The sequence below is a fragment of the Rhinoraja longicauda genome, chromosome 25 (assembly GCF_053455715.1).
Source record: "Rhinoraja longicauda isolate Sanriku21f chromosome 25, sRhiLon1.1, whole genome shotgun sequence".
Lineage (NCBI taxonomy): Eukaryota > Metazoa > Chordata > Chondrichthyes > Rajiformes > Arhynchobatidae > Rhinoraja > Rhinoraja longicauda.
Genome location: NC_135977.1, coordinates 6,131,221 through 6,193,383, shown reverse-complemented (window position 1 = coordinate 6,193,383; position 62,163 = coordinate 6,131,221). Strand labels below are relative to the sequence as shown.

The window sequence follows — 62,163 nt, the reverse complement described above, 5'->3', positions numbered from 1 at the left end:
AACCAAATCTGCAGTTCCTTGTGTCTACCAACTTAACATTTGTCCAGGAGACACAAGAGACTGCAGGTGCTGGAATCTCGAGAGAAATACAAAGTGCTGGAGGAACTCAACGGGTCAGTCAGCGTCTGGGGATCAGACCTAATCCTTGGTTCTCCCATGTTGGACAGGTACATGGATAGGATAGGCTTGGGATATGGGCAAGCGCGGGGCTGGTGGGACTAGTATAGATGGGGCATGTTGGTTGGCCTTGGAAGTTGGGCAGAAGAACCTGTTTCCATATTGTATGACTCTATGAGTCTAGTTACTGCAGCCTTATTGGCCCATTAAGATAACAACACCACAAATAAATATGCAATGATCAATAAAACAATAAATTAATAATCGCCAATATGAGAAAACCAAACCATAATAGTGCAAAACCCAAAGTAGGTAATGCGAACAAAACAAAGTCCAATGTGGATCATGGTCACAAAGTGCTGGTGTAGCTCGGCAGGTCTGACAACATCTCTGGAGAACATGGTGAGGTTGGATGGAACATGGGGTGTGGCACAGTAGCGCAGTAGTAGAGTTGCTGCCTTAGAGAGTCAGTGACCCGGGTTCGATTCTGACTGCGGGTGTTGTCTGTATGGAGTTTGTACGTTCTCCCTGTGATCGCGTGGGTTTTCTCCGCGTGCTCTGGTTTCCTCCCACATTCCAAAGATATACAGGTTTGTAGGTTAATTGGCTTCGGTAAAAATTGTAAATTGTCCCTAGTGTATAGGATAACATTAGTGATGGGGTGATCGCTGGTCGGCATGGACTCGGTGGGTCGAAGGGCCTGTCTCCATACTGTATCACTAAAGGTGACGTTTTGGGTCTAGACCTGGGTCTGAAGAATGCTCTCGATCTGAAACGTCATCTATCCATGTTCTCCAGAGATGCTCCCTGACCTACTGAGTTATTCCATCATGTTTGGTCTATTTGGTTAAATGACCTTGTGTAGCATAACAAATATTTGTTGAAAAACCTCTTAAACTACACCATTTATAATATCTAATTATCCAATATATTTCAAAAGGTGGTTTTGACTGAATTTAGCAGAGAATGAGCTGTAGGTAGGAACTGCAGATGCTGGATTTAAACTGAAGATAGATACAAAATGCTGGAGTAACTCAGCAGGACAGGCAGCATTTCTGGAGAGAAGGAATGGGTGACATTTGGGGTAGAGACCCTTCTTCAGACTGAATCAAGGGAGAGGGAGATTCAGAGATAATGAGCTGAGTTTCCTTATGGATAAGGAAACGATAAGGAAAGGAAATTTCATTGTTAGGTTGCTGGCACCTATGACAATGAAACAGAGATGAAGGTGTGAAAACGAGACAAAGGGGATGCAGATCAAGGAAAATGTAGAATAGATCATTGTTAGCTGGGAGCATTGTTGGCTGGTGTGTGGAGCTGTTGTACGATCTAATCGCAGAACAGGTTTGAGGGGCAGAATGGCCAGGTTTTGTCATCATGCCCTTGCAACTCTCAGCGTAAATTATTAAGCCAAGGAGGCCATTGTTTTGAAAATAAGGGGCAGGCTGATTGAGTTAAGGAGAGATTTCTTCTCTTGAAGGGTGGCAAATCTTTGGCATTTTTAACCCTGGAGGGCCATGGATGCTCAGTCATTATGTTCACTCAAAACTGAGCATGATAGTTTAGTTTACTTTAGTTTCTTGCCATGTGTACCAAGGTAGAGTGAAAAGCTTTTGTTGCGCGCTAACCAGTCAGCGGAAAGACAATACATGATTACAATCGAGCCCTCTACAGTGTACAGATACATGATGTATGGATTAACGTTTCAGGGTATTAAGGGAATTCAGAGTTATGGGCATAATGTTGCAAAATGGCGGCGAGGTAAAAAAACGCAGCCATGATCTTAATGAACGGCAGATTGTGATCAAAAGCCTTCTCCTCTCACTTAGAACATGGAACATGGAACAGTGCAGCACAAGAACAGGCCCATCAGCCCATGTTGTCTATGATGCCAAGATAAACTAATCATATCTGCCTGCACATGGTCTGCCAACACATTCTTTGCCTGTTCATGTGTTATCAAAATGCCACTTCAACATTGCTATAGTTTCTGCTTCTACCACCACCCCTAGCAACACATTCCAGGCACCCGCCATCCTCTGTGTAATAAAAACCTGCCCTGCAAATCTCCTTTCATTTCCCCCCTCTCATCTTAAATATATGCTCTCTTGTATTTGACATTACCTCTCTTAGAAAAAGACTCGATCTACCCTATCTATGTCTCTCGAAAATGTATGTACAGTACTTGCCTTGCAAGTAAATTGTCCTTGTCTCACCTTAAAGCTGTACTCTCTAGTATATAAAATTTCCGCCCTCGCCTTCGATTCTCCAACATGAACAATCCAAGTTGCCTAACCTCTCGTTTTATACAATCTCTTGACTAATGAAGGTTAGCGTGCCATACGCCTTCTTTACGACACTATCTCCTTGAGTTGCCACTTTCATGGACCCCAAGTTCCCTTTGCCCATTAATGTTCCTAAGGATTGTGCCATTTACATAGAAACATAGAAAATAGGTGCAGGAATAGGCCATTTGGCCCTTCGAGATCATGCCCCTTGATTCCGTTAGCCCTATCTAACAGTATACAGTATTTACAGTATACTCTTGACCTTTGAAAATGCATCTCCTCACATTTGTCCAGATTAAACTCCATCTGCCATTTCTCTGCCCGATTTCTAACTGACCTATATCCTGCTGTATTCTTCGACAACCTTCCTCGCTGTCCACTACTGCACCAATTTCCATGTCGTCTACTAATCAGACCACCTACATTTTCGTCCAAATCAATGACATATATTACAAAGGTCTCTGTACTGATCCCTGTGGAACACCTCCAGAGATGCTGCCTGTCCCGCTGAGTTACTCCAGCATTTTGTGTCTCACTATATTGTGAGCCAGCATCTGCAGTTCCTTCCTACACACTGGTCGCAGATCTCCAGTCAATAAGACCATTAGCTATAGGAATAGAACTAGGCTGTTCGACACATTGAGATTGCTCCACCATTCGATAATGGCTGATCTATTTTTCCCTCTCCACCCCATTCTCCTGCCTTCTCCCCATAACCTTTGATGCCCTTAATAATCAAAAACCTATCAATCTTGCGTTTAAAAATACCCAAGGTTTTGGCTTCCACAGCAGTCTGTGGCAATGAAGTCCACAGAGTCACCACCCTCTGGCTGAAGAAATTCCTCCAGAACTGCATTCTATATCAACGCTCAAGAGATTTAAGCATGAATAGACAATAGGTGCAGGAGGAGGCCATTCAGCCCTTCGAGCCAGCACCGCCATTCAATGTGATCATGGCTGATCATTCTCAATCAGTACCCCGTTCCTGCCTTCTCCCCATACCCCTTGACTCCGCTATCCTTAAGAGCTCTATCTAGCTCTCTCTTGAATGCATTCAATGTGGTGGGTTTATTGTCTTTCCGCTGAATGGTTAGCACGCAACATAAACTTTTCACTGTACCTCGGTACACGTGACAGGAAAATTAAACTGATCTGAACTGATTCAAGATCATGGCTCCATCCATTGGCTTTCTCTATAAATAGGAGTTGTAGAGGCCCCTTCAATGAGAAGAAGGTCACTGTGGTGAGATTCACAGGGGAAGTAAGCTCTGTTTGTACGAGAGAGCATCAAAGGATTAGTGGTGAAGCCCGAGAGAGCTTCAGCTGTATGTACCCATTACAGGGTTGGCCTAAAGTAGATGTGTAGAGTCTGCATGATAGGTCTCGCACTATGGTGCCTTTGTCAAAGAAAACACGCACTTTTATCCCGATGAGTATCTCTGAGAGTGTGCTTGTAGATAACAGGGTAAGTGCTTGTGAATACATCCAAGGTCCTTTCAACTTCCTTAGGAGACGTTTCGGGTCGGAACCTTTCTTCAGATTCTTCAGAAGTCATGTTCATAAGGAATAGGAGTAGAATTAGGTCATTTGTCCCATCAGTCTACTCCGCCATTCAATCATGGCTGATCTATCTCTCCCTCCTAAACCCATTCTCCTGCCTTCTCCCCATAACCCCTGACACCTGTCTTCAGATTCAGAGTCGGAAAAAGGGTACCGACCCGAAACGTCACCTATTATTTTTTCTCCAGAGATGCTGCCTGACCCGCTGAGTTACTCCAGCATTTTGTGTCTATCTTTGGTGTAAAGTAGCAGCTGCAGTTCTTCCTACACCTATCAAATTCTTTCTCCTATACTGAAGGTGCCGAATAGAATATATTTTGCAATTAATTATTCTTTGGCTACTTAGTTTAGTTTAGTTTAGTTTAGTTGAGTTTAGAGATACAGTGCAGAAACAGGCCCTTTCGGCCCACCGGGTCCGTGCCGACCAGCGATCCCCACACATTAACATTACCCTACACACACTAGGGACAATTTTTACATTTACCAAGCCAATTAACCTACAAACCTGTACGTCTTTGGAGTGTGAGAGGAAACCGAAGTTCTCGGAGAAAACCCACGCAGGTCACGGGGAGAACGTGCAAACTCGTACAGACAGCGCCCGTCGTCGGGATCGAACCCGGGTCTCCGGCGCTGCATTCGCTGTAAGGCAGCAACTCTACCACTGCGCCACCGTGCTGCCCGACTTACCTTGATGTTTTCACATACCAGCAGTTCAACAGCCATTGTACAAATACGCCCTCTGTATATTACGATAGGACCAGACTTAGTTTAGTTTAGAGACACAGTGTGGAAACAGGACCTTGGGCTCACCGAGTCTGCGGCAACCATTGATCATCTGTACATGAACACTATCCGACACTCGGGACAAGTTTTTTTTTTTACAGAAACCAATTAACCTACAAACCTGTACGTCTTTGGAATGTGAGAGGAAACTGGAGCACCCGGGGAAAACCCACGCGGTCACAGGGAGAACGCACGAATTCCGTAAAGACAGCACCCATAGTCAGGTTCGAACCCGGATCTCTGGCGCTGTAAGGCAGCAACTCTACCGCTGCGCCACCGTGCTGCCCCAACCTTGTGAAAGTATAAAATGACATTTAGTGGATATTTGTCACTGCTCGTTGTTGAGCTGCAGCCTCTGAATTCACCTCTCCACGCTCATTTCTCTGTGGAAAAAAAAAAGCCGCTCCTAAATAATTTGAAGGCTGAGTGAAGGCTAAAATGTTTATTGGAAAACACTGTTTCTCTGTATTCTCCGTCCCACTCACATACAGTTCTCGCACAGTACCACAAACCTTCAGGTATGTGCCTCCTTTGCTGCAGAATAACTTAACTTTGCTCAGACCTGTTGGACTTGGATGAACAACATGGAATATTGTGCAGGAAGGAACTGCAGATGCTGGTTTAAACCGAAGAATGCTGGACAGGCAGCATCTCTGGAGAGAAGGAATGGGTGACGTTTCGGGTCGAGACCCTTCTTCAGACTGAAGTGGAGTAGGTGCAGAGGAAGTTCACCAGGGTATTGGCTGGGTGGAACATTTCATTTATGAGGACAGACGAGGATATTGCCTGGACTGCGTTCCAGGGAAAGGTTGGCCACGTTAGGTTTTTAGTCCTCGGACCGTAGGAGACTGTGGGGTGATCTTATAGAGGTGTAGGAAATCACGAGGGGAGTAGAGACGGTGAATGCACAGAGTCTTTCACCAGAGTTGGGGAATCAAGATGTGAAGTGCACAGATTTACGTTGAGAGGGATAAAATATAGTAGGAAAGAGAAGGACAATGTTTTTATGCAGAGTGATACGGGTGATCGATGGACCCGCGGGGCTGAAGGGCCTGTTTCCCTGCTGTATCTTTCAACCAATTAATATTTCCTCTGGTTTTATACAGCCCTGCTATGGCAAACGATTCTCACAATCTAGCCTATCTATGCTCTTTATAATTTTGTTTACCGAATTCTTCAAAGTTGCGGTTATTTGTAAACTTGTAGTTATGCTATAATTGAAAGATCTGAGATCATCTTTAGTTACTTGGATGGGTGTGAGCACCACCGGTTTAAGCCGAAGAAACATTTTGACCCCACACCCCTTCCTACAGAAACGCATGTCTCCCTCGAAATCGGATCCAGATGCTGCTCCCTTTAATAAGCATGCAATTTTCTTTGTATTTGGTATGAGGTATTTGCTGTGCATTGAAGACTGGACCAAGTTTCAACACCACAAAAGATAGACACAAAATGCTGGAGTTACTGGAGATGTTTCGGAAGGATTTTGCTTATACTGGACGGATCTAATGACCTTCTTTGCCAGGCCGGGCTGCCGAAGCTGGTCGCCACCATTGGCCCTCGCGACCGGTGACTCCGCCGATCCTTGCCTCTCTCCCAGCCACCAGACGACCGGTGCCTCCAACTCACCTGGATTCCAGGCCCAGGTTCGGACTGAGAGTCTGAACGTAGAAACATCGAAACATAGAAAATAGGGGACAGGAGTAGGCTATTCGGCCCATCGAACCAGCACAGCCATTCAATATGATCATGCCTGATCATCCAGAATCAGTACCCTGTTCTTGCTTTCTCCCCATGCCCCTTAATCCCATTAGCTCAAAGAGGCATATCTAATTCTCTCTTGAAAACATCCAGTGAATTGGCCTCCACTGCCTTCTGTGGCAGAGAATTCCACAGATTCACAACTCTCTGGCTGGAAAGGATTTTTACTCAACTCAATCCTAAATGGCCTACCCCTTATTCTTAACTGTGACCGCTAGTTCTGGACTCCCCCAACATCGGGAACATTTTTCCTGCATCTAGCCTGTCCAATCCCTTAAGAATTTTATACGTTTCTATTGGATTCTGAGGAAGGGTCCCAACCTGAAACATCACCCATCCATGTTCTCCAGAAATGCTGCCTGACCCGCTGAGTTGCTCCAGCATTTTGTGTATATCTGCATCGGTAAGTTACTGGTTGCTCCAAGTTGCCCTTGGGGTGATTGAGTGGTTGAATCCAGGGCAGGGGGGGAGAAGAATGATGGCAATGTGGGGGAGAATGAAATGGAAAATGGACACAAAACGCTGGAGTAACTCAGCGGGACAGGCAGCATCTCTGGAGAGAAGGAATGGGTGACGTTTCGGGTCGAGACCCTTCTTCAGACTTGAGAAATGGGTTGTGGTGGGAAGAGCATAAAAATGGGTGTTTGATGGTTAGTGTGGTGATGGGCTGGTTTCCATACTACATCTGTCTATGACAATGGCAATGAGGAGATGGTTTTGGGGTCACATAAAAGGCAAGGGCTGGATATAGGTTTCTTTCCTTGAAGAACGTTAGATAGCTGGCTGTGGCTTTATCATAATGCAGTGGTTTCTTGATAACAATCGCTGATATCACATTTTTAATTAACTCTTCGATTTAAATTCCTGTGATATTTTTTAATATAGTTTCGAGATAGTGCGCGGAAAAAGGCCCTTGGCCCACCAAGTCTGCATCGGCCTGCAATCACCCTGCACATTAACACACACACACACACACACACACACACACACACACACACACACACACACACACACACACACACACTCACACTCACACTCACACACACACACTCACACTCACACTCACACTCACACTCTCTCTCTCTCTCTCTTATACCAGGCCAATTCACCTGCAAACCTGCACGTCTTTGGAATGCAGGAGGGAACCGGAGCACCCGGAGAAAACCCACGCAGGTCACGGGGAGAATGTGCAAACTTCATCCGTTGGATTGAACCATGGCGCTGTGAGGCAGCAGCTTTACCGCTGAGCCACTGTGCCGCCCTTCCATTCAAGTCATCAGATCAATAGTTATGAAGGCCTCTCTAGATTCTAGTTCAGCAACTTAATCAAAACGGACAAATTATACTGGTTTGAAACTACCATATACTTGAGAAGTGAATGATATAGTTAGTGGGTGTTTGGGGACTTTTAATCCACGACAGCTAATTTCATAGAAGGACTCCCATCTGACCATCCTCAATTATAACCGACGTCTCAAAATTCTGATAATCACAGTCATTGAATTTCAAAAGGAAAAAATAGATTAAAAAGGGTACCGGTAATAAAATAGGGAGTTCAAAGAAACTCTGAATGTTAAGTAAACTCCCCATTATGAAACAAAACCATCTGCCGCAGCACAATGGGATATGAGCCATAGACCATAGAACAGTTCGGCACGGAGAACAGGCCCTTCGGCCCACAAAGTCCAAGCCCAGTATGATGCTGAGACTAACGCACACCTTCCTGCTCATAGTTCGTATCTCTCCATTCTCTGCACAGCCATGTGCCTGTCCAAAAGTCTCATAAACGCTACAATCGTATCTGCCACCACCACCCCCCCTGCAGCACGTTCCAAGCACTTCTGTGTGAAAATACTTGCCACGCACATCTCCTTTAAACTTTGCGAGACTCTCACCTTAACGCTAAGCTGGGGTGGCGCAGTGGTAGAGTTGCTGCCTTACAGCGCCGGAGCCCCGGGTTCCACCCTGACCTCGGGTGCTGTCTGTATGGAGTTTGTACGTTCTCTCTGTGAATGTATGGGTTTTCTCCGGGTGCTCCGGTTTCCTCCCACACTCCAAAGACGTACAGGTTTTGTAGGTAAATTGGCTTTGGCAAAAATTATAAATTGTCCCTAGCGTGTGTAGGATAGTGCAAGTGTATGGGATCGCTGGTCGGTGCGGACATGTTGGGCCGAAGGGCCTGTTTCTAATCTAAACTAAACTATGCCCTCCAGTATTTGATTTTATCCATCCTAGGCCAATGGTTCTGACTGTCAACCCTCTCTATGCCTCTCATAATTTTATATAGTTCTATCAGATCTCCCCTCAACCTCCGGCATTCTTGGGAACACAATCCAAGCCTGTCCAAACTCCCTGTATCCTGTAATATCCCCAAAACCAGGCATAATCTCCCATGACCTTTCTGTCCCCTGTTGAAACAAAAATCAATTGTATTACATCCGACTTGAATTCATGTTGTCAAGAATTGCTAAATCAGTGTCCCACTTTATCATCTTGCACCAGAGACCTGGGTTCGATCCTGACCTAGGGTGCTGTTTGTGTGGAGTTTGTGCGCCTTCTCCCTGTGACTGGATGGGTTTCCTCCGGGTGCTCTGGTTTCTACCCACATCCCAAACATATAAGGGTTTTGTAGGTCAATTGGCCTCTGTAAAATAGTCCCTTGTGTGTAGGGTGTGGATGTGAAAGTGGGATAACAAAGAACTAGTGTGAACGGGTGATCGATGGTCAGCATGGGCTCAGTGAGCTGAAGGGTCTGTTTCCATGTTGTATATCTAAACATTTGGTCTCATTGACCACCTGACGTGTTTCAATTCTTCTGGTGTTCTGCACTTTGAGTTTCTTTTCATCACTTAAAATAGAAAGGGTAGGACTGGTTAAATGGTTTTTTTTTTCACTCGGCAAGAGAATCGGTGGAACTGATGAGTGGTACGAGAAAACTGGAACTCGGGCGAGCTTTTATTTTCGGGATATCGGAACAGGTTTGGTGATTGGGCGCTGAGGTCCCAATGAAAATTTTGTGGGATAGATATTTAATATTTGTCCAACTATCTGTGTTGAGTCTTGGCACTATTTCCCTGGGCTTTGCTGTGTGGGACATCGTGAACAGAACCCTGTTAAAGATTTAAGACGGACACAAAATGCTGGAGGAACTCAGCGGGACAGGCAGCATCTCTGGATGATGTGGCGTTTCGGGTGATGGGTGGCGTTTCGGGTTGAGCCCTTCTTCAGACTGAGAGTCAGGGGAGAGGGGGGCTAGAGATATGGAAGGTATTAGAGACATTAAAGATCTGTTTGATGTAAACTGTTCCGTGTGGTCAGTGGCCATGACAACCTGGGAATTGTGGGTTGTGAGGTGGGATGTCTCTTGCTGGAAAGATTCATGGTTCCCCTTGGCAACCAAAGGCTTGTGTATATTTGACTTAAATGGCTTTTGCAAAGTCTTCATAATTCCATGGTTGATAGCTTGGGTTATTATAGTTAGCCAAGTTCAGATCCAGATGGGAGTAGATGCTTTTTGTTTCAATGTTTTATTTTGCTGGAGGTCAATGTGGATTGAAACCATTATTGTCACATGGCTCTGTATCATAGAGTCACAGAGTCAAACATTGTGGAATTAGGCCCTTCAGCCCAACTTGCTCATGCTGACCAACATGCCCCATCTACACTAGTCCCACCTGCTTGCGTTTGGCCTCTATAGAAGGGTTTCGACCCGAAACGCCACCCATTCCTTCTCTCCTGCCCAGTTACTCCAGCGTTTTGTGTCTATCTTCCCTCTAAGCCTGTCCTATCCATGTACCTGTCTAAATGTGCCTGCCTGAACAACCTCATCCAGCAGCTCGTTCCATGCATTTACCACCATTGTGTAAAAAAAGTTACCCCACTGGTTCCGATTAAATATTTCCCCCCCTTCTGGTACACCTTTTTCTGCACCCTCTCCATAACTGCACGCAATACTCCAAATGCAGCCTAACTAAAGCTCTATAAAGCTGCAACATGTCTTCCTGACTCTTATAATCAATGCCCCGACTGATGAAGGCAAACATACCGTACGCCAATGATATTGTCTTACCATTATCAGCCCCACCATTAACTTCTGTATCACTATGTAGGCTGATAATGCAATGGGCTGTAAAATAGTAGGATGGTCTTGAAGGTTAAACCAACCTCCCTTCCATTGACTCCATTTACACCTCACACCGACTCCAGCATAATCAAGGGTGAGACTCACCACGGTCACTCCCTCTTCTCCCCTCTCCCATCAGGCAAGAGGCATACACTGTGTCTATCTCCAATGTAAACCAGCATCTGCAGTTCCTTCCTACACAGGCAGGAGGTATAGAAGTGTGAAAACACACTCCTCCAGATTCAGGAACAGTTTCTTCCCTGCTGTTATCAGGCAACTGAGCCAGCCTACCACAACCAGAGAGTGGTCCTGAGATACTATCGACCTCATTGGAGACCCTTGGACTATCTTTAATCGGACTTTACCCGTTATTCCCTTTATCATGTATCTGTACCTGCGGATGGCTCGATTGTAATCATGTATTGTCTTTCCGCTGACTGGTTAGCACGCTACAAAAGCTTTTCACTGTACCTCGGTACACGTGATCATAAACTAAAGTTGATCCGAGGCGTGTTGACAATCAGGATCTAACATTGGCTTTGTGACCGGGAGCGTAGGGTAGTGGTGGATGAGTGATTTTCTTTGACTGGAAGTCTGTAAACAAGTGGTGTTCCCGTGGGGATCGGTGCTGAGAGTTTCGTTGTTTGTAATATATAACTTGGATGCGAATGTCGGTGGTTTGATTAGCAAGTTTGTAGACTACCCCAGAATTGGTGACGTTCCAGAGCAAAGAAGGTTGTTTAAGGATCCAGTGGGGCAGAAATGAGCTGAAAAGTCAAGGGGAGCAGTGGCAAATGGAATGGAATCCAGTTAAGAGCGCCATGGTGGCGCAGCGGTCGAGTTGCTGCCTCACTGCGTCAGAGATCAGGGTTCGATCCTGACCGCGGGCGCTGTCTGGGCGAAATTTGTACGTTCTCCCCGTGACCTGCGTGGGTTTTCTCCGGGTGCTCCGGCTTCCGCCCACACTCCAAAGACGTGCAGGTTTGTAGGCTAATTGGTTTGGTAAAATTGTAAATTGTCCCTAGTTTGTAAGATAGTGTTAATGTGCGGAGGATCGCTGGTCGGCATGGACTTGGCGGGCCGAAGGGCCTGTTTCCCCGCTGTATCTCTAAACTAAACTAAACTAAACTCTGCAGTTCCTTGTGTCCCCATGGTCATAAACGCACCCATCAATTAACCTTTCCTTCTCGAGGAGGGAGGCCCGATCTTTATCCGAACACACTGCGTCATTTTATTTCAGTTTGGTTTATTGTTTGCAGAGAGATGGCGGCATGGTAGCGCAGCGGTAGAGTTGCTGCCTCACAGCGCCAGAGACACGGGTTCAATCTTGACCACGGGTGCTGTCTGTATGGACTTTGTACGTTCTCCCCGTGACTGCGTGGGTTTTTCTCTGGGGGTTCTGGTTTCCTCCCACACTCCAAAGACGTTCAGGTTTGTTGGTTAATTGGCTTCGGTAAAATTGTAAATTGTCCTTAGTGTGTGTAGGATAATGCGAGTATACGGTTTGATCGCTGGTCGGCACCGACCTGTTGGTCCAATCTTTATCCGCTGAGTCATTTTGTGTCAGTTTGATTTATTGTTTGGATGAGAGAGAGAGAGAGAGAGACAGAAGGGGAGAGAGAGAGACAGAAGGGGAGAGAGAGAGACAGAAGGGGAGAGAGAGAGACAGAAGGGGAGAGAGAGACAGAAGGGGAGAGAGACAGACAGAAGGGGAGAGAGAGGGAGAGACAGAAGGGGAGAGAGAGAGAGAGAGACAGACAGAGAGGGAGAGACAGAAGGGGAGAGAGGGAGAGACAGAAGGGGAGAGAGAGGGAGTGAGAGAGAGAAGGGGAGAGAGAGGGAGGGAGAGAGAGAGCGCGCGCGAGAGAGAGAGAGAGAGAGAGAGAGAGAGAGAGAGAGAGAGAGAGAGAGAGAGAGAGAGATACAGAGATACAGAAGGGGAGAGAGAGACAGAAGGGGAGGGAGAGAGACAGAAGGGGAGAGAGAGAGACAGAAGGGGAGGGAGAGAGACAGAAGGAGAGAGACAGAAGGGGAGAGAGACAGACAGAAGGGGAGAGAGAGGGAGAGACAGAAGGGGGGGGGAGGGAGAGAGAGAGAGAGAGAGAGAGAGAGAGAGAGAGAGAGAGAGAGAGAGAGAGAGAGAGAGAGAGAGAGAGAGAGAGAGAGAGAGAGAGAGAGAGAGAGAGAGAGAGAGAGAGAGAGAGAGAGAGAGAGAGAGAGAGAGAGACAGTGAGAGAGAGAGAGAGAGAGAGAGAGAGAGAGAGAGAGAGAGAGAGACAGTAGGAGAGAGAGAATGAGAGAGAGACAGTAGGGGAGAGAGAGGGAGTGAGAGAGAAAGAGAGAGAGAGAGAGAGCGAGGGAGAGAGAGTGGAAATAATTCACAGAATGCATTTGCTACCATTCAGGTGGTGATGGCGGAGACTGAAGGTAAAGATTCTGGGAGAGTGCGCCCCGGGGGCGTGGACAACCTGACTGAAGATGGCTTCCCTCTGTCCTCTCTGGCGAACCTGTTTGAGAACGATGAGGCCAGTGCCGCCGGGGAGCAACCCCGGCCCGCCGGCCGTGACAGTGGCGAGAACAACAAGCTGAACCTGAGGTCCAAGTTCCAAGGCGCGTTCAAGAACAGGATGCCCAACCCGATTGACCTGCTGGAGTCTTCCATCTACGACTCGTCCATGCCCAGCATGGCCCCCGCCCCTAAAAAGGCCCCAATGGATTCACTCTTTGACTATGGATCCTACCGGCATGGCAGCGATGACAAGAGGAAGAAAAAGAAGCCGGGTAAAGAGTGAGTATGTCACAGAGTGACACATAGAAACATTGAAAAATATGTGCAGGAGTAGGTCGTTCGGCCCTTCGAATCATGGCTGATCATCTGAAATCAGTACCCCGTTCCTGCTTTCTCCCCATATCCCTTGATTCCTTTAGCCCTAAGAGCTAAATCTAACTCTCTCGTGAAAACATCCAGTGAATTGGCCTCCACCACCTTCTGTGGCAGAGAATTCCACAGACTCGCAACTCTCTAGGGTGAAAGTTTTTCCTCACCTCAGTGCTAAATGGCCTACCCCTTAGTTTAGTTTAATTTAGTTTAGTTTAGTTGAAAGATACAGCCCGGAAACAGGCCTCTCGACCCCCCCACCCCCGCAATCCACGTCAACATTACTTCGATCCTACACACTAGGGACAATTTACAGAAGCCAATTAACCTACAAACCTGAACATCTCTGCAGTGTAGGAGACAAGGCTCACCTGCTGATATGATTTAGGGGATTGACCTGTAAATAGACAATAGGTGCAGGAGGAGGCCATTCGGCCCTTCGAGCCAGCACTGCCATTCAATGTGATCATGGCTGATCATTCTCAATCAGTACCCCGTTCCTGCCTTCTCCCCATATCCCCAGACTCCGCTATCCTTAAGAGCTCTATCTAGCTCTCTCTTGAATGCATTCAGAGAATTGGCCTCCACTGCCTTCTGAGGCAGAGAATTCCACAGATTCACAACTGAAAAAGTTTTTCCTCATCTCCGTTCTAAATGGCCTACCCCTTATCCTTGAACTATGGCCCCTTGTTCTGGACTCCCCCAACATTGGGAACATGTTTCCTGCCTCTAACGTGTCCAACCCCTTAATAGTCTTATATGTTTCGATGAGATAAGTAGATGCAAACAGGATCTAGGTACAACTGAAAAACTACTGGGGTCCAGGTGGCTGATTTTGAAATGTTGCTCAGATTAAACAAGTTCCTATTAGCTTTAGTTTTTAATTTTAGTTTTAGAGACACAGCGTAGTTACAGGCTCTTCCCACCCCCCCCCCCCCCCCCCCAGGCCGACCAGCGATCACCAAATAGACAATAGACAATAGGTGCAGGAGTAGGCCATTCAGCCCTTCGAGCCAGCACCGCCATTCAATGCGATCATGGCTGATCACTCTCAATCAGTACCCCGTTCCTGCCTTCTCCCCATACACCCTCACTCCGCTATCCTTAAGAGCTCTATCCAGCTCTCTCTTGAAAGCATCCAACGAACTGGCCTCCACTGCCTTCTGAGGCAGAGAATTCCACACCTTCACCACTCTCTGACTGAAAAAGTTCCTCCTCATCTCCATTCTAAATGGCCTACCCCTTATTCTTAAACTGTGGCCCCTTGTTCTGGACTCCCCCAACATTGGGAACATGTTTCCTGCCTCTAATGTGTCCAATCCCCTAATTATCTTATATGTTTCAATAAGATCCCCCCCTCATCCTTCTAAATTCCAGTGTATACAAGCCCAATCGCTCCAGCCTTTCAACATAAACTAGTGCAACCCCCCCAAACACAAGGGGCAATTTACACAAGTCAATTAGCCGACAAACCTGCACGTCTTTGGAATGTTGGAGGAAACCAGAGCATCCGGTGGAAACCCACACCCACGCGGTCACTGGGGGAGCGTGCAAACTCCACACAGGCAACGCGTGAGGTCAGGATGGAACCTGGGTCTCCGGCGCTGTGCGGCAGCAGCTCCACCAGCTGTGCCACCGTGTGCCGCCCGACAGAACACTGTGTTAGATGCCTGTGAATAAAATAGTGTCATGAGATGCAAGACGACAGGAACAGTTCCTGTACAGTGTGTAGGAAGGAACTGTAGATGCTGGTTTATACCAAAGGTAGACGCAGAATTTATGGAATAGTTGCAACAATGAATTAAAAGAGTGTAGTAATATGTGTAAATTCAAAAAAATATTATATTTGAAAGATACAAAATATGTGATCAGCACTGAGAAATGTCTGGCATGACAGAAATGATGGTTCTTGACTATATTTGTGTTTCTTTCTATGTTTTATTTATCTGCTTCTGACTTATGATGTTGTGTTTTAAAAAAATTATATTTTGTTAAGTATTAAGTTAGGCACAATAAGCTTTGGCTTCTGCCTACACCTTTTTTTTTCCGGTCAGAAAATATCATGTGCGATTATATTGTTTTATTTTTGATGCCACGATTTCGTACTATTTGACTTTCACAACTGTGTGGTCAATCTGTTGTATTGACCGGAAAATAAATGTGTGTAAAAAAAAAAATGGTGGAGTAACTCAGCGGGTCAGGCAGCATCCCTGGAGAAAAGGAATAGGTGACGTTTCTGCAGACTGCATACTTCAGACGAACTGGTGTACCGTTCCATTACATAGTCCCTGAATGTTTCCACGCACATATTTTCCATACTACCTCTGAAACACCGCTAACATTTGCATCCTTTCCAAAAGAATTAATCCTGTGGTGCGTTCCCTTTCCTTTTGCCCCGTCAGATTTCCTGCCATTCCCTCCTCAAATTCCTTCCCCTACTTAATAGCTTCTTAAAATGCTGGAGTAACTCAGCAGGTCAGGCAGCATCTCAGGAGAGAAGGAATGGGTGACGTTTCGGGTCGAGACCCTTCTTCAGACCCCCCTGACATCAGTCTGAAGAAGGGTCTCGACCCGAAACGTCACCCATTCCTTCTCTCCTGAGATGCTGCCTGACCTGCTGAGTTACTCCAGCATTTTGTGAAATAAATACCTTCGATTTGTACCAGCATCTGCAGTTATTTTCTTATAATAGCTTCTTAAAGTCAATTTTTTTTTAACCAAATTCTCGCCCGTTCTTTCTCATCTCTCTTACAGACATTTAAAAAAAACATTCTGCAGCAAAGAAGGCACATACCTGAAGATTTGTGGTATTGTGCGAGCGCGTGTGTTAGTGGGACTGAAAGACAGAGAAACCATTTTAGCTATCCTGAGCCTTCATATTATTTAGGAATGGCCTTTTTCCCCCCCCCCCGCGGAAAAATGAGTGTGGAGAGGTGAAATTTATAGGCTGGGGCTCAATGACTAGTGGTGACAAATGTCCACTAAATGTCATTTTATAAGTTCATAAGGTTGGGTCAGCACGGTGGCGCAGCGATAGAGTTGCTGCCTCACAGCGCCAGAGACCCGGGTTCAATCCTGACTACAGGCACTGTCTGTACGGAGTTTGTATGCTCTCCCCGTGACTGCGTGCGTTTTCTCCGGGTGCTCCGGTTTCCTTCCACCCACACTACAAAGAGGTTTGTAGGTTAATTGGCTATGGTAACAAAAAATCGTAACTTTCCCCGAATGTGTGTGTAGGATCGTGCTGGTGTACGGGGTGATCGCTGGTCGGCGCGGACTTGGTGGGCCGAAGGGCCTGTCTGCACTGTATCTTTGAACTGAACTGGAGTTATCTCTGAACTGAACTGATAGGAGAAGGATTAGGCCATTCGGCCAGCAAGTCTACTCCGCCATTCAATCGCGGCTGATCTATCGTTCCCTCTCAAAATCCCGTTCCCCGGCCTTCTCCCCAGTTGATTTTTATTTTCTAAATTTCACGTTTGGTTTTTAAAAATAGAGAGAAAAAAAAAGTTGCCCTGCAGATGAATGCGGCCTATGTGAGACGATGTTTGAATCAGTTCCTCACACACACACATGTGGTTTAGGAATGAATATTTATCCTTCTTTACAACCAACAAAGTCAACCATTTTCTTGCTGCACCACGCATTGGGATTTCTCCCCCTCCCCCCCTCCCCCCCTGAACTTGTGGTAATAAGATCACTGTCTGGGCATCTGGACAGAAGGTCTTCAGAGCCTTTATGTTTTAAGCTGAGTGCCATAGGCAGTGAATAAAGATGTGTTGTGTCTGGGGTTTTCGCCAGGACAGGGTGTAACACCTTAGGTCTCAGAGAGAGCCCTGGATGATCTCACTCTGAGGAAGAAATGTAGTTCTCAAGTAACGGATCTTCCTAGTCACCTCGGAGTTAATTTTAAAAGTTAATATTGAATATGATCGCCGTGTTCTTTCTCGGTAAAGTGTATTTCAGATGCTAGAATTGGCCCCTGCGCCATTCATGATAAAAAAAATCTCAATTCCTTTTGAAAGGCTGATTTTTGCTTTATTTCTCTATTTTAATGTTTGGATCTTCACCTGCTCCTTACTGAAATACCACCAGTTGAGTTAAATTTTTAACTCGGCTCGTAGGCAGATTTCATTTTCCAAATAATTATTTCCAAAACAAACTCCAAAGAAATCTCTGAAAAACTTTTTCTTGAGATTATTCTTGCGCTGCACGGTGGCGCAGTAGTAGAGTTGCTGCCTTATAGTGCTTACAGCGCCAGAGACCCTAGGTTCAATCCTGACTACGGTACTTGCCTGTACGAATTTCATATGTTCTCACCGTGACCTGCGTGGGTTTTCTCCGAGATCTTTGGACTCCTCCCACACTCCAAAGGCGTGCAGGTTTGCAGGTTAATTAGCTTGGAATAAATGTAAATTGTCCCTGGTGTATGTAGGATAGTGTTAGTGTGCGGTGAATGCTGATCGGTGCGGACTCGGTGGGCCGAAGGGCCTGTTTCCATGCCTTTATTCTTATTATTCCCTTTTGAAGTTAAAGTGGTCACCTTTATGTTGAACTTTTCTAGAACTATTTTACAGAAATAGCCAGGAACAACTTTATATAATGTTCCAAGTATCGCCCCAAGGCGTTTTAATGAAGCTATTTTAAATCATAATTTGACACCACTTAATATAAAGAGAAGACTACAAAGGTTTGGTTAGAGTGGTGGGCGTTTAAGGTTTTAAAGGAGTAGAAGAAGAGAAAGAAAAAAGCCATAAAATGCTGGCATAACTCAACGGGTCAGGCAGCATCTCTGGAGGACTGAGATGAGGAAAAACCTTCTCACCCAGAGAGTTGTGAATCTGTGGAATTCTCTGCCACAGAAGGCAGTGGAGCCCAATTCACTGGATGTTAGCTCTTAGGGCTAACGGAATCAAGGGATATGGGGAGAAAGCAGGAACGGGGTACTGATTTTGGATGATCGGTCATGTTCATATTGAATGGCGGTGCTGGCTCAAAGGGCCGAATGGCCTACTCCCGCACCTATTTTCTATGTTTCTATGTTTCTATGACATGAATAGATGGTGTTTCAGGTTGGGACCCTTCTTCAGACTGATTATAGTTGGGTAGGGAAAGCTGGAGAAGAGGTGGGGATGGGACAAAGCCTGGCAAGTGATAGGTGGATACAGGTGAGAGGGTAGGATTGGCAGATGGTTGGACAAGGGCTAGAGATGAATAGGAGACAAAAGGGTGCAAGTTAAGGATAGAAGAGGAGTAAAATACAAAGTCAAGGGCGGTAAGTGGGAGGGAGGAAGGGGAAAGAGGGGGCAGGATAATGGGAGAAATGGGTGCACACTTGGGTGGGGTAGAGAGTGGAGGAAAGGTGAGGGGGGGCGGGGAAATTGGAGAAAGGTACAAAGACTGGCGTAGGAAGGGAAATCGAGTTTTGAGCACTGATGCATTTGAAGGCACAGACTTAATTGGTGGAATGCTTAGAATTATTGCAAAGTTTTCTTCACCATGTGTTTAACCAATCACTTCCGAAAGATCACAATGGAACTGGCTCCACCGCATTTGTGGGAAGTGCATTCCTGATTCCAACCACACACTGTGTGGGACATGACCTGTACTGAAACCTGAGAGTTACGTGAGTCTTGCACTACCTTTCCAATGCAGTCAAAAGCCCAGACTTTAGACTTTAGAGAGACAGCGTGGCAACAGGCCCTTCGGCCCACTGAGTCCTCATCGACCAGCAATCACCCCATATACTAGCTCTATCCTACACACACTAGGGACTTGATTCCATTAGCCCTAAGAGCACTTCAACTCCCCCTCCCACTCCCAGTTTGACCTTTCTGTCATGGGCCTCCTCCATTGTCATAGCGAGGCCCACAGCAAATTGGAGGAACAGCAGCTCATATTTCACTTGGGCAGCTCACACCCCAGCGATATGAACATTGATTTCTCTAACTTCAGATAGCTCCTCTGTCCCTCTCTTTCCCCACCCCCTTCCCAGTTCTCCCACTGTCTTCCTGTCTCCAACTACATCCTTTCTTTGTCCCTCCCCCTCCCCTGACATCAGTCTGAAGAAGGGTCTCGACCCGAAACATCACCCATTCCTTCTCTCCAGAGATGCTGCCTGACCCGTTGAGTTACTCCAGCATTTTGTGATACCTTCGATTTGTACACGCCAGGGACAATTTACAATCTTACAGAAGCCAATTAACCTACAAATCTGTATGTCTTTGGAGTGTGGGAGGAAACCGGAGCACCCGGAGAAAACCCACGCGGTCACAGGGAGAACGTACGAACTCCGTACAGACAGCACCCACAGTCAGGATCGAACATTGGTCTCTGGTGCTGTAAGGCTGTAACACTAATCTACACGCCCTGAGTGTGAACTTGGTTGAGGAAAGGTATTACAATTGCTCTGACCATACTTCCCATGGAATGCCAAAGGGCAGGCTGTAAAATTCACTGGCATGGATGTTGCTAGGGTTTTGGAGGTTTAATTTTAGAAGAATGTCTTTCTTTGTTTTAAGATACATCCCATCTTTCTTTAAGCTTTAGGTCCATTACTTGAATCAGTTTCTTTTTTTCATATGAAACTCTAGTTGTTCTATTAATAATGGACTATTTCATAATTTTATTGGTTTGTTTTATTGTTTCAGGTTTAGTAATATATGGGCAAATATGGCAATTAAACATTGAATTTGGGGCAGCACGGTGGCGCTGCGGTCGAGCTGCTGCCTCACAGCATTAGAGACCCAGGTTCGATTCCGAATTCGGGTGCTGTCTGTATGGAGTTTGCGCGATCGCCCTGAGACCACGTGGGTTTTCTCCGGGCGCTCCGGTTTCCTCCCACATTCCAAAGTCGTGCCGGTTTGTAGTTTAATTGGCCTTTATAAATGGCTCCTAGTGTGTAGGATGGGATAGCGTAGGACTAGTGTACGGGTGAACGATGGTTGGCATGGACCCGATGGGCCGAAGGTCCTGGTTCCAAAACACTATATCTCTAAAATAAACCAAAGTCTAATTTCTTTTACATGTATCAAACCTTGCCACGAAAACATTTCCCCCACACATCATATTTTAACTCCTTTTGAGAAATACTCAGAAAATAAATTTATACACCAGTTTTACACTTTAATCTTTTATCATTGTCATCGAGAGAGAGAGGCTTTGTGTAGGGACGAACTGCAGATGCTGGTTTACACCAGATAGATGCAAAGAGCTGGGGTAACTCAGCGGGACTGGCAGCATCTTTGGAGGGAAGGAATGGGTGACGTTTCGGGTCGAGACTCTTCTTCAGTTTGAGAGTCAGGGAGGAGTGAAACTAGAGGTATGACAAGGTACACAAAACAAATTATAGCCGGCACCAATGGCCAAGGAGCCCACAATGGTCCATTGTTGGCTGTGGACGAGGTGATAACAAAGGGACACTTACGAACAGTGGAACTAGCAGGGTGACTTGGGTGTGGGAGGGAGGGCTGGGTAACACTTTTGGGCTCTGTAATTCTCAGAGAGACACAGAGCAGTCATCTCCCATTCAGGTCCCGACTTCACCGCCATTTGTGTTTCATTCCAGTAAGAACAGTCCCAAGGTGAAGGCCCCAGCTCCAGAGCCGCCGCCAGTTCTGAAGGTGTTTAACCGGGCGCTGCTGTTCGACATCGTGTCTCAGGGGTCAGTGGCCGGGCTCGATGGGCTGCTGGTCTTCCTCCTGAGTCAGAAGAAGCGGCTGACAGACGAGGAATTTCGAGGTAAAGTGAAAACCCAAATACGGCAGCAAACTATAATCACCGTGAGACCGTACTCAAAGTCAGAGCATGGAGATAGTACTCATCCTGGTGTTAGAAACAAAAAACTACAGATGCTGGTTTACAGATGTGGGCGGCACGGTGGCGCAGCGGTAGAGCTACTGCCTTACAGCGCCAGAGACCCGGGGTCGATCTGGACTGCGGGCGCTGTCTGTACGGAGTTTGTACGTTCTCCCTGTGACCTGCGTGGGTTTTCTCCAACATCTTCGGTTTCCTCCCACACTTCAGAGACGTACAGGTTTGTAGGTTAATTGGCTTGGTAATAAATGTAAATTGTCCCTAGTGTGTGTAGAGTAGTGTTAGTGTGTGGGGATCGCTGGTCGGCGCGGACTTGGTGGGCCGAAGGGCCTGTTTCCGTGCTGTATTTCTAAACTAAACTAAACTGAACTACACCATAGATGGACACAAAGTGGGAGTAGTTCAACAAGTCTTTCTTCCTTCCTTCCTTCCTTCCCTCCTTCCCTCCCTCCCTCCCTCCCTCCCTCCCTCCCTCCCTCCCTCCCTCCCTCCCTCCCTCCCTCCCTCCCTCCCTCCCTCCCTCCCTCCCTCCCTCCCTCCCTCCCTCCCTCCCTCCCTCCCTCCCTCCCTCCCTCCCTCCCTCCCTCTCTCCCCCTCTCCCCCTCTGCCCCCCCTTCCCCCCTTCTTTCTTACATCCAACCTACAATTGGATTATTCATAATGAATAATAATTGACAATTAACGATGATTAATGCCTAGTTGATGAGGATACAAATCTACCCCTGTGTTTCGATGTGGCAGTTAACTGGGTAAAGAGTGATTCCTGTTGCCAGGGACATTCTGAAACCACACCAGTAACATTTAGCATCTGCTTATCAATTCAAGACCATTTGTTCTATCCTTTTACAGTAGACTGTATTTAGAGGAGTGGGTGTACATTAAATAAATGGCAGTAGCTATGTACCCGGTCTGTTTGGATTTGAGGATGTTTAATGTTACGTTGACTTCTTTGGTACATGAATGGAGGCAGGGTGAGCCTGGCAGAGGATCTTTGTCATGTAGATGTAGAGTGCAAGAAGAAGGATCTCATCCCGAAGTGTCACCCATTCCTTCTCTCCAGAGACCCGCTGAGTTACTCCAGCATTTTGTGACCATCTTCGGGGTAAAACCAGCATCTGCAGTTCCTTCCTGTACCTAAACATCAGGGGTGTGGGTGACCTGAAACGGGAATATTCCATGTCCATACCATTGTTGTGTAAACTATTTGCGTTTGGCCTCTCCATAGCAATGGAGGAGGGTGAGGACAGATGGGTCTGACTGTGTGGGAATGGGAAGGAGAGTTAACATGACTTGCATGTTAACTGCATGGGAGGGAGGGGGAAGGGGGGGGAGAACATAGAGGACCCGGCGTGGGGGGGGCCCGCCGTGAATGGGTGGGGGGGAGATCAGAGGAGGTCCTGAGGCGGGATACTTTGTCACTTTGTCAGCGCCCTTTATGTGGAGCTTATTTGCATACCTTGGGTGTGCAAGCAAATAGTTCCACTGTGTCTTGTCACATTTGACAATAAAGTATTCATTCATTCATTCCTTCATTCAGCTTAGATTGTGGTGGTTTGCTTCAAGGGTGGCGTCTCATCATCTTGTGAAGTGTAATTATGGATGGACAGTGAGTGTTGGCCTTGCCAGTGGTGCCTATGTCCTACAAAATGGGAATTATAGGGTAACCTTAATCCACTGTATAGTTAGCTCAAGGGCAGAATAACACTGGCAGTGCACATTGGCTAAGAATCTACGCCATGCAGCGTCGTACAATCCTTTGAACAGAAGATCATTCAATCCATAGGATGCATAAAAATATCAAAATATATTAAAATATCATTACGGTGGTCAGGTTTGCTAAACATATGTTTGCAGCATGCCAGAGACTTGAATAACCGGACTCTTCTACTTTAAGGTGAGAGGAGAAAGATTTAATAGGAGCCTGAGGGGCAACTTTTTCACTCGGAGCGTGGTGGGTGTATGGAACGAGCTGCCAGAGGAGGTAGTTGAGGCATGTACTATAACAGGTCCATGGACAAGAAAGCACAGTGGCATAGTTGTACAGTTGCTGCTTCACAGCGCCAGAGACCTATTTCTGATCCTGACTACGGGTGCTGTCTGTAAGGCGTTTGTACGTTCTCCCTGTGATCCGTGTGGGTTTTCCCCGGATACTCCAAAGACTTGGCTTCGGTAAGAATTGTAAATTGTCCCTGTAGGATAGTGTTGGTGTATGGCGTGATCGTTGGTCGGTGCGGAGTTGGTGGGCTGAAGGGCCTGTTTCCGCACTGTATCTCTTAAACTAAACTAGAGCTAAACTAAGGGCTTAGAAGGATATGGGCCAAGGACAGGTAAATGTGTTGAGCTTCGATGGGGCATCTTGGTTAGCATGGATGAGTGGGGCCGAAGGGCCTGTTTCCGTGCTGTATGGACTCTCCGACTCTATTTTATGGATGTATCCCAGGCATAATTATTAATTCCCATTGTGGTTCAAAAAAAGCACAACTTATTTTTTGAGACGAAGGTAGACACAAAAATGCTTGAGTAACTCAACAGGACAGGCAGCATCTCTGGAGAAAAGGAATGGGTGACGTTTCGGACCGAGACCCTTCTTCAGACTGATGTCAGGGGAGTGGGGTGGGACAGAGATAGAATGTAGTCGGAGACAGTAAGACTGGTGGGAGAACTGGGAAGGGGGAGGGGCTGGAGAGAGAGGGAAAGCAGGGGCTATTTGAAGTCCGAGAAGTCAATGTTCATACCGCTGGGCTACCCAAGCGAAATATGAGGTGTCCTTCCTCCCTCTGACATTAGTTCTTATTTTAGACAAAGCTTGTATGTACATTACCTAAACTAAATACATGTATTGTCAGTTCTTAAATACAGAATTACAGTTCTGGATCGCTGATGGATAAGTCCTTGGTAGCAATGTCAAAGTTTGGAAACCACAAGGGAATGTTGGCACACAAAACCAATGTTTCACTGAAGTTCCAATGGTTGTTAAAGTAGTTTACAAAAGAATGCCTGGAAGCCTAAGTGGTCAGATTATGGGGTGGCAATTTAACTGCTTGTAGTGTGTTTTAGTGTTAGAGATACAGTGTGGAAACAGGCCCTACGGCCCAACAGGTCCACGCCGACCGGCGATCCCAGCACACTAACACTATCTACACACACTAGGGGCAATTTACAATTTTACCGAGCCAATTAGCCTACAAACCTGTACATCTTTGGAGTGTGGGAGGAAACCGGAGCACCTGGAGAAAACCCACGCAGGTCAGGGAGAAGACGTGCAAACTCCGTACAAACAGCACCTGTAGTCAGGATCGAAACTGGGTCTCTGGCGCTGTAAGGCAGCAACTCTACCGCTACGCCACTGTAGAATCTCTTCTGCACTCTCTCTATAACTATGCATACTTTCCGTAGTGTAGCAAGAACAATACTGCAAATCCTGTACAATGAATATTTTGTACCTGGTGTCCTAAATCTTATACTCAGTGCCTCAGCCGATGAAGGCCGCATTTGGTGTATTATATGCAATTCTGGTTACCATATGACGTACAGGTATGTAGGTTAATTGACTGGGTAAATGTAAAAATTGTCCCTAGTGTGTGTAGGATAGTGTTAATGTGCGGGGATCGTTGGGCGGCGCGGACTTGGTGGGCCGAAAAGGCCCGTTTCCGCGCTGTATCTAAAATATGAAATATGAATATGAAAAATATTACAGGCAGTGCAGGCAGCAGATCCATAGTCTGGCTCTGCAAGGCAGCAACTCTACCGCTGCGCCACCATGCTGCCCATGCGTTGTGATTCAATGCGGACTAATGATTCTTCCTTTATCATTCCTAGAACCATCAACAGGAAAGACCTGCTTACCAAAGGCGCTGTTAAACTTAACCCACGGGAAGAACGACACCATACCAATGTTGCTGGAGATAGCAGAAAAGACAGGGAGCCTTCCAGAGTTCATCAATGTTCCCTTCCGGGATGTGTATTACAGAGGTGAGAGGGCAACCACTGTTGACGCCACTTGTAACTCAACTCTTCGTTTAGTTAAGTTTCGAGATAAGGCGTGGAATCAGGCCCTTCGGCCCACCGAGTCCGCGCCGACCAGCGATCCCCGTACACTAACACTATCCTACACGCTAGCGACAAGTTTCATCAAAGCCAATTAACCTACAAACCTGACAAATATGTGTGGGTTTGTAGGTTAATTGGCCCTCTGTAAAACTGCCCATAGTGTGCAGGGAGTGGATGCGAAAGTGGGATAAAAGATAACTAGTGTGAACGGGAGGTTGATGGTCGGCGTGGACTCGGTGGGCCGAAGGGCTGGGTCCATGCTGCATCTTTCAACCGATCAGTGGAAATCATCAGAGATGATTGCAAATTGAAATCATGGGTTTTCTCATTCTGTGGCTCACCCCATGGAGAATGTACAAATGTTGCAGCCCTTGCAAAATTTCCAACCCCGTGCATCTATATCCATTGTAAATCAGAGACGAAGATGTAAAGAAAGGTGGCCATGGATCACAAGGGAATTCTCTGCCTCAGAAGGCAATTCTCTGAATGCATTCAAGAGAGAGCCAGATAGAGCTCTTAAGGATAGCGGAGTCAGGGGGTATGGGGAGAAGGCAGGAACGGGGTACTGATTGGGAATGATCAGCCATGATCACATTGATGCTGGCTCGAAGGGCCGAATGGCCTCCTCCTGCACCTATTGTCTATTGTCTATTGAATACCAGGTAATTTTCTGATGGAAATTGATCTCCATTCAGAAAGATATAAGGCAGATTTATGTTTAGAGATACAGCGTGGAAACAGGCCCACCGAGTCCACACCTCGACCAGCGATCCCCGCACTCTAACACTATCCTACACACACCAGGGACAATTTACATTTATAGCAAGCCAATTAACCTACAAACCTGTACGGCTTTGGAGTGTGGGAAGAAACTGAAGATCTCGGAGAAAATCTGTCGGGAATGGTGGGACTGTCGTATGTTGAAAGGCTGGAGCGATTGGGCTTGTATACACTGGAATTTAGAAGGATGAGGGGGGATCTTATTGAAACATATAAGATAATTAGGGGATTGGACACATTAGAGGCAGGAAACATGTTCCCAATGTTGGGGGAGTCCAGAACAAGGGGCCACAGTTTAAGAATAAGGGGTAGGCCATTTAGAACGGAGATGAGGAAGAACTTTTTCAGTCAGAGAGTGGTGAAGGTGTGGAATTCTCTGCCTCAGAAGGCAGTGGAGGCCAGTTCGTTGGATGCTTTCAAGAGAGAGCTGGATAGAGCTCTTAAGGATAGCGGAGTGAGGGGGTATGGGGAGAAGGCAGGAACGGGGCAGACACCTATTGTCTATTGTCTATTGTTTATAAAACCCAGGCAGGTCCCGGGGAAAACGTGCAAACTCCATACAGAAAGCGCCCGTAGTCAGGATCGAACCCGGGTCCCTGGCGCTGTGACCCGGTAGCTCTACCACTGCGCCATCGTGCCGCCCTTTCTGTTAATTTATTTACTGTGGCAAAATGTGAATTGCATTCTTTCTATTTATGTTGATAATTTCAGTCTTCCTCCCCACCTCTGTTTACCTATTAAAACACTTTCAGCGATAGCCAGAAAATTAGGTCATTAAGTTAGGATTTTCAAGCAACTTGGGACTGGGTTATTTATAATTCCATTGATGTGGAACACTCATGTAGTGTAAACTGTGTGTGGAAGGGTGGAGAGAGCCAAGCGGCAAGAATTTCCCAGCAATGCCCCTCCCTGGAGCACATCTGGAACAGAAGGCCAGTGTTAGGTTGACTCGAGTCTGTTTCGAGAAGTATACCAGGACTTCTGCTGCTATTGATCAGCACCAGGTCTCAGCCCCTTCCTGAATAACCAAAGACTTGTTCATTGGCAGCATCTCTCCACTTCAAAGGGCTTACCATGTAAAACGTTGCGCTCTGTTCTGAGAGGGTGTCGGGTCAGGGGTGGGGCTTCGCAAACGAAAACCCTGCAATTTCTTGCGGTTTTCATTCCTTGCGGTAATGAGAGCTATCAGTCGTCCGTGGCATCTGGAGATGTGCGATTTGGGTGGGGGAGTGGGGAACGGAGCAGGGCGAGGAACCGAAGGAGCCGGAAAGTAAGGGAAGTGGATGTCCTATTACTTTTTAAATGTATTCCTTTTTGGGCGTTTCCTGCAGCCCCAGCATTTATTGTCCTTGAGAATCCATAATTGGTCTTCAGACGGAAATGCGGGCCACTTTCTCGGCCCACTCCAGTCTGGTGAAGATAATCCCACAATGTCGTTGGGTTGGGATCCTGGATAGAGTGGATGTGGAGAGGATGTTTCCACTAGTGGGGGAGTCCAGGACCAGTGGTCTGAGCCTCAGAATTAAAAGGACGTTCCTTTAGGACGATGAGGAGGAATTTCTTTAGTCAGAGGGTGGTGAATCTGTGGAATTCATTGCCACAGAAGGCTGTGGAGGCCAAGTCAATGGATATTTTTAAGGCAGAGATTGATTGATTCTTGATTAGTGCGGGTGTCAGGGGTTACGGGGAGAAGGCAGGAGAATGGGGTTAGGAGGGAGAGATAGCTCAGCTGCGATTGATTGGCGGAGTGGACTTGATGGGCCTAATTCTGCTCCGATCATTGACGAACTTATGAACATGTTGACAATGGAGGAATGGGGATGTCCAATGAGCCGTCGTTCTCATGGACCTCTTTATAATGGATGTCGGTTATGGTGGACATACCTACTCACCTTCACCGCCAGGCTGGGATACGGAAGCACCGCCACCACTTCCCTGCACTCCGGCCGCCCGCGGGCCGCGACCATCGACTCCGCCCATCCTCGCCTCTCCCCCAGGGCCAGCAGTCGTCAACTCACCTGGATTCCAGGCCCGGTTCCAGGCCGAGAGCCTGAACCAGAGTCCCGATCCGAAACGCCACCCGTCCATGATCTCCAGAGATGCTGCCTGACCCGCTGAGTTGCTCCAGCACTTTGTGTCCTTTTGTGCATTAACTAGCGACTGCAGCTGTTTGTTTCTACCACTTATATAACTTTGTTATAAACCAGCACCTGCAGTTCCTTCCTACACACAGTAACGCCTTACTCGGTGATAGTGGACACTCGGCAATAACGGACAGCTTCTCCCCCCGCTATGGCCCGTTATAATGAGGGTTTACTGTATTTCCAAGTCAGGGTGGAGTATGGCGTGGAGGGGAACCTGCAGGTGGTGGTGTTTGCCTGAGCGTTTGTTCTTTCTGCTGGTCATGGTGTAGTAGGATGCCAAGTGACTAATTTCTGCACTGCGCGGTTTACTGAACAGCAGTGGGATTATGACCAGGTTCTGGTTTCACAGAGTCGTTAATGGGTATATATTGGATAGGATAATGGCCTCAATTTCCTTACTCCTCTTCAAAACAGGGCCATGGTTAAGCGTTCATCCCATGGATGATAGTTTTGACGGAATCCCCCTGATGCAACGTTTATTGGCCAAGTGGGCCTTATGTTGAAGTACAGGCCCCTTGGTTCCAGAGCCTGACTGGATTATGCGTCTTGCCGGAACAGAAGGTCACGGCCTTGTGAGGGGGGAGGGAGGGGGGACCAAGATATTGGCCCGCAAAGTCGGCCTCAGAAGTCGGCTATGGGAACGGATCTGCCGGGGGGGGGGAATTTTGTCTGGTTTAAAGGAGCAGCCAGACTCCCGGGGCAAAGATACTAGAGGAACAAAATGGACCACTCCGTTGAAATCGCCATTCCTGAAGTGTAGTACGCAAAGGAGCGGAACGTCCGCCATTTTAGTAAGCAAAACCCGCCGTCCGTTGTGCCTCTCGCAGTGTAATCAGTGTTTTGGGTGAACAGTATGTGTGATGATACCATTAAAATGCAGAATATATCTCATCTATCAATTCACAGATTTTTGTTATTTTTCTTTTTAAATGTTTCTGCAAGTTTTGCCTACTAAAATGGCGCCGTGACGTACTACGGTTTTTAGGGTGGAGTGGTCTATCTTGTTCCTCTAGCATCTTTGCTCCTGGGTGTACAAAATCGGTGGTGGATCTGTATTGGCTTCCAGTTTGAGCTCCCTTCTCTGGTATGTCGTAGCCAATGACTTTATGCCCAGTGTATAGGATAGTGTATAGGATAGTGTTAGTGTGCGGTGATCGCTGGTCGGCACGGACTCGGTGGGCCGAAGGGCCTGTTTCCATCTTGTATCTCTAAACAAAAAGATAATTTTACATCTATCAGGTCGCTCCTCGGCCTCTGAGGCTCCAGAAAAAACTATTCAAGTCTGTCCAGCTCCTCCTTAGAGTTAATCTCCTCTGATCCAGGCAGCATTCTGATAAACTCCTTCTGTACCCTTTCTAACATCCCCATCCTTCCTGCAATGTGCCAACCAGAACTGCATACAATACTGGAAATATAGAGATAAACTCCCTCTCATAGGAAAGATGTTGTCAAGCTGGAAAGGGTGCAGAGAAGATTTATGAGGATGTTGCCAGGACTCGAGGGCCTGAGCTGTAGGGAGAGGTTGAGCAGGCTAGGACTCTATTCCTTGGAGCGCAGGAAGGTGAGGGGTGATCTTTTCGAGGTGCACAAAATTGTGGGAAGCATAGATCGGGAAAACGCACAGTCTCTTTCTCTGAGTAGGGGAATTGAGAATCAGAGGAAATGGGTTTAAGGTGAAGGGGGAAAGATTTAATAGGAATCTGTGGGCTAACTTTTTTACACAGAGGGTGGTGGGTGTATGGAACAAGCTGCCGGAGGATGTAGTTGAGGCTGGTACTATTGCGACGTTTAAGAAACAATTAGACAGGTAAATGGATAGGGCAGGTTTAGAGGGATATGGGCCAAAAGCGGGCAGGTTTAGAGGGATATGGGCCAAAAGCGGGCAGATTTAGAGGGATATGGGCCAAAAGCAGGCAGGTGGGACTAATGTAGCTGGGACATGTTGGCTGGTGTGGGCAAGTTGGGCCGATGGGGCCTGTTTCCACTCTATGACTCTATGATTCGCCTCAAGAGCATGGCTTCAATGATTGACTTTAAACTAGACTTGCAACAGGCCAACCGTACATAAGAAAGGAACTTGGACCAGTGTACTGCTCTGGGGGGAATTGTGTGCTGCTCATTGACCCCACTGGTGTAATTTCAAACTTCTGGCTAGTTTACAACAACATAACAAATAAACAAATTATGTTAGAGTTGGACTAAATTTCAGCCAGTGTAGAAACTCTCGGTAAATGTACTCCTGCATCACCTGTAAAGAACACATTTACCTTATTGGGAATTTAATGAGTTGAATGTTTTACAGCAATAAACAAATTGACTTTAGACCTTAGAGATCCAGCGCGTAAACAGGCCCTTCACATTTGTCCGTGCCGACCAGTATGCCAATCACCCGTACACTAACACTATCCCACACACTAAGGACGATTTACAATTTTACCGAAGCCAATTAACCTGCAAACCTGTACGTCTTTGGAGTTGTGGGGGGAAACCGGAGCACCAGGCGAAAACCCACGCAGGTCACAGGTAGTACGTACAAAAACTCCGTACAGACAAGCACCCGTAGTCGGGATCGAACCGGGGTCTCTGGCGCTGTGAGGCAGCGACTCTACCCGCTGCGCCACCGTGCCGCCACTAAGCAAGTTCTAAATTATGGAAAAAGAATTGTCCATCTTTTCTCTCTTGCCTCAGGCCAGACCGCACTGCACATTGCCATCGAGCGGCGCTGCAAACACTACGTGGAGCTGCTGGTTGAAAAGGGGGGGGATGTCCACGCCCAGGCTCGAGGGAAGTTCTTCCAGCCGAAGGATGAGGGCGGATATTTCTACTTTGGTGAGAAGATGCTACAATTTCCCAATTTTTAATCTTGGTGTACTTTCATTCCAGCTTCTTCCACTGAGATATCGTGAGAGGTTTCCATGAGTGGCAGAGTCTAGGACCAGAGGGCACAGCCTCAGACTTGCCTGTAGAAAGGAGATGAGGAGGAATCCATGTAATCAGAGGGTGGTGAATCTGTGGAATTCATTGCCACAGATGGGTATTTTGTCATTGGGTATTTTTAAAGCGGAGATTGACAGATTCTTGATTAGTAATGGTTTACTTTACTTCACAATCCTACACACTAGGGACAGTTTACAATTTAGAGAAACCAATGAACCTATAAACCTGCACGTCTTTGGAGTGTGGGAGGAAACCGGAGCACCCGGGGAAAACCCAAGCGGGAGACCCAGGGGGAGAGCGTACAAACTCCGTACGGACACCACTGTTCGTCAGCATCGAACCCGGGTCTCTGGCGCTGTAAGATAGCAACTCTACCGTTACGCCACCGTGCCGCTCCAAAGGGTGTCAAATGTTACAGGGAAAAGGCAAGAGAATGGAGTTGAGAGGGAAAGATGGATCGTCCACCATTGAAAGGGGGAGTAGATTCAATGAGCCCAATGTCCTAATTCTGTTCCTAAGAACTTATGAACTTATTAGAGTGATAAAGTGATAATTATGCATACCTAAATACCCATTACTGCCTTGCTGTCTGGAAACCATGACCCTCTTGCCAACGACCAAGTTTAAAACTGAGGTGAGAAAAAAACTTTTCACCCAGAGAGTTGTGGATTTGTGGAATTCTCTGCCACAGAGGGCAGTGGAAACCAAATCACTGGATGGATTTAAGAGAGAGTTAGATCAAGCTCTAGGGGCTAGTGGAATCAAGTGATATGGGGAGAAGGCAAGCACGGGTTATTGATTGGGGACGATCAGCCATGATCACAATGAATGGTGCTGGCTCGAAGGGCCGAATGGCCTCCTCCTGCACCTATTTTCTATGTTTCTATGACCCAAAACGTCACCGATTCCTTTTCTCCAGGGATACTGTCTGTCCCGCTGAGTTACTCCAGCATTTTGTGTCTATCCTCGGTGTAAACCAGCATCTGCAGTTCCTTCCTACACACGTGAGGTTATCCTTGACAGTCTCTTCGAGGTGGTGATATTTAGTTGCCCTCGCAATAAATGCTGCCCGCATTGATCCTGAATTTTCCTCAAATCTAACGGACCTGTCAACAACAGCTGCGATTTTCTTTTTAACCAGGACGACATCCAGTATCCAAGTGTGGCCATCCTCATCAACCACTTGAGATGTTCCACAGACATAGGGAGATGCTGCAAGGAAACAGGACCTTCAACTCATTGAATCAGCACTGAACATCAACCACCCATTTACACTAATCCCAATTTTTTAATTTGGTTTAGAGATATAGCATGAAACAGGCACTTCGTCCCACTGAGTTCCTGCCGACCAGCGATCACCTACTCACACTAGATCTACATTGTCCCACTTTCTCATCCACTCCCTACACACTGGGAATGATTTACAGAAGCCGTTAACCTGCAAACCGGAGCACCTGGTGACAATAGACAATAGGTGCAGGAGGAGGCCATTCGGCCCTTCGAGCCAGCACAGCCATTCAATGTGATCATGGCTGATCATTCTCAATCAGTACCCCGTTCCTGCCTTCTCCCCATACCCCCTGACTCCGCTATCCTTAAGAGCTCTATCTAGCTCTCTCTCGAATGCATTCAGAGAATTGGCCTCCACTGCCTTCTGAGGCAGAGAATTCCACAGATTCACAGCTCTATGACTGAAAAAGTTTTTCCTCATCTCAGTTCTAAATGGCCTACCCCTTATTCTTAAACTGTGGCCCCTTGTTCTGGACTCCCCCAACATTGGGAACATGTTTCCTGCCTCTAACATGTCCAACCCCTTAATAATCTTATATGTTTCGATAAGATCTCCTCTCATCCTTCTAAATTCCACTGTTTACAAGCCTAGTCGCTCCAGTCTTTCAACATATGATAGTCCCGCCATTCCGGGAATTAACCTAGTGAGCCTACGCTGCACGCTACGGTGAAAACCCACACTGTCACAGGGAGAATGTACAAACTCCATACAGACAGCACCCAAGGTCAGGGTTGAACCTGGGTCTCTGGCGCTGTGAGGCAGCAGCTCTACCCGCTGCACCACCGTGCCGCCCACATTCTTGTCAACCACCCACACGTTCTACCAACCACCTTCACACGATGGGCAATTTCCAGCACCCAACAACCTGCCAACTAACAAGTCTTTGGGATGTGGGAGGAAAGCGGATTAGGCGTTAGTTAATCCATGGCAGCATTGGAAATATATTGTGAAGTAAAGTGAGGCCTGTTACCAGGGGGTGGAGAGAAGAATGGGGAGAAAAGTTCACAATTTCATTGTGCAAGTCGTAGCATGGAAACAGGCCCCTCGGCCAACTTGCACAAGCCAACCAAGATGCCCCACCGACACTAGTCCCACCTGCCTGCGTTTGGCCCACATCCCTCTAAACCTTGGACAGACACAAGAAGCTGGTGTAACTCAGCGGGACAGGCAGCATTTCCGGAGAGAAGGAATGGGTGATGTTTTGGGGCGGGACCCTTCTTCAGACTCGTCAGGGGATAAGGGAAACGAGAGATATAGACGATGATGTAGAGAGATAAAGGACAATGAATGAAGGATATGCAAAGAAGTGACGATGATAAAAGAAACAGGCCGTTGTAAGCTGTTTGTTGGGTGAAAACGAGAAGCTGGTGCAATGTGTGGGGGAGGGATAGACAGAGAGGGAATGCTGGGGGTTACTTGAAGTTAGAGAATCAATATTCATACCACTGGGCTGTAAGCTGCCCAAGTGAAATATGAGATGCTGTTCCACCAATTTGCGTTTAGCCTCACGCTGACAATGGAGGAGACCTTGGACATGCAAAGGAGAATTAAAGTGTTTAGCAACTGGGAGATCAGGTCGGTTCAGGTGGGCTGACCAGAGGTGTTCAGAAATGAAGGTGTTCTCCTCCTCCCTTGAAACATCTCCTATCCATGCACCTGTCCAAATGTCATTTAAACGTTGTTATGGTACCAGCCTCAACTACCTCTTCTGGCAGCTCATTCAATACACCCACCACCCTTTATGTGAAAAGGTTGCTCCTCAGGTTCCTGTTAAATCTTTCCCCTCTCACCTTAAACCTATGTCCACTGGTTCTTGATTCCCCAACTCTGGGTAGAAGACTCTTCGCATTTACTGAAGAAGGGTCTCAACCCAAAACGTCACCCATTCCTTCCCTCCAGGGATGCTACCTGTCCCGCTGAGTTACTCCAGCATTTTGTGTCTATCTTTGGTGTAAAGTTCCTTCCTACTGCACTGTGCATTTGTCCTATCTATTCCCTTCACTATCTTATACACCTCTATAAGACCACCCCTGCTCTAAGGAATAAATGCCAGAATATTTGGACCAGAATATAATTCAGCCATCGCTGCTGTTTTCTTTGTGTGAGTGTTACAAAGTAAAAAGGTTTGGGATTATTTCAACGGATATCCAACAAAGCAATTAAAGGAAATGACGGCAAAGTCACGGGATGCTTTTATTGTGAACAGTCAGCTGCCAGAATGTGAGCATTTCCTGACAAGTCAAGTCATTTTTATTTGTTGCATACACATACACGATGTGCACTAAGAATATTGGCACAAGAGTCAGTCTCAGATCACGAGGACCTCCCCCATTGTGCTGATGGTCGTGTTGTCAGAAGCCTGATGGATTGAAGCTTACATCCAACCAGCCGTAGAAGAACATACCTAACAAGCAGGGCATCCATTGACATTCCCTGGGGTTAGTGGAGCGCAGTTGTCCCGTCCACGACCAATGGTTTAAGGCAGGCAGAGTAGATGGCCGGAGTAGGCTCGATGGGCCGAATGGCCTAATTCTGCTCCTCTGTCTTCAGGGCCCGTTTCCACGCCGTATCTCCAGGGTCTAAAGTAAAGTCAATCTGAACGAATCAGAGGGAGAATGAAGATCTATGGAGGTCTGGCAACGAACTCCTGACGACCGTATGATCTTGAAAAAGATCAAAGCAGTAGTTCACGGTGAAACCATCACAGTGTATACCAAGAAACCTAGTGATGAAGTGTAAAAAAATGCAAGATTGTTGTATGCAAAGAGCAATTAAAAAGTCAGGTTACTTGAGGCTGTTTGCAGTTGTCTTTCACCAGACGAAATGAACACTTGGGAAAGTTTAAGCTGAAGAGACGGAGGCGGATTCTAGTATGAAGGTAGACACAAAATTCTGGAGTAAGTCAGCGGGCCAGGCAGCATCTCTGGAGAGAAGGAATGGGTGACGTTTCGGGTCGAGACCCTTCTTCAGACTTTCTTCAGACCTTCGATCCAAACCAGCATCTGCAGTTTTTTTTCCCTACGGATTTTAGTATGGTCGATATGGCGAGTCCAATGAAGTATTTTGTCAGAGCTGAAATGGTAGATAAAGTGTTTAGTTTAGTTTTGAGATACAGCATGAAACAGGCCCTTTGGCCCATCGAGTCTGCGCCGTCCAGCGATCACCCTTACGCCAGAGCCAAACCGACACACCGGAGACAAGTTACAGAAGCCAATTAACCCGCAAACCTGTACGTCTTTGGATTGTGGGAGGAAACCGGAGCACCCGGAGAAAACCCACGCGGGTCATGGGGAGAACGTACTAACTCCGTCCAGACAGCATCTATAGTTAGAATTGAACCCAGGTCCCTGGCGCTGTGAGGCAGCAACTCTACCGCTGTGCCACCGCGCTGTGCTGGAAGCTAGGAAGCATGCAGGTACAGCAGGCAGTGAAGAAAGCCAATGGAATGTTGGCCTTCATAACAAGAGGAGTTGAGTATAGGAGCAAAAAGGTCCTTCTGCAGTTGTACAGGGCCCTAGTGAGACCACACCTGGAGTACTGTGTGCAGGTTTGGTCTCCAAATATGAGGAAAGATATTCTTGCTATTGAGTGCGTGCAGCGTACGTTTACTAGGTTAATTCCCGGAATGGCGGGACTGTCATATGTTGAAAGACTAGAGCGACTAGGCTTCTATACACTGGAATTTAGATGGATGAGAGGGGATCTTATCGAAACGTATAAGATTATTAAGGGGTTGGATACGTTAGAGGCAGGAAACATGTTCCCAATGTTGGGGGAGTCCAGAACAAGGGGCCACAGTTTAAGAATAAGGGGTAGGCCATTTAGAACAGGGATGAGGAAAAGCTTTTTCAGTCAGAGTTGTGAATCTGTGGAATTCTCTGCCTCAGAAGGCAGTGGAGGTAAATTCTCTAAATGCATTCAAGAGGGAGCTGGATAGTGCTCTTAAGGATAGCAGAGTCAGGGGGTATGGGGAGAAGGCAGGAACGGGGTACTGATTGAGAATGATCAGCCATGATCACATTGAATGGCGGTGCTGGCTCGAAGGGCCGAATGGCCTACTCCTGCACCTATTGTCTAATGTCTAAGTGGAATCATTGGGCATTAATGTGTTGAATTTCTGCCGATACTTTTTTATTAAGGCGAGAGATTATGTTAAAATGAAAATGGGTCGAGTTGAGAACATTTTAATGGCAATTGATTCTAACGTCACAGTATCCCAATCACTCTCTGCCTGCCCACAAATCATGATCTATTTCTCTGCCTCCCAAAGATGCCAGGGAAATTCTCAGACCCTTCAGTGATTCCAACTCCTCCCAGTCCCTTCGCTCCTGACTCATTCCGATTAGAAACAAACATTTTTTAAGTTAAGAAGCATGCAGGCCAAAATATACATTTGCCTTCCTACCATTCAAATAGTGTGGGCTGGTCCATTGCCATGATAATTCAACCAGTTCTCTTGGTAAACACATTGCACACACGCTGAGCATTAAAGGTCATTGGTGTCAGAGGAAGCCATACCTTAGACAGGATGCTTTATGTAGTATCGATGTATATGGAAGTAATTTGCAATGTTTGCTATCAATATAGGGAGTGGTGTGCTATGAAGCTGTGCCTTATGGACGGATTGCTTATTTGTTTTATCGGTAACGAGTTTATAAGCAGCACTCCCCGAATTAGAAGTTGTGGTATGCAAGTTGTGTTAGGGTGGCACAGTGCCTCAGCGGTAGAGTTGCTGCTTCACAGTGCCAGAGACCCGGGTTCTATCCTGACTACGGGTGCTGTCTGTATGGAGTTTGCACGTTTCGTCCCTGTGACTGTGTGGGTTTTCTCCGGATGCTCCGGTTCCCTCCCACATCCCAAAGACGTGTAGGTTTGTAGGTCAATTGGCTTCGGTGAATTGTCCCCAGTGAGTAGGTTAGAACTAGTGTATGGGCGATCGCTGGTCGGCGTGGACTCAATGGGCCGAAGGGCCTGCTTCTGCACTGTATATGTAAGTGGGCCAAAGGGCCTGCTTCTGTGCTGTGTCTGTTAACTAAGAGAAGTCACTTTGAATCTCTTTTAGCAGATTTTGTGTTCTTCTTCCAAGCAATCTTTGAGATGTTTGATATTGAATTCTGCTGGTTTAGAAGCGACACAATTGCTGGAGTAACTCAGCGGGTCAGGTAGCATCTGTGGAGAACATGGATAGGTGACATTTTGGGTCGAGACCATTCATCAGACCCCTTAGAAGTGATGTCCATCCACTTTCAGAGAGCAGCTTTGTATCAGAAACTAGATAATTTATCGACAATTATAGTTATAATGCATTAATTTATTCACATGGGATATTTTAGGATGACTGTGTATTGTTCTAGCTTAACTGTTCTAGTTTCTAGTCTCCATTCTGAATAGTTTGAAAATGACTTTAACAACATCCCTGAATTGGGGAGTAAATTGTTTCCAGACCAGAGGGAGGTACAGTTGCCCAAGAAATGTTTAGCTTGATGTAAAAGAGTCAAAGAGAACAGACTATTCATAGCAATGGCACAGGCTGGGTTGACGTGTCTCGGGCTATGAAAGGACTAGTGTCTGGGATGCAAGGCTTCGTTTTATAACTTCTTGCTTGAGCACTGAGGTGAATACATGTTCTGTGAGCGCCTGCCCCAGGGCGTGGTTTTCTGGCTGATCTGCTCTCTCTTCAAGCTGCTGGCTTGGTTACAGGCCACGGCTTGTGCGTTCTGTTTACACTTCCCCCTCCGCTGGGCTGCTGAGACAGACACTTAGGCAGAGCTTGGACCCATCTGGAAAGCCTTGCTCGACTTCACCCATCAGTGCGTAACGTCTTAAATTGCTTTCCTTTCATTTAGCCGTTTACCTTATCTAACTTTACCTGCTCTACCTTCGCGTAGTCCATCTTTACCTGGTCTAACTTCTCCTGATCTAACTTTGCCTTGTCTAACTTTACCTGGTCTAACTTCACCTAGTCCATAATGATCTGGTCTAACAGAAGGTAGACACAAAATGCTGGAGTAACTCAGCGGGTCAGGCAGCATCTCGGGAGATAAGGAATGGGTGACGTTTTGGGTCGAGACCCTTCTTAATAATAATAATAATAAATTTTATTTGTCATATGTAGGTTGGCACAGGGTCAACGATACAATGAAATGTATTTGATAAGACAACGGGTCACCTCAGCAGTAATATTCCAAGGATAAATAAGATTTAAAAAATGACATTAGTAAGGTAAAAAGACAATATTAAAAATAGGTAAAAAGACAATATTAAAAATAATCAACATATATGATTTGAAGTGTGTTTATGAGTTCAGAAGCCTGATGGCCTGATGGTAGAAACTGTTCTTAAGTCTGGCGGAACGCGCAGCCATACTCATGGATCGTCTGCCTGACGGTAACAACGAGAACAGCCTGCATGCTGGGTGGCTGTGGTCCTTGATGATGCTGCATGCCTGCCGCAGGCACCGCCGGGAGAAAATGTCCTGAGTGGCCGGGAGACAGTTGCCAGTGATGTGCTGTGCCGTCTTCACCACTCCCTGTAGTGATTTGTGGCTGTGGGCAGAACAGTTCCCGTACCAGACTGTAGTGCAGCCCGTCAGCAGGCTCTTGATGGTGCATCTGTAGAAGTTTGTGAGGATGCTGGCGTTCATGCCAAACTTATTATCTGGTCTAACTTTACCTTGTCTAACCTGACCTGGTTTAACTTTACTTGACCTAACTTCACCTGGTCTAACCTCACCTGGTCTAACTTCACCTGGTCTAACTTCACCTGGTCTAACTTCACCTGGTCTAACTTCACCTGGTCTAACTTCACCTGGTCTAACTTCACCTGGTCTAACTTCACCTGGTCTAACTTCACCTGGTCTAACTTCACCTGGTCTAACTTCACCTGGTCTAACTTCACCTGGTCTAACTTCACCTGGTCTAACTTTCTCTAGTTTATCTTTAATTGGTCTAACTTTACCTGTCCAACCGTACCTGTCCAACCGTACCTGTCCAACCTTACCTGGTCTAACTTCACCTGGTCTAACTTCACCTGATCTAACTCTACCTGGTCTAACTTTACCTGGTCTATCAATAGACAATAGGTGCAGGAGTAGGCCATTCGGCCCTTCGAGCCAGCACCACCATTCAATGTGATCATGGCTAATCATCCATAATCAGTACCCCATTCCTGCCCTCTACCCATACCCCCACAACCTTACCTGGTTTAACTTTACCTGGTTGAACTTTACCTGGTGTAACTTCACCTGTTCTAACTTTACCTGGCGTAACAAGTGACAAAGTGGTGGAATATCTCCGCGGGTCAGGCAGCATCTGTGGAGGGGATGGGACAGGTGACTTTTTGGGAAGGGGCGTTTCTTCAGACTCCAAGTGTCAAAGACCCGAAGTATCGCCTATCCACCCCCCTCCACAGATGCCGCCTGACTTGCAGAGTGTCTCCAGCACTTTGTGCCCTGTTTATAGGTGTATTCTGTCGACGGTACCCTGTGAAGGCCCTATACAGTCTTGGCCTAGGGAGTTAAATTTGGGGATGGTAGATAGGAGGCAACTTGCTGTTTAATCCCGGGATGGCGCCAGACTGCTGTGAAAGTTCCCCTCATACTTTGCTGTGATGGAATTGCTGATGTTCGGGAGCCGACTGTTATTCAAGGTTTTTAAAACACCGCCCTGATATATTCTGAGGGGGAATTCAGTGTGATCGCTGTGCTAAGCAACATATTGTGTTTGCTGTTCCGAACATCTACTTTAACGACTTGTCTCTTAGCAACTGCTTCCTGTGCTATTAACTTAATCAGGGTTGAGAATTGTAGTATTAGCTTAATGAGGTAAATAATGGATTCTTAATTTAATTCCTGGCACAGATCGGAGTGGAGTGAAGCCAACTGGTTTCTATAATTAACTCTAAATAATTAAAACACTTCTCTCAGCCTCCCTCACATCTGGTACAGGGCCGGTCGGTACGTTCACTGGCCATTGAATAAACCACCATCCGATGAGCATGTCTGTTGAGGTGTCCTTGCATATAGAATGACAAGCAGTACAGCAGAGAGAAAGGCCCTTCGGCCCACAATGTCCGTGCTGAACAAGATACCAAGTTACACCAATCTCCTCTGCTTGCATGTTCTTGTGATCCATGTCCCTCCATACCCTGCAATAGACAATAGACAATAGACAATAGGTGCAGGAGTAGGCCATTCAGCCCTTCGAGCCAGCACCGCCATTCAATGCGATCATGGCTGATCACTATCAATCAGTACCCCGTTCCTGCCTTCTCCCCATACCCCCTCACTCCGCTATCCTTAAGAGCTCTATCCAGCTCTCTCTTGAAAGCATCCAACGAACTGGCCTCCACTGCCTTCTGAGGCAGAGAATTCCACACCTTCACCACCCTCTGACTGAAAAAGTTCTTCCTCATCTCCGTTCTAAATGGCCTACCCCTTATTCTCAAACTGTGGCCCCTTGTTCTGGACTCCCCCAACATTGGGAACATGTTATCTGCCTCTAATGTGTCCAATCCCCTAATTATCTTATATGTTTCAATAAGATCCCCCCTCATCCTTCTAAATTCCAGTGTATACAAGCCCAATCGCTCCAGCCTTTCAACATACGACAGTCCCGCCATTCCGGGAATTAATCTAGTGAACCTACGCTGCACGCCCTCCATAGCAAGAATATCCTTCCTCAAATTTGGAGACCAAAACTGCACACAGTACTCCAGGTGCGGTCTCACCAGGGCCCGGTACAACTGTAGAAGGACCTCTTTGCTCCTATACTCAACTCCTCTTGTTACGAAGGCCAACATTCCATTGGCTTTCTTCACTGCCTGCTGAACCTGCATGCTTCCTTTCATTGACTGATGCACTAGGACACCCAGATCTCGTTGAACTCCCCCTCCTCCTAACTTGACACCATTCAGATAATAATCTGCCTTTCTATTCTTACTTCCAAAGTGAATAACCTCACACTTATCTACATTAAACTGCATCTGCCATGTATCCGCCCACTCACACAACCTGTCCAGGTCACCCTGCAGCCTTATTGCATCTTCCTCACAATTCACACTACCCCCCAACTTAGTATCATCTGCAAATTTGCTAATGGTACTTTTAATCCCTCCGTCTAAGTCATTAATGTACATACACGTGCCTATCTAAAAGCTTCTTAAATGCTCCTATTTTGTCTGTCACCACACCCCCCCTCCCCCAGCAGTGTTTTCCAGGCACCCACCACCCTCTGTGTAAAAAAACTCCTTTAAACTTTGCCCCTCTCACCTTAAAGCAACTCCCCCCTCGTCTTTGACATTTCTACCCTGGAAAAAAGGTTCTGCCTGTCTACCCTATCTAAGCCTCTCATAATTTGATATACTTCTATCAGGTCTTCCCTGAACTTCAAAGACCACCTTCCAAACTGAGCCACTGAGGATCCCAGCTGGAGAGTCCAGGCCCACCAAGTGGCCAACACGGCTGCTCACAAAGAAACCTCATTAGACCCCGTCTGTAAACCTTCAAAACCCAACTCAATCATGCAATCTCCAATATATTCATTGGAACCATCCGTGAAATCATCAGAGTGACCACCTCCCAATCCCACCACGAGACCACTATAGACCTCCAAAAGCAGCAGACATTCCCTGCTTCAAATCATTGGTTCAACTTCAATCAATTATTGGACATTTTCATAAAATCATGAAATTCCCTTGTAGAGCCTGGGGCGGCTCGGTGGCGCAGCGGCAGAGTTGCTGCCTCCCAGCGCCAGAGACCCGGGTTTGATCCTGACTGCGGGATGGCTGTCTGTACGGCGTTTGTACGTTCTCCCCGTGACCTGCGTGGGTTTTCTCCGGTTTCCTCCCACACTCCAAAGACGTACAGGTTTGTTTGTAGGTTAATTGGCTTGGTGTAAACGTAAAATTGTCCCCCCCCGGTGTGTGTGTGTGTGTGTGTGTGTGTGTGTGTGTGTGTGTGTGTGTGTGTGTGTGTGTGTGTGTGTGTGTGTGTGTGTGTGTGTGTGTGTGTCGGGTTGCGCTAATGTGCAGGGCTCGCTGGTCGGTTTGGACTTGGTGGGACAAAGGGCCTGTTTCTACACTAATCTAAACTAAGCTAAAATTCTTTGTCCCTGTCTTTCTGGATGGGGCGCTAACTGTCTTTCCCTGCATCTCCTCAGGCGAACTACCTCTGTCCCTGGCTGCTTGCACCAACCAGCCTGACATCGTCAACTACCTCACTGAAAACCCGGATAAGGTGGCAGATTTACGGAGGCAGGACTCCCGTGGAAACACTGTGCTCCATGCACTGGTCGCCATCGCCGACAACACCAGGGACAACACCAAGTTCCTGACCAAAATGTATGACTTCTTCCTCATCAAATGTGTCAAGACCTATCCGGAGGGTAACTTGGAGGCGATTTTAAACAATGATGGGTTATCGCCTCTCAAGATGGCAGCAAAGCTTGGAAAGATCGGGGTAAATTCAGGCACTTGCTTAAGATTATTTCTCCGCTAAATGCTTTGTGATGGTGTGCTTTGTGGGGAACGGGCGGCCATCAGACCAGCTTTGCAACGTGGAACAGACTACGGAGAGAAGGGTAGGAAAATAACTGCAGATGCTGGTACGAATCGAAGGTATCACGAAATGCTGGAGTGGCTCAGCAGGTCAGGCCGCATCTAGGAGAGAGGGAATGAGAGGAAATAGAGAGAAGGGTGGAAATGTCAGAGACTGGAAGGCATAGCTTTAAGGTGAGAGAGGCAAAGTTTAGCGCAGTGCTTCTTAAACTCATTCAACCGAGTCTTTTATCACCAAATTTCATTCACCCTCGACTAAATTTTCTTATGTTTTTTGGCGATTTTCCTCTTATTCTCCCTTGCGTATAATTTTATATATATTAAGTCATTCACTCTTCATGCACCCCTCTAGTTTCATTCACCCTTGGGTGAACCATTCACCAGTTTAAGAAGCACTGGTTTAGAGCACAGTGGGTGCCTGGAACCCGCTGCCAAGAGAGCGTTGGTGGAAGGGGATGTGATAGTGGAGTTTAAGAGGCTTTTAGATAGGTACCTGGCTACATCCCACATTCCAAAGACATGTTTTAAGGTGAGTGGGGCAATGTCTAAAGGAGGAAGCCCAGAGGGTGGAGGGTGCCTGGAATGGTGATGGGAGCTTTTAGTTTAGATTAGATTAGTTTTGTTTATTGTCGCGTTTACTGAGATACAGTGAAAAGCTTTTGTTGCGCGCTAACCAGTCAGCTGAAAGACAACACATGTCCACACCGTCCACAGTGTACAGATACATGATAAGGGAATAACGTGAATAACGTTTAGTGCAAGAGAAAGTCCAGTAACTCGCTCTTGAATTGGCCTCCACCGCCTTCTGTGGCAGAGAATTCCACAGATTCACAACTCTCTAGACGAACTTTTTTTCTTTCTCACATCCGTCCGAAATGGCTTACCCCCTTATTCTAAAACTGTGACCCCTGGTTCCCCCTAACACCCGTGACGGGCGGTCACGGTGGCACAGCGGTAGAGTTGCTGCTTTACAGCAAATGCAGCGCCGGAGACCCGGGTTCGATCCTCACTACGGGTGCCGTCTGTACGGAGTTTGTACGTTCTCCCCATGATCAGCGTGGGTTTTCTCCGAGATCTTCGCTTTCCTCCCACACTCCAAAGACGTGCAGGTTTGTGGGTTAATTGGCCTGGTAAATGTAAAAAAATCAAAAAAATTGTCCCTTGTGAGTGTAGGATAGTGTTAATGTGCGGGGACCCGGTGGGCCGAAGGGCCTGTTTCCGCGCTGTATCTCTAAACTAGAAAACTAAACTAAACACCGGGAACATTTTTCCTGCAAACGTTTTGCCCGATGGGAGAGGGGAGAAGAGGGAGTGGCCGGGGTGCGAGCCGACCTTGATTATGCTGCTGGCCCTGCCGAGGCAGATTTCTGAACGGGCCTGATATGAAATCCACAGCAGGTAATGAGTCGGCCTCTTTTCTCCGGCAGGTTTTCCAGCACATCATCCGGAGGGAGATAAAGGACGAGAGTGCTCGGCACCTCTCCCGCAAGTTCCGAGACTGGGTGTATGGACCGGTGTACTCTTCACTCTACGATCTCTCAGCGATAGACACGTGTGGAGAAGAGGTTTCACTGCTGGAGATCCTGGTCTACAACGGGAAGATGGAGGTAATGGAGTCTTTAAAAAGGGGAAGAATTACATTGGCATCTTCAGAAGATAGACACAAAATACTGGAGTAACTCCAGAACCAGGGGCCACAGTTTAAGAATAAGGGGTAGGCCATTTAGAACTGAGATGAGGAAAAACTTTTTCGGTCAGAGAGTTGTGAATATGTGGAATTCTCTGCCTCAGAAGGCAGTGGAGGCCAATTCTCTGAATGCATTCAAGAGAGAGCTAGATAGAGCTCTTAAGGATAGCGGAGTCAGGGGGTATGGGGAGAAGGCAGGAACGGGGTACTGATTGAGAATGATCAGCCATGATCACATTGAATGGCGGTGCTGGCTCCTCCTGCACCTATTGTCTATTGTCTAACTCAGCAGGTCGGGTGGCGTCTCTGGAGAAAAGGAGCAGGTGACGTATCAGGTGGTCGAGAGCCTTCTTCAGACTGAGAGTCAGGGGAGAGGGAAACTCGAGGTGTGAAAAGATTCGGGACAAATCAAAGCGGATTCAGGTCAAGCAGATGGCCGAGGAAAGGTGGAGCTCACAATGGTCCATTGTTGGCTGTGGAAGAGGTGATAATGAAGGGTTACATGGATGGGAACTGTGGAACGAGCAAGAAGACTTGGGTGGGTGAGGAGCGGAGGGAGAGGGAATGCACGGGGTTACTTGAAATTGGAGAAATCAGTATTCATACCACTGGGAACAGACACGAAAAGCTGGAGTAACTCAGCGGGACAGGCAGCATCTCTGGAGAGAAGGAATGGGTGACGTTTCAGGTCGAGACCCTTCTTCAGACCGCTGGGTATCATCTTCAGCATTGACTTGTAGATGTTGTCTTCTTAGTGTGTTGTTGCTCCACATCTTTCAAGGATAGGTAATCTTCACACCTGAGCATTCGCAAGTGAGTGAACTCTCCAATCCTAGGTGACTACATGCCCCTCCCCCTCTCGCTTCTTCCCTCCCCATTCCCCCCCCCCCTTCTCTCCCTCACCCCTTCCCCTATGCCCCACCTGGACTCGCACCTGTCTCTCCTCCTCTCCCCCCCCCTCCACATCCACCTACATTCCTTCTTCCAGCTTCAATATTCGCAATTCAATCCTTTTGTCTCACACCTGTGTTTTTATCTCTGGCCTTTGTCCAGGCTGTCTGCCTATCGAAAAACTCGGCTCTAAAAATCACCTATCCGTGTTCCCCAGAGATGTGTTACTCCAGCACATTGTGTCATCTTTTTGTAAACCAGCATCTGCAGTTCCTTGTGTCGACGATAGAAATTGACTTAATTACTTGCGATGGCCGTCTCTTCAAGAGCTCAGTAAAGTTCCACAAAACATGTTTCAATGATTTGGTTCTCTGTGTGCGGGCACTCAGTATAAAGTCGTGCAGTCTTCATAAAAACCTCATCAAAACCTTTAATAGTTTCTCACTTAGCGATGAGAATGAGGGTGTCACGGTGGCGCAGCGGTAGAGTTGCTGCCTCACAGCGCCAGAGAGCCAGGTTCGATCCTGACCTCGGGTGCTGTCTGTGCAGAGTTTGTGCGTTCTCCATGTGACCGCGTGGGTTTTCTCCGGGTGCTCCGGTTTCCTCACACATTCCAAAGATTTGCAGGTTTGTCGGTTAATTGGCTTCTGTACATTGTTCCTACTGTGTGGGATAGAACTGGTGTATGATCGCTGATTGTTGCGGACACAGTGGGCCGAAGGGCCTGTTTTCTCGCTGTCTCTAGCTATCTCTAGCCTTACAGTTCTAGCTCTCTGCCTGAATTAGCTCTTGGCATTTGCTGGTGAAGTTTTAATACTGACCGTGATTAATTTTGCCTTGTAGAATCGTTACGAAATGTTGGCAGTGGAGCCGATCAACGAACTATTCCGTGATAAATGGAAGAAGTTTGCAGCTGTATCCTTCTACCTCAGTGTTATTTCCTACATCACAGCCATGGTGATCTTCACCCTCATTGCATACTACAGACCATCAGAAGGCCAAGTGAGTACTCATCAGATCCATCTCCTGCCTGCACTCCTTTGATAACCTCGGTCTTTTTCAATGTACCTTTTGTCCTTTGGACGTGAAATGGATTCGCACGCATCAGAGTACCAGTCGGACAGATATGCCTTCAGATTTGCTCATAAGGTCATGTGACAGTAGCAGAATTGGGCCATTCGGCCCATCAAGTCTACTCTGTCATTCAATCATGGCTGATCTATCTTTCCCTCTCAACCCCATTCTCCTGCCTTCTCCCCATAAACCCTGGCATTTGCTCACAGGTTCAAAATACCTGCGGCTAATAACAGCCTTACTTGCCATCACGTTTATTGTTATCTTGTGGCTGTGGCAGTAATGCTGGAGCGTTAGATGTGGGGAGGAGATGGGGAAACAAGGAAGCTATGCTGCAGTAATTGTGTCCATCTCCTCTATCTAGTTTCAGCAATACTTCAAGCTCCATGGCCATCAGCACGGGAGCACCTCAAGGCTGCGTGCTCAGCCCCCTGCTCTACTCACTCTACACACACGACTGTGTAGCTGGACCCAATTCAAACACCATCCTCAATATATATATTATCAAACATATATACATATTCAAAATAAATATATATAAACCTGATGATGGAGTGTATTTATATATATATATACACACACACACACACACACACACACACACATATATATTCAAGTTATACAGTATATTATATACAGACACACACACATATACATACATACATGCGCACAAACATACATGTGTATATTTATACCATACATATTCAATATATGTATAAAAACTTGAAGATATATATATATTTGATGTATATACATATAATATATACATATATATATTTGTGTGGGTATATATCTCAAGTTTATATATACATGTGTGTGTATATATATACATGTATGTTTGTGCGCATGTATGTATATGTGTGTGTGTGTCTAATAAACTAGACACTATATATATAGTGTGCATATATATACACGTATACATATTGTTTTTTGATAGGTTTTGACAGAGCACTATGTTTACAGATTCTGCTGTGCTGCCACAAGTGAGAATGTCATTGATTTGAGCAGGACTTGCTTCATCACTCATCGAGGCCACATCAATGACTTTCTCTTGGAATTCTCTGCCTCAGAAGGCAGTGAAGGCCAATTCTCTGGATGCTTTCAAGAGAGAGTTAGATAGAGTTCTTAATGATAGCGGAGTCAGGGGATACGGGGAGAAGGCAGGAACGGGGTACTGATCGTGAATGATCAGCCATGATCACGGTAAATGGCGGTGCTGGTTCGAAGGGCCGAATGGCCTACCCCTACACCTATTGTCTATTGTCTGTTGAAATCTCTTCCAGCCTCCTTATCCGTACGAGACCTCCGTTGACTACCTGCGAATGGCCGGCGAGCTCATCACTGTCATCACGGCCATCTTCTTTTTCTTCACGAATGTGAGTGGAGATTATTCGGCGCTGCTGTTCGGATGAGTTGACTCGGGGGGGGGGGGGGGGTGAGGATTGTGAATGAGGGATTTTGGACTTGAGGGATTTGAGGGATTGACGGGGTTGTTGCTAACTGAGCAATACAACAAACTGCTGGAGGATCCCAGGAGGGAATGGATAGGCGACGCTTCAGGTCTGGACATTTCTTCAGACAGAATCGGTCTAAAGTTTAGTTTAGTTCATGGTCATGTGTATCGAGGTACAGTGAAAAGCTTTTTTCTTGTGTACTATCGTCACGGTGGCGCAGCGGTAGAGTTGCCGCCTTACAGCGAATGCAGCGCCGGAGACTCGGGTTCGATCCTGACTACGGGCGCCGTCTGTACGGAGTTTGTACGTTCTCCCCGTGACCTGCGTGGGTTTTCTCCGAGACCTTCGGTTTCCTCCCACACTCCAAAGACGTACAGGTGTGTAGGTTAATTGGCTGGGCAAATGTAAAAAAAAAATAATAATAAATAAAGAATTGTCCCTAGTGGGTGTAGGATAGTGTTAATGTGCGGGGATCGCTGGGCGGTGCGGACCCGGTGGGCCGAAGGGCCTGTTCCCGCGCTGTGTCTCTAAATCTAAATCTATCCAGTAAGCGAAAAGACTGTACATGATTACAATCAAGCCATCCACAATGCACTGCTCGCTACAGAGTAAAGAACCCCAGTGCCCTTTAGTTTAGTTTAGAGACACAGCTCGGAAACAGGCCCTTTCGGCCCACCAAGTCCGCGCCGACCAGCGATCCCCGCACATTAACACCATCCTATACCCGCTAGGGACAATTTTTACATCTGCCATGCCAATTAACCTACATACCTGTACGTCTTTGGAGTGTGGGAGGAAATCGAAGATCTCGGAGAAAACCCACGCCTTCTGCTCCAGAGCCATGCAAGCTCAGAGTGGGATCACCAGCCGCCTGCCTTGTGGCCATTCGCTCCCTCATCCTGATGTTCCTTTGGCCCTGTGATAATTGGCCATGAGAAGAGGAGGAGGTCACTTCCTAAAATAGGTGCAAACTGCTGGAGTAAACATCACCAAAGTGCCAGTTACCTTGTTCCCCGGTCTTCATCTATTCCTTCCCAGGTCAACAGACGCTGAAACTTGGGATCATAGACCCCACAGAATCATAGAGTCATACAGCGTGGGAACAGGCCCTTTGGCCCAACTTGCCCACACCAGCCAACAGACCCCAAAGACACAAGTCCCACCTGCCTGCCACTAGGGAATTTTTTTTTGTTTTTGTTTTTTTTTTTACATTTGCCCAGCCAATTAACCTACACACCTGCCCATATCCCTCCAAACATAGAACATAGAAAAATAGGTGCCAGAGTAGGCCATTCGTCCCTTCGAGCCAGCACCACCTTTCAATATGATCAATGGCTGATCATCTGAAATCAGTAGCCCGTTCCTGCTTTTCCCCATATCCCTTGATTCCTTTAGCGCGAAGAGCTAAATCCAACTCTCTCCTCAAAACAGAGAGACATGAAAACATGTCCTATCCATGTACGTCCAAATGTCTTTTAAACATTGTGATAGTACCCGCTTCAACTACCTCTTCTGGTAGCTCGTTCCATATACCTACCATCCTTTGTCAGTCACAGAGTTATACAGCATGAAAACAGGCCCTTCGGCCCAACTTGCCCATGCCGACCAACATGCCCCATCTATACCAGTCCCACCTGCCTGAGTTTGGCCCATATCCCTCTAAAACTGTCCTATCCATGTACCTGTCTAAACGTTTCTTAAACATTACGATAGTACCTGCCACAACTACCTCTCTTGGCAGCTCATTCCATGCACCCACCTCCCTTTGTGTAAAAAAAAAAGTTGCCCCTCTGATTCTAATTAAATCTTTTCCCTCTCACCTTAAACCTATGTCCTCTGGTTCTTGATTCCCCAACTCTGGGTAAAAGACTCTGTTCATCGGCCCGATCTGTTCCTCTCATGATCTTATACACCACTACAAGTTCTCCTTTCATCCTCCTTCAAGGAATCTCCAAGGCTCTCCAAGGAACAGAGTCCCAGCCTGCTCAACCTCTCCTGAAAGCTCAGGTCATCAGGTCCTGGCAACATCCTCGTAAAACACCCTTCTGCACCCTTTCTAGCTTAGCAACATTTTTCCTATTTCAGGGTGGCCAAAACTGAACACAATTATCTAAATGCGGCCTCACCAATGTCTTGTACGACTGTAACATGGCCTCCCAACTTCTATACTCAATATCCTAACTGATGAAGACCATTGTGCCAAAACCAAGCCCACACCTTGCTCAACATCTACTTGCTGATCAATGTTTCTTGACTGAGAATCTTGGTCTGAACTAGGAGAGCTGTGGCCATTTTGACCAAGGTTATCTAATGTGGCAAAGCTCTAGGATACTCCTAGTTTTGAAGATTTCCCGTGTTAACTCAGGAAAAAATAGAGCAATTTCCTCTCAATAGAAGGAAGTGAAATATTTTTACAGCTTTGCAAATATACATCAATAAATATACTGGACCTTTTGTCAAACACCTAACACTGAATATCATGAAGTAGGTTAGAAACTAGAAGGAACCACAGGAAATTTTTTCACAATATTTATTGAAACAATTTTTAATTTGTTTTAAAATAAATGTGCATGATTATTTGTTTTGGTGGAGTGCAGTGAAACCTTCTGATTTAAGAGGCTACCCAGAGATTTAACGAAGGTGGGGGAATGGTGACTTGGTCTGCCCAGTTTCCTGTCTGTTGCTGACTTCTACTGGCCCAGAACCTGTCCACCTTCAGGTACCTGGTTCATGGACATTTTCCACGTGTGAGCTGATCTACACCCGAAGAAAGGTCCCGACCCAAAACGTCATCTGTCCATTTCCCTCTGCAGGCGCTGCCTGACCCGCTGAGTTTCTCCAGCACCTTGTTTAGTTTAGTTAATTTCGAGACACAGCACGGAAACAGGCCCTTCGGCCCACTGAGTCCGCACCGACCAGCGATCTCCACACACTAACGCTATCCCACACACACATGGGACAATTTAGATTTATACCAAGCCAATTAGCCTACAAAGCCGTACGTCTTTGGAGTGTCGGAGGAAGCCAAAGATCTCGGAGATAACCCCTCGCAGGTCACGGGGAGAACTTACAAACTCCGTACAGACAGCACCCGTAGTCGGGATCGAACCCGGGTCTCTGGCGCTGCGCCACCGTGCCACCCTTGTGTCACCATTTTACTGCTGGAGAAAGTCAACAGCAAAATGGGTCGGGCAGCATCTGTGGAGGCGACCTTTCGGGTAGGGATCCTTCTTCAAGACATCCTTGGTCAGGATGGCGTGAAGCAAAAGAATTCCTAGATTCGGGATGGTTGAGATTAAGGTGCGAGGGGTAACATGATGGCCCAATGCACACAGTGGCCTGTGGGACATGAAGAAGTAACGTGAAGGAAGATGTCTCTCCACACCTGACATATTACATTGTTAGGGGGAGCCCTGAGTGAAAAAGCCCAGGGCTGGGGAATTGGAGGGAAAATTGTCCTCCGGGATTATCCCGAATACTTACTGGTGACTGGCTCCATCCTGGCTGCCATCAACATAGTTTTGGGAGGAAGCTGCCAGTAATTTGGTTTAGTTTTGCTTTGAGATGCAGCGTGGAAACAGGCCCTTCGGCCCACAGAATCCACAGATGTTGCCCGACCTGCTCAGTTCCTCCAGCACCTTGCTTTGCACCCTGGACCCAGGCTGATCCTTTCAGTATTTAAGGCTGAAGGGTTTTGGCGATCTGGTCAGTAATCCCTGAAAACAAGGACAAATCCAGAGCACCCGGAGGAAACCCATGAAGAATGTGCAAACTCCACACAGGTCTGATAAAGTACGGAAGAGGGGAACACGTGTTAAAAACACGATGGTGATGTAAAAGAATACAAATTGATCCCTTTTCTCTTCGCCCAAAGGTCAAGGATCTATTCCTGAAGAAATGTCCAGGAATGAATTCCATGTTCATCGATGGATCTTTCCAGTTACTTTAGTAAGAACCTCTCTGTTTCCTTAAAGATGACCTCAAATTCAGTTTACAACATGTTCGCTTTGTCAGAAGACTGCAAATTGTACGATTAATTGTACAAAAATGTAAGATAATGTCTTGAGTATACAGTGATGATGACCATTAACCTGCCATTTACTGCTCCGTCCATTATCGCCTTGTGTTTGGATTGGCTGGCATGGACATGATGGGCCAAATGGTCACCTACTTTCCCATAAGTCTCCATGATTCACTTGAACTGCAAGTCGTTGCCTTGCTGGAGAGAATTGTGGAATGTTTGCACTGGGCTAGCCGTCTGTATTAATTTCCTCTCAGTCAGTCAGAAATACCAACATATAAGATTATTAAGGGGTTGGACACGTTAGAGGCAGGAAACATGTTCCCAATGTTGGGGGAGTCCAGAACCAGTGGCCACAGTTTAAGAATAAGGGGTAGTCTATTTAGAACGGAGATGAGGAAAAACTTTTTCAGTCAGAGAGTTGTAAATCTGTGGAATTCTCTGCCTCAGAAGGCAGTGGAGACTAATTCTCTGAACGCATTCAAGAGAGAGCTAGATAGAACTCTTAAGGATAGCGGAGTCAGGGGGTATGGGGAGAAGGCAGGAACGGGGTGCTGATTGAGAATGATCAGCCATGATCACATTGAATGGTGGTGCTGGCTCGAAGGGCCGAATGGCCTACTCGTGCACCTATTGTCTATTTTCTATACCACACAAACCTGCCCATAGAAAATACAGATTCAGGTGCATCACATTGAACCGAATGCAAAAGGAAAGGTTGACATTGAGAAACAAAATGGCTCTTTAAAGAAATGTGTTTAATGCTGCCTGCTACATGCAAAACAATTCATTAATGACCATGTTGGGAAATAATGATGGACACAAAGTGTTAGAGTAACTCAGCCGGTCAGGCAGCATCTCTGGAGAAAGAGTCTGAAGAAAGGGTAGCACGGTGGCGCAGCGGTAGAATTGCCGCCTCACAGCGCCAGAGACCCAGGTTTGATCCTGACCACGGGTGCTGTCTGTATGGACCTTGTACGTTCTCCCCATGACCTGTGTGGGTTTTCTCCGAGATCTTCTGTTTCCTCCCACACTCAAAGACGTACAGGTTTGTAGGTTAATTGGCTTGGTTATAAATGTATAATTGTCCCTAGTTTGTGCAGGATAATGTGCGGGGATCGCTGGTCGGCGCGGACTCAGTGGGCCGAAGGGCCTGTTTCCGCGCTGTATCTCTAAACTAAACTAAAAAGGTTCTGACTCGAAAGGTCACCCATCCTTTTACCCCAGAAATGCTGCTTGACCCGCTGAGTTACTCCAGCACTTTGTGAATATCTTCAGTATAAACCAGAATCTGCAGTTCCTTCCTACTTATTAATATTCCTGTTAATTTGTGTATGTCTAACGCCAATGATGCTGCTGGAACAGTAAATTGACACCGAGCGGTTGAAGAGAACTGGCCAAGCAGAACTGGCAAGGCAATTAATGGCAGCAGATGTCTGGGTTGTCAGGGTCGGAGGTCGGAGGGCAAACCCTGAAGTATTACAGTGGTGAACTGGGAGGGATAACCGTGTGGCACGGTGGCGCAGCGGTAGAGCTGCTGTCTTACCGCGCTTACAGCGCCGGAGACCCGGGTTCGATCCCTACGTTCTCCCCGTGACCTGCGTGGGGTTTTCTCCGAGATCTTCGGTTTCCTCCCACACTCCAAAGATGTACAGGTATGTAGGTAAATTGGCTTGGTTATAAATGTAAAAATTGCCCCTAGTGTGTGTGTAGGATTGTGTTAATATGTGGGGTCGGGGCAGACCTGGTGGGCCGAAGGGCCTGTTTCCACGCTGTACCTCTAAAACTAAACTAAACTAAAATTTGCTGAAGTTGCACCTCACTCGTCAAAGACTGAACTGTTGGGAGAAAGTGGGTCAGAGCTGGGTGTAGCTAAAGAGTTGCGTTTATCCTGTCACCGTCTCCTGACCAAGGCCTGTGGTGCTCCTGTGTTGCAGTTTTATTTATTCCATCCTGGTGTTGGTGTCGGCAGGACTGTACGTGGCTGGTGAGGAGTCCTATCTTGCTGTAATGGTGTTTGCTCTGGTCTTAGGCTGGATAAACACACTCTACTTCACCAGGGGTCTGAAGCTTACCGGGACCTACAGCATTATGATACAGAAGGTGGGTGTGGTCATCTGCAGTAAAACACCTTGTTTTAACGCACTTCTTCATAATGGATCTCGGTTGTAACGGACCGATCTACCACCACCCCGCTTCCAGACCTGCCTCCGTCACCACAGGCCCACACCGTCTCCCCCGCCACTTCCAAACCGCACCTGCCACCATCACCGCCGACCCACCTGCACTCCGCCCGACCGTGGGCCGCGACCATCGACTCCGCCGAACCTCGCCTCGCCCCCGTCTGCCAACAGACCAGGGCCATCAACTAGGGTTGCCAACTTGCTCACTCCCAAACAAGGGACAAAAGGTGACGTCACCCAGCCAGCAGCCACGTGCTTTCGCTCCACCAATAGCGGCCGCCCGGGCCGGGAGGCGGGTTGCTGCGCAACCTCCGTTAGACGGCGCCCGGGCCACCGGGCCTACATTGTTCGGGTCCACATTGTTCAGGTCCACATTGTTCGGGTCCACATTATTCGGGTCCACATAGTTCGGGGCCTACACTGTCCGGGCCTACACTGTCCGGGCCTACAGCGTCCGGGCCTACAGCGTCCGGGCCTACAGCGTCCGGGCCTACACTGTCCGAGCCTACACTGTCCGGGCCTACACTGTCCGGGCCTACAGCGTCCGGGCCTAATACGGGACAAGGGTGGTCCCATATGGGACAAACCAATTTAACCCAATATACATGGGATGTCCCGGCTAATATGGGACAGTTGGCAACTCTACCATCAACTCACCTGGATTCCAGGCCCAGTTCTGGACCGAGAGTCTGAAGAAGGGTCCTGAGCCGAAACGTCACCTATCCATGTTCTCCAGAGATGCTGCCTGACCCGCTGAGTTACTCCAGCACTTTGAGTGTATTAACCAGCAACTGTAGTTGTTTGTTTCTACTACTTATACAGTGATAATCCCTTGCTCGGTTACAGCGGACAATCGGCAATAACGAACACCATTCCCCCCACCCTATGGTCTCTTGTAACAAGGGTTTACTGTACTGAACTTTGGAACATGTACACTTCCAGGGACAAGATTACCAGAGTCATCAATCCTATTTCTGTGGCTCAATAGAACTATCTGTCCTTCACAAAGACGCCCAGTTTTCTCCTGAGTGCACCTCCTCACTGTCTCCTCAATCCATCACCCTCTACCCCCCTCTTCCGTCACACTTCCTGAGACGTTCCATTTCATCACCTGAAAGAATCTTTCAAGGCGGAAACCCACGTGGTCACAAGGAGAACGTGCAAACTCCACACTGACAGCCAGCCGTGGTCAGGATCGAACCCGGGTCTCTGGCGCTGTGAGGCAGCAGCTCTACCATTATGCCACTGCGCTGCCCCGATTACCGTGAAATTATTAACACGACAGGTTGGCACGGTGGCGCAGCGGTAGTGTTGCTGCCTTATTGCACCAGAGACCCGCGTTCGATCCTGACTACGGGTGCTGTCAGTGTACAGTTTATACCTTCTCCCTGTGACCCACGTGGGTTTTCTCCGGGTGGTCTGGTTTCATCCCACACTCCAAAGACGTGCGGGTTTGTGGGTTAATTGGCTTGGGTAAAATTGTAAATTGTCACCCAGTGTGTGGGATAGTGTTTGTGTACGGGGTGATCGCTGGTTGGCATGGACTTGGTGGGCTGAAGGGCTTGTGTCTCTAAAGTCTGCAGTAACAGCCACACACCAACACATAAACACACCACGATCCGTTCTCGTTCCCCTCCATGAAATTTCAATGTGATCTATTCACTTCTGTTGCAGATTTCTATGTCCTGACAAGTCGCCTTATCATTTCAGATTCTGGTTAAAGATCTTTTCCGGTTTCTTCTCGTCTATGTGCTATTCATGATTGGCTTCACATCAGGTATGTATGTATTAATGAAACACTATTGTCTTGCTGTGGATATTGAGCAAGGAATATTGGGGGCAGTGGGGGCTGGAGTGAAGGTGCAAGTCGGTGTGAAGAGATACGACCGCAAGACCATAAGATAATAAGATCTGGGAGCAGAATTTGGCCATTCAGCCCATCGAGTCTACTCGTCCATTCAATCATGGCTGATCTAATTATCATTCTGAACCCCATTCTCCTGCCTTCTCCCCATAACCCCTGACACACGTACTAATCAAGAATCTATCATTCTCCGCTTTAAAAATATCCAATGTCTTGGTCTCCACAGCCGTCTGTGGCAATGAATTCCAGATATTCACCACCCTGTGGCTAAAGAAATTCCTCCTCTTTTCGAGTCAGGGGGTATGGGGAGAAGGCAGGAAAGGGGTACTAACGGGGTACTGATTGAGAATGATCAGCCATGATCACATTGAATGGCGGTGCTGGCTCGAAGGGCCGAATGGCCTTCTCCTGCACCTATTGTCTATTGTCTATTGTCTAAAGTCTAAAGTATCTTCTGGCTGATGGATCATCCGCTGTTCTCGTTACAAAATTAGGTGTGTATTTTAATCTCAGGTTCGTGTGGGATTTTGTTGGTAGTTTGAGAGTGATGGTGTAGCAACTCTACCTTCTGTTTCAGCCCTGGTCTCCCTGTTGATAACTTGTCCCAGTGACGACATAACCATGAAGACTTGTGACATTACGTCAGATTCACCCAACTGCACGAGTGCCACATACCCCATCTGTCGGGACAAGCTATCGTTCAGCAAGTTCCTGCTGGAGCTCTTCCGACTCACCATTGGCATGGGTGATCTGGACGTCATCAACAGTGCCAAGTTCCCCATTGTCTTTGTCATCCTGCTCGTCTCCTACATTATCCTGACGTTCGTACTGCTGCTCAACATGCTGATCGCTTTGATGGGTGAAACTGTGGGCCAGGTCTCCAAGAAGAGCAAGCAAATCTGGAGGCTTCAGGTGGGTCGCATTGATCAATGGGCCCATTTTGGACGTGCAGGTCAGAATATGTAGGGGCGGCAACAGTGACGCAGCGGGTAGAGCTGCTGTCTCGCAGCGCCGGAGACCCGGGTTGCATCCGAACCTTGGGTGAAGTGTGTGTGTGTGGACATTCTCCCTGCGACCACGTGGGTTTCCTCCGGGTGCTCCGGTTTCCTCCCAAATCCCAATGATGTGCGGGATGATTTGTTAGTTGGCCTTGGTAAATTGCTCCTAGTGTGGCAGGTAGATGCAAAAAGCTGGAGTAACTCAGCGGGTCAGAAAGCATCTCTGAAGGAGGGTCTTGACCCGAAATGTCACCTATTTTTCTTGAGAGATGCTGTCTGACCTGCTGAGTTACACCAGCTTTTTGTATCTGTCTTCGGTTTAAAGCAGCATCTGCGATTCCTTTCTAAACACCTCATGTGGATGTGAAAGTGGGATAACGTGGACCTAGATTGATCGGGTGATCGATGGCTGGCGTGGGCCGAAGGGCCTGTTTCCCTGCTCTATTTAAAAAATGTATTCAAATGGCAATATGTAGAATTTCTAACAGACATTGAGGTTCGAACAATCTCTGCTTTTGAGAGATAGTTTTGCATCCACTCTCTCTACTCTACTCTAGGGGCAATCTCTGCTTGTACAGGAGAAAGTTTACCAAGTCAGATTTGATTTCCAATTTCCCACATCACTTCATCCCAATTGCTTCACTCATTCATCGAAATTGATCTGGAATGTTGGCATAGCTTCTGTCTCTACCATGAACCTGAGAGGTGATTACCAGAGCCTTGCAGCTCTGTGAAGAATTCTGTTGTATTTTGTTGCATTTATTATTGTATTGTATTTCATCTTGTTCCCCAAGCCCACTTGGTTTTGTTCTGTTTAGAAATACAGCGCGGAAACAGGCCCTTCGGCCCACCGAGACTGCGCTGACCTGCGATCACCCCGTACACTAGCGCTATCCTACACACACCGGGGACAATTTACAATTTTTACCAAAGCCAATTTAACCGACAGACCCGCACGTCTTTGGAATGTGGGTGGAAACCGGAGCGCCCGGGAAAACCCCCCAACTGGAAGAACGTACAAACTCCGAACAGACAGTGCTCGTAGTCAGGATCGAACCCGAATCTCTGCCGCTGCATGGCAGAATCTCTACCGCTGCACCACCGTGCTGCCCCTAAGGAGGAAGAGAGAGCGGTGGGACTGAAGCAGAGGGAGAGAGTAAATAGTGGGCTGGAGGAGGATGGGGGTAAAGGAAAGATGAGGGGCAGTGGGGAATGAAGGAAGGAGGAGAAGGCGGTGGATAAACAGCGTTACTGTGTACGGTCGTTTACCTATTGGCAAATATGAAGCTGAACATCAGATGATTGTTGAAATAATACGTTATTTATTCTCGACAGTGGGCGACAACAATACTGGACATTGAGAGATCATTCCCTGTGTTCCTGAGGAAAGCATTCCGCTCGGGAGAGATGGTCACTGTGGGAATCAACTCTGATGGCACTCCAGACCGCAGATGGTGCTTTAGGTGGGAAAGAAAGAAGAGTGTGGTGTTGTTGTTACTGTTTTATTCTTACGCTGTTGCTGGGTGCAACCCTGGCCCCCAGCTGCTGTCTCTGTGGAGTTTGCATGTAATCCCTGTAGCCATGTGGGTCCACCCCCCTCCCTCCCCCCCCCCCCCCTCCCTTCCACAAATTCACCACCCTCTGACTAAAGAAATTCCTCCTCATCTCCTTCCTAAAGGAAGGTACTTTAATTCTGAGGCTGTGACCTCTAGTCCTAGACTCTCCCACTAGTGGAAACATCCTCCCCACATCCACTCTATCCAGGCCGTGATTAAGGTGGGGAAAGCTGGAAGATGATACCCAGCGGTGTGAATATTGATTTCTCTCACTTCAAGCAACCCTTGCATTCCCTCTCTCTCTCTGTCCCTCCCCCACCCTGGTCACCTCGCTAGTTCCACTGTTCCCATCAAAATGATCACCCCTTTCACAGCCAACAATGGACCGTTGTGGGCTCCACCTTTCCCTTGTCATCTGTGGCGGCTCTGATTTGCTCTGAACCTTTCCACACCTCCAGTTTCCATCTCCCCTGACTCTCAGTCTGAAGAAGGGTCTCAAACCGAAACGTCACCCATTCCTTTTCTCCAGAGATGCTGCCTGACCCGCTGAGTTGCTCCAGCACTCTGTCTCCTTTTGTGCGTCAGTGAGGAACTGCACAGCTCAGGGTGCGATGAGAAACGGCACAGATTAGAGACGTTAGACACGTAAAGGACAATGTTTGTGCCGTGGTTTTACACTCTCTGCCCCTTCACTTTATGGTAATCACGATGCCCCTTTCTCCCTGTATTTGTTCCAGGGTGGATGAGATTAACTGGTCTCACTGGAACCAAAACGTTGGGATTATTAACGAAGATCCAGGCAGGAATGACATCTACCAGCTCGAAAGTGGCATTCCACAAACCATGGGCCGTCTACGTCGAGGTGAGAGGCACTTGTTCATAAGCTCTTGGAGCAGAGTCAGGCCATTCGGCCCATCAAGTCCTTTGCTCAATATTGCGAGCAATTTTGGGCACCATATCTGCTGAGGAAGGATGATGTGCTGGCTCTGGAGAGGGGTCCAGAGGAGGTTTACAAGAATGATCCCAGGAATGAGTAGGTTAGCCTATGAAGAGCGTTTGACGGCACTGGGCCTGTACTCGCTGGAGTTTAGAAGAATGATGGGGGGGGGGGGAACCTCATTGAAACTTACAGAATTGTGAAAGGCCTGGATAGAGTGGATGTGGAGAGGACGTTTCCACTAGTGGGAGGAGAGTCTAGGACTAGAGGTCATAGCGTCAGAATTAAAGGACGTTCTTTTAGGAAGGAGATGAGGAGGAATTTCATTAGTCAGAGGGTGGTGAATCTGTGGAATTCGTTGCCACAGAAGGCTGTGGAGGCCATGTCAGTGAACTTTTTTAAGGCAGTGATAGATAGATTCTTGATTAGTACGGGTGTCAGAGGTTACGGGGAGAAGGCAGGAGAATGGGGTTCGGAGGGAGAGATAGATCAGCCATGATTGAATGGCGGAGTAGACTTGCTGGGCCGAATGGCCTAATTCTACTCCTATCACTTACGATCTTCTGAAGTCTACTCTGCCATTCAATCATGGCTGATCTATCTCTGCCTCTCAACCCCATTCTCCAGCCTTCTCCCCATAACCCCTGACACCCTACCTTAAGCTCAATAATTATAAAGCATTCCTTAAATCTGCCGTTCCCTGTAAAGTTATTGCGATTTTGCTGGGGTTTGATCATTGACTGATCGCGATTAATAAACACACTCGTTTTTTTTCTTTCCCTTCACTCAGACCGCTGGTCAACTGTGGTTCCACGAGTCGTAGAGCTGAATAAAAGTTCCCGACCTGATGATTACGTGGTAGGAATGGAGCATCTCTCGATGGAAAGGAAGTATGGATACAGCAGTTTACACCAGAGCAAACGGGTGAAGAAGGGTGACACACACATTTGAAACGATGGCCAGAGCTGTACTTCATGTTCCGACGGGTGCTGGAAGTGAATTCACAAAGCCAGAATCAAATTCAAACTTAGTAGGAGGGGGCCATGGCATTTACGATTGATTGCCACGAAATGCACGCTGTCCTTTTTCGTGATCTGTATACGTTCCGTGACTGTACAGAGTATCTTGGAGGTATTCACCGTCCACTCAAGACTGTTGTGCAGTCATTTCCCATTCTCACTGGACCAGGGCCTGGATGAACTATGAATGATTCCACCTCTCTGGGTTCTTGATAGAGTGTAATAGGGCCACGGGTATTGCCATAACACAAGAAACAAAAGTACGTCCCTCGTGTAGTTTTCAGTAAGTTGATGGCTGGTTAGTAGCACTTCTCCGCACCATATCTCTTCCTTCACTCTTTCTCTAAAACATTCCTTTCAAAATATTCCCAGTAGCTGCCCTTAGGGTGAAGAACCGTCTCCTTGTCTTTGTCTTACGAAGGCCCTCTGGTTTCATCACTTGAGCCAAAGTTTATTGGAAACTGGAGCCATTTTGGTTACAGGCATTTTGGCCATTTTTCCAGAGTGTGCTAAATAATTGGACAAAATTGCTAAACAAATGTTTTCATAATGCTGAGTGCAGTTTTTAAAATTGGTCTCCCAGTGGGACCCTTTTGCCTGTGATATTGATTCTTACAATGCATTCCGCAGATCACTTAAAAACATGTAGTATAATTTATTATATCTGAGTGAAAAGAGAATCTCTTGGGTCAGAACAAGTTCATTTTTTTTCTGTGTGAAAACTCGGTATTTAAATAAGTGTTGATTCTTTTTATTTTTCCTCAATAGTTTGGTTCAAAGGACTTTTCATTTCACTTGCTATACCTGGCACTTGTAGCGTGCATTAGCGTTACTGAGTGGAAGGTGTGTTTTAAGGGACACTCGCTGTCAGCAGCAAATACTAAGTCTGAAGAAGGAACTTGACCCGAAAAGTCACCCATTCCTTCTCTCCAGAGATGCTGCCCGCCCCGCTGAGTTACTCCAGCACTTTGTGTTTATCTTCGGTTTAAACCAGCATCTGCAGTTACTACCTACGCAAATACTTGGGGGTCAGGTGTAGCTCTTAGGGCGAAAGGAATCAAGGGATATGGGGGGAAAAAGCAGGAACGGGGTACTGATTTTAGACAATCAGCCATGATATTGAATGGCAGTGCTGGGTCGAAGGACTGCATGGCCTACTCCTGCACCTATTTTCTATGTTTCTAAGATTCGGAAGGATTTTACCACGACTCAGACCTTTCACACTCCAGGGCAATTTGAGGTATCTGTTTGAATGTCTCATAAGATCAAAAGTTATTGGTGCAGAATTAGGTCATTCAGCCCAGCAAGTCTACTCTGCCATTCAATCATGGCTGATCTATCTTTCCCTCTCAACCCCATTCTCCTGCAGGATGCCAAGTTAAATTGATCTCATCTGCC

At 47.1% G+C, this 62,163-nt stretch overlaps 1 protein-coding gene across 1 annotated transcript; it reads left to right on the top strand.

Annotated features, from left to right (window-relative positions):
• Positions 1 to 13,043: 13,043 nt before the first annotated feature.
• On the top strand, positions 13,044 to 60,697 carry trpv4 (transient receptor potential cation channel, subfamily V, member 4). The gene is made up of 15 exons (XM_078421771.1): positions 13,044 to 13,420; positions 21,078 to 21,250; positions 25,145 to 25,297; positions 30,988 to 31,128; positions 42,685 to 42,983; positions 44,509 to 44,688; positions 46,503 to 46,661; positions 48,017 to 48,109; positions 52,062 to 52,135; positions 54,146 to 54,311; positions 56,102 to 56,168; positions 56,833 to 57,167; positions 58,589 to 58,716; positions 59,547 to 59,671; positions 60,537 to 60,697. The coding sequence occupies exons 1-15, from the start codon at positions 13,044 to 13,046 to the stop codon at positions 60,695 to 60,697; spliced, it is 2,631 nt and encodes an 876-aa protein (XP_078277897.1).
• Positions 60,698 to 62,163: the final 1,466 nt, after the last annotated feature.

Coding starts and splice junctions, on each gene's coding strand:
- trpv4 (XM_078421771.1), top strand. CDS start 13,044: ATGGCGGAGACTGAAGGTAAAGATTCTGGGAGAGTGCGCCCCGGGGGC. Junction 31,129..42,684: donor GGGCGGATATTTCTACTTTG/GTGAGAAGATGC, acceptor GCATCTCCTCAG/GCGAACTACCTCTGTCCCTG. Junction 42,984..44,508: donor CAAAGCTTGGAAAGATCGGG/GTAAATTCAGGC, acceptor TTTCTCCGGCAG/GTTTTCCAGCACATCATCCG.